Below are 67,251 nucleotides of genomic sequence, written 5' to 3' on the forward strand. Positions count from 1 at the left end.
CTGTTTTCCCCCCGAGCTTTAATCATTGCTCTCAGTGGAGCCGTTTTGATGGCATAATCACACACCCACGGTCTGCTGTAACCTGCCATGCCAAGGAAAGACAACATGTGACCAACAGTCTGAGGTTTGGGCATTTGGGTTATGGCTTCCAGTTGGGACGGTGCAATACACCTCTTGTCCCCACTAAGTTGCCTGCCAAGATACTCCACTGTTTGCTGGCAGAATTGCAATTTTTGTTTACTTACTTTGTGTCCTCCTTCTGCCAAAGCAGTCAACACTGTAATGGAGTCTCTCTCACACTGTTCTTTAGAAACAGAACAAATCAGAATATCATCAACATACATCAAGATTGTAGATGGTATGTCAAGGTGATTTAAGTCATTTGCCAGTACACGATTGAAAATTGATGGTGAGTGTACGAAACCCTGTGGTAATCGCGAATATGTATATTGTTGGCCTTTGTACGTAAATGCAAATAAATACTGGGAATCTGGATGGACCGATACACTGAAGAATGCTGAACACAGATCAATCACAGTAAACCATTTGGTAACTGGAGGTATATTACTCAGTAGTGTGTGTGGGTCGGGTACTACTGGTTTTTTCTTCTGCTACAATAGCATTAATCAATCTTAGATCATGGACTAATCTATAGTCATTACTGTTGGGCTTTCTGATGGGAAAAATTGGGGTGTTACAGGGGCTTACTGTTGGTTTAAGAACTCCTGCTGTTTCTAATCCTGTAATGATAGGCTGTATTCCTTCTACTGCCTCTCGTTTAAGTGGGTACTGTCTTTGGAAGGGCAATTTAGCATTTGGTTTAATGGTGAATTTGATGGGGTCTGCTGATTTTACTAATCCTACATCTGTCTTACTTTTAGACCATACCTGCTCTGGGACTTGTTCTAATAGGGATTCATGTTCTGCCGCCACTGCCATTTGTCTTTTCCCAGGAACTTTGGGTTAATACAGGTAGAATGGCCTCTCCATCAGGTTTCTCTGGGCACCCCTATAGCCAGTACGTGTCTTGTCCCGTTCCATAGGTGGCTGGTCCAGCAGTAGGGGGTTGGGGTCCCATCCATGGGTTAGTGGGGCAGTCTCTTTGCATGTGTCCAACTTGTCCACATCCCCAGCATTGCATTCTCACTCGCTGTTGTCCCATGTCTGGACCGGCCTGTGGCATCTGCTGGTATTGGCCTTGAGGGGGCCTTCTTGGGGCTCCTTGTGGGCCCCTCCATCTTCCTCGCATGGGTGGCCCCCCTCGTCCCCTTCCGAACGTTGCTTGTTGGGGACCTCCTCCTTGGTTTAGATGCACATGAATAGGAGGGACTGGTTGGGGTTGGTTCTGCTGTGGCAGGGCACCTCCCACAGGTGGCGCTGCTGGATACTGCATCTACTGTGTGGGTGGAGGAATAACAAGAGACACTACTGGTGCTTGTACCACTGCCTCCCCTGTTGGTTTTGGACCTGTTCAGTTCCTGTTTGGATTAACTGAGTGTGGAGCTGTTGCAGCTGTCCAGAGGAACTCCATCTGAAGTTAAGTTATTTTCTCTGTGATATCTCTGTATCTGAGTAACTCTAACTGACTACTTTAAAACATAGCACCTTCTGCTGCACTTTTCTACTGAGCACTTGTCAGTTTCACATGGTTTTATTTCTGATAGCAAGGAGTAGCTAGCCTAGGCTAGCGCTAGCTTAGCATTGCTATGGCTTCTCTCTCTCCCTCCCTTGACTCTTTTCCAACTCTTCCTTCTTCCTCTCCTCTCTCCTGCTCTCTGTGTCAGATGTTCAGTTATTCCTCTGCCTCCTTTAGTGATAATGGGATGTGTAATAAGTGTAGTATTTTTGTAGCTTTGGAGGCGAGGGTGTCAGAGTTAGAATCCAGGCTTCAGGCTGTTGAACATCCAGGAGTTAAAGTAGGCCCCCCACGTAGCTGTCCTCCAAAAGTGCCTGAGCAGCCAGGCGATTGGGTAACTGTACGCAGAAAGCGTAGTCGTGGATCTCTGCCCACTGGTCACCACCAACCCGTTCACGTTTCTAACCGGTTTTCCCCACTCAGTGACACACCCACTGAGAAGCCCACTCTGGTGATTGGCAGCTCCATAGTCAGAAACGTGGCATTAGAGACACCAGGGACCATAGTCAAATGTTTGCCGGGGGCCACAAGGGGCGACATCAAATCCTACCTGAAACTACTGGCTAAGGATAAGGTTAAATACAGTAAGATTGTTATTCACGCTGGTGGTAATGACACCCGGTTACGCCGATCGGAGGTCACTAAAATTAGTGTTGCTTCGGTGTGTAAGTTTGCCAATAAAAAAATGTCGGACTCCGTAATTTTATCTGGTCCCCTCCCTGATCTACCCAGTAATGACATGTTTAGCCGCATGTCGTCATTCAACCGCTGGTTGTCTAGGTGGTGTCCTGAAAACAACGTGGGCTACATTAATAATTGGCAATCCTTTTGGGGAAAGCCTGGTCTGATTCGGAGAGACGGCATCCATCCCACTTTGGATGGTGCAGCTCTTCTTTCTAGGAATCTGGCCACATTTATTAGTCCTCCAAAACCCTGACCACCCAGGGTTCAGACCAGGAAGCAGAGTTGTAGTTTAACACACATCTCTGCAGCTTCTCTACTGTTACCCACTCTTTACTCCATCCAGACAGTGTCTTGCCCACGACCAAAATCTAATAAATTAGCAAAGATTCCCAAAGGAGTAAATCATGATAATCTAATTAAAATCAAAATAACTTCAATTGGGGAAAAAGTTAAAACAATTAAATGCGGTCTGTTTAACATAAGATCGCTTTCCTCTAAAAGTCTGCTAGTTAATGACTTGATTTGTGATAATCACATTGACTTGTTTTGCCTTACAGAAACCTGGCTGCAGCAAGAGGATTATGTGAGCATAAATGAGGCAACTCCTTCAAGCTATTTAAATTTTCACATACCCAGAAGTTCTGGGCGAGGAGGAGGAGTAGCAACAATCTTCCAGTCTGACTTACTGATTACTCCCAAAACAGTTAATACCTACAACTCTTTTGAACATTTAACCCTTAATTTCCCTGATCCAAATTTCAAGGCAAGAAAACCTCTTCTTTTTGTAACTTTGTATCGTCCACCAGGTCCCTACTCTGAATTTTTAGATGAGTTTTCAGAGTTCCTTTCTGATTTGGTATTAAATACTGACAGGGTCATCATAGTGGGAGATTTTAACATCCATGCTGACATTGAAGGCGATAGCTTAAGAGCAGCCTTTAATGCTATCTTAGACACTATTGGCTTTGTTCAAAATGTGAATAGTCCCACACATTCTCATCTTCATACTTTGGATCTTGTGCTGACATACGGCATAGAATGTGAAGAAATAACAGTATTTCCTCACAACCCTGTCCTCTCTGACCACTTTCTAATAACCTTCAGGATTACTTTAACAGAGTTCTCCTCCCCCAAAAGAAGGTTCAATTTTAGTAGATCTTTATCAGATAGTGCAGTTATAAATTTTAAAGAATCTGCTTCACTTTCTCTCTCCTCTGTGTCACTGAGCAGTGCTGCAGAGTGCAAAAGCATAGCTTATTCTCCTTCACAGGTTGATGATTTTGTTGATGGGGTTGCTAGTTCTCTGCGTACTGCCTTAGACAACGCAGCTCCTTTGAAAATGAAAACCGTTAAAAATAGAAAGCTTGCTCCTTGGTTTAATGCAGAGCTGCGTACTTTGAAGCAAAATGCTAGGAAACTGGAGAGAAAATATCGCTCCACAGGCCTGCGGGAGTCCTTTCAAGTCTGGAAAAATTGTTTACTGCTGTATAAGAGGACCCTTTGTAAAGCAAGAGCAGCATACTTCTCCTCATTAATAGAGGAGAATAAGAATAATCCTAGATTTCTTTTTAATACAGTTGCCAAACTCACCCAGAGCCATAGCTCTGTTGAACCGTCCATTCCACCTGCTCTTAGCAGCAATGATTTTATGGGATTCTTTATAAATAAGATTGATCTTATTAAAAATAAGATCATAAGCACTCCTCTATCCGCGATTGTACCTGAGGTAGTCATGGAATCTGAACCGGGTTTAGACTGCTTTGATCCAGTTGAACTTTCTGAATTAGCAAAATTATTGTTTCATCTAAGCCTTCAACTTGTATGTTAGATCCAGTTCCAACCAGGTTATTTAAGGAGGTATTCCCTTTGATCTCCTCCTCCATTTTAGATGTGATTAATCTATCTCTGTTACAGGGATATGTACCTAAAGCTTTTAAGGTTGCTGTAATTAAACCTCTGCTTAAGAAACCGTCTCTTGACCCAGATGACTTGGTTAATTATAGACCTATATCCAATCTTCCTTTCTTATCCAAAATTCTTGAGAAAGTAGTTGCCAAACAAGTTTGCGATCACTTACACCATAATGAACTTTTTGAAGAGTTTCAGTCTGGCTTTAGAGCTCATCATAGCACTGAAACAGCTCTGGTGAAAGTCACTAATGATATTCTCATGGCCTCAGATAATGGACTTGTATCTGTGCTCGTCTTGTTAGATCTTAGTGCTGCATTTGATACAGTTGACCATAATATTCTTTTAGAAAGACTTGAATATTTTGTTGGAATTAAAGGAACAGCACTAGACCGGTTTAAATCTTATCTATCTGATCGAATTCAGTTTGTTCATGTTAATGATAGATCTTCCTCATGCTCACAGGTTACCTGTGGAGTACCACAGGGATCAGTGCTAGGACCAATTCTCTTTACTTTATACATGCTCCCAATTGGTAGAGTTATTAGACAGCATGGGATTAATTTCCACTGTTATGCTGATGATACCCAGCTATATCTGTCTATAAATCTAGATGAAGCTAACCCATTACATAGATTACAGGCATGTCTTGAAGACATAAAAACCTGGATGACTCTTAACTTTCTGCTTCTGAATGCAGACAAAACAGAAGTTATAGTCTTTGGACCAGAGTCTCTGAAAAAGAAGCTGATTAGCCAGTCACTTCATTTGGATTGGATTAAACTGATTTCAGATAATAAAGTAAAAAATCTTGGTGTTATTTTTGATCAGGACCTGTCATTTAAATCCCATATCAAAGAGGTTTCTAGAATATCCTTCTTTCATCTGAGGAATATTGCAAAAATTAGAAATATCCTGTCCAGGGGTGATGCTGAGAAACTAGTCCATGCATTTGTTACTTCAAGGCTGGACTATTGTAATTCTTTACTATCAGGAAGTCCACAAACTGTAGTTAAAAGCCTTCAGCTGATCCAAAATGCTGCAGCCAGAGTTCTGATGAAAATTAAAAAGAGAGATCATATCTCTCCTATCCTGGCTTCTCTTCATTGGCTTCCTGTTAAATCAAGAATAGAATTTAAAATCCTCCTTCTCACATATAAAGCCTTAAATGGCCAAGCTCCATCTTATATCAGAGATCTGATTGTTCCTTATGTTCCTAACAGAGCACTTCGCTCTCAATCTGCAGGTTTACTAGTGGTTCCTAGAATTTCTAAAAGTAGAATGGGAGGCAGATCTTTTAGTCATAAGGCTCCTCTCCTGTGGAACCAACTACCAGTTTTAGTCCGTGAGGCAGACACTCTGTCTACTTTTAAGGCTAGGCTTAAAACTTTCCTTTTTGATAAAGCTTATAGTTAGAGTGGCTCAGGTTATCCTGAGCTATCTCTATAGTTATGCTGCTATAGGCTTAGACTTTTGGAGGACATAGGGACCCCCATTTCATCATTCTGCTTCATTCTCTCTCTGTTCTCCTATTCTGCAGAATCTGTTAGTTCAATCTCTAACCTTCTGCTCTCTCTGCTTTTCCTCAGAGTAGCTTTGCCTCGTCTGTTCCTGTTTGGCTGTGACGTCATCCTGGAAAGAAACATCAGCTGTGCTGCTTCCATCAACACCCTTGTTTATAGATATTGGAGATCGGCTTGTTTTCCAGTGTGGTCCTGTTTCTCTGACCGTGACTGAGTGGAAGTGCTCTCTTCGTCCTCTGGAATGGGAGCTGGCTCGGAGCTCGTCTGCCTGGCTGTGTGTTTCCTGGACGGGGCCGCCTTTTACAGCTGCTTTTTGTGTCTCTGCTTCCGTCTCCTTGAACCCCAGTCGGCCTCGGCAGATGGCCGCTCACGCTGAGCCTGGTTCTGCTGGAGGTTTCTTCCTGTTAAAAGGGAGTTTTTCCTCTCCACTGTCGCTACAAGCATGCTTAGTGTGAGGGATTGTATTTGAGTCAATGAGTCAATGCAATCAACTGGTTTTCCTTAGACAGAAAACTTTGTATCAATTTGACTGTATGATCTGGTTGAACTGTAAAGTGCCTTGAGATGACATGTGTTGTGAATTTGGCGCTATATAAATAAACTGAATTGAATTGAATTGAATTGGTGCTCCCTCGGTTGGGGGTGTGGCCACCACAGTCAGTGCAGCTTGATGCTTGGGCTTCTCTTTCTCTTTCTTTGCTTTGGACAATTCCCCAATCTGCAGCTGGGTTAGCTTGGTGGCCAGCATCTTGCTTTGGTCCTCAAAGGCCCGTTTCTCGGCCCGATGCATGTTTACATAGTGTATAACATGCTCAGAGAACAGAGGCCAGTCTATCTTCATGAGCCCCACAACTCCGTCCAGTTTGGCTTGTACTTCTTTGGGCATGGCCTCTCTGATGTAGGTTCTGAATAGAGGGCCAGATGTTTTCAGTTCATTCCCATCACTTCCATTCTCTGTTTTCCATTTCTGTTGGAACCTGTGCAGAAATTGGGCGGGGCTTTCATCATCCTTTAGGCATTCTTGTCTCAGCTTAGTTGGATCACTGCAGGTGGGGTATTTGTTCCTTAAGGCTGCCCACACCTTGGGTCTTATTTGGTTGAATGGTATCTTGTCATACTGGTGTGAGGTCATGACCCTTGGAAGCTGGGCTTCGTCAAACACCTCTCTGGCTGCTGAGTGTCCTGCTGTTTTAATTAGCAGCGCCTTGATGTCTCCAGCTGCCAGATTGATGCCTCCAGTGATTTCTTCCAGCTTTTCTATCCATCTGTCAGCACCATCTGCCAATGGGGTCAGCCTTCCAGCCAGGTTTATCATGTCCATAAATGACCATGGCACGTATCTGTCACCATGAGGTCCTTTAGACAGCAAGGGAGCCATATAGGTCCCTCCTTGATCTTGTTCCGTCTTCTGCTGTCGCATTTTGGACCTGGTCACCATTTGGCTAGGGCCGCTTTTTAATATCTGTAGCCCCACGTCACACTCAGCTGTGAGTGGCTTCCTTTCTTTTGCTGCTGGCCTGCTTTCCTCCTTGAACCCCTCATGGAATGGGTTTGTAGTTGGCAGTATGTCTGAGCCTTCACTGTCCTCCCATTCGGACACATCACCTCCCTCTTCCTCATATTCCATGTCTTATCCACTTCTCCTTCCTGCCTCTTCGATCAGAGACAAAGTCCGTGGGCTTGGCAGGTCTGGGTAATCAGTTTTGGCCTCTATTATAAGCTGCTCCGCTTCCATTCTCTTCAATTTTTCCAATTCTTCATCTCGTCTTTTCTTCTCTTTGTGTTTTTCTATTGTCTCTTTTAAATTTTTTAATCGTCTATTTTGTGCTTTCTCTTCCAACTCTTGCTCCTTGAGTCGCACAAATGTTTCCGTTAGTTGCACCAAGTCCTGGTTTATCTCTTTTGCCAGTGATTCAGTTTCTTCCAGAAATAACTCTATCTTGGGATCTGTGTGGCCTTTGTATGTTGACTTGGTCCTAGGCTCTGAGCAGCAGGTGGGGCCTCTTGGGTATGGTAAATGTCTGCGACGTACTGGGGGTAGGGAACGGCTAAGGGTAGATTTTCTCCTTACTTCTGGGGTTTTATCCCATCCATCATAGTCACCGCTGTAATCATACTCTCCCTGCTGTGTGCTACTCATTTCTTTTTCTGTTTCTTCCTCTTCTTAATTTAAGTTGCCCTGTAATCTTTCCCCTTCTGCCTGACTCTATCACAACTGGGTACTGACCTGCTGCGCTAGGGTGATAAGGTGGTGGCTTATGATCAATGTAATCAGGGGCTGTTGGGCTCTTTTGGTGTTCTACTTTGAAATATTGCAGGATGTCTCTCTGTTCAGCATGCCTCTGTTTTTTATGCAAAAGCATCTGGTCCCGTTTTTTATCTTTATTTCTCAATCTTTCTTCAACTTCATCACAGCATGAAGGATCAAAGCTGCCTTCTTTAGGCCAACGATTTTTCCCAGATGTCATCTTATGCCATTTGGTCATGCATTTTTGAATCTTGCGTTTGTTGGATGGGTGTGTCAATATTACCAATTTGGCTGGCGTCAGCCCGTCAGACTGTTGTTTGCTCATATTGATTCCCATGGCTACTAGCAGTCACTCAACCGTCAGGTCCGTGCTTATTCACCAGTCTTTGTAATCCTCAGTTAATTTTTATCTTAACTGGTTCTGCTCTCTTCAATACAGATCGTGTTTATTTTCTTTTAGTTTCTTTCTAGTTAATTTACTTCCTAAATTTAGATCTTTTCAATTTTAAGATAAAATCTTTAATAAAACAAATTTGTAATGTTATTTTGCACTTTCACTAATTCTATACTTTATATATTTTACTTTATGTAGACTATAGTTTGTAATAATATATACTTATAATATCTTTATCTTATAAGGCTTACAATTTCTTCCAATCTTATTTAGGAATTTTGTTAATTTATTTCATTCTCATAACTCTTGTGTTTCTTTCAGTTATCAATTTTGTTTTCCAATCCTTATTAATTTTCAGGTTATTCCTTTTAACTATATTCTGTACTAATTACTTTTATTAATTTATTATTATATCTTTAAGCTTTATCTATATTATAATCTTTATTTATTAAATCACCCACCCCTTACTTCCCCTCAGTTACTTAACTCTTTCACTCTACACACTAACACAGACACACAAGACAAATGATTATATATATATATTTACAGTGCACTTCTTCTTTCTACGTTTTTCCCTGCTGCCACGGCTGCACCCAGATAACTGGAAATGCATAGACGTCCTCCGGATGGTCGAGCGGTACTATTCTCCGATTATCGCTTAACCGGTAATATTCTGGCTATCCCTTAGCCTGGCTATCGCTTAGCCTCTCAATACTTGGGGTTCCACGCTCTCCAGCTGGTGCCTGCAGATCGTCCGACGTCCCCTTTTTGCTTTCCTCCTGGCTGGCTCCGCCAATTATGTCGTCTATAATTCTCTTCTTGACGACTTAAAATTGAAGCTAAGTTTTATAAAAATTCAAAGTTCTTAAAAAGCAGAAAAAGACTCAAACAAAGATCAAAAAATTCAGGCAGGGGCAGCTGAGTCCGGGTCCAGTGTGTTTATTGCTGAACACAACACATTTACAATGAGCTGGTCAGCGGTGAGCCGAAGCTGAACAAATGGTGATGCCAGCTCCCTTTTATACATTTCTTATCGGTGGAAAAAACCCCTTCAGAACATATATCAGTCATTGGTAAAGGTCACATTGATACTTATCTGCAAAACACGGTGACATTCATAGACACATCTCATTCTTGTGAGAGCAATCTCTCAGGCCATGAAAACATCTGGTGCATTCAAATCAGAAACTTATGACGGTTTAGTCAAAAACATGTCAGCCCTTGCTTCAAGCCATGTCAGTCTACCATACTGCTCCCCCCTCGTCTCATCACCCTTTCTGGGACCATTACTGCTCCGTGTGCTTTGAAAATAACAACTCTTTTGTATGGCCAGATTTTTGCTGAGCTGGGCTACCTTGAGATGTCAAATATTTCATTTTTATTGCGGGTGCTTTCTTATCACTAAGGGGCCTCAACCCTGCGTTGTCCTGTAGACCTCACTCCCATTGGCGCCAGCTGTAACAAATACACACACTCGCTCCTCTGCTTCTCTCCTCTCTGGCCTCGAATGGCTCTTATAACAGTATTTGGGAAAACAACTTTAAACTTATAAAACATTAACTTTATTTTATCTTATGATTAGTGCAGATTAATACACAACACTACCATGGTTAAGGAACCAAAGCTGACCCCTCCCGAGTTATTTAAAGGAGACCAATGATGAGCCTTTTTGACGCAGTGTGAGATACACTTTGAGTTGAAACATCCTTCTTCCCTACCGAGTGCTCCAGAGTGGCATTTGTCATTTCACTATTGTCAGGTAAAGCTGTCAGGATCCCAGTTTTGTCTGTCTTGTCTTTTGTGTTTCTCCCTTCCACCACCAGGACGCGCCTGGCTCTGGTTCGCCTCCTCACACACCTGCAAGCGGTTGCCTCATCACCGGACTACTCTTAAGCTGCTGGTTGCCCCTACTTCGACGCCAGAGTGTTTGCCAGTTTGGGGTACTCTAGCCAAGCCTTGTTTATTCTGAGTCTAATCTGAGTTTTTGCATTTTGAGTTTTAGTCCTCTAGCCAAGCTGAGATCACATTAAGTTTTACTGAGCACTTGTCTCTCCCTGAGACTAAACCTTGTTTGTTCTTTGCCTTTCGGCAGGAAGCCTTCCTGCAAACTGGACCTTTTCGGACCGCCTTCTCCCAAGTGGGATAAACTGAGTCTTACACTGAGCAACATATTCCAAACAGGAGGTTTGGATCAAGCCACCTTTGAGCACGCTGAGATCACTCTCTGAGTAAGGAAGTCATCTTCACCACGACCTGTTCAAGTACCACAGGAAAACTGAGTTGCAACCAACGGCTGCATCATTCCACTCCGTCCGAGTTCTGGGTAAACCCTGTTCCGCCCTCCACCGAATCAAACAAACTCTGGAAGACCAACACACAGACTGGAGTCTACGTGTCTTTTCTTCTCTGGAAATGTGAGCGGCAACAAATCCTCTCCTTCAAGATTAACAACTTCAATTTCCCACTGAGCCTGAATCTAACAGTCTGTCTTCCCCTCGTCTTCCAGTTCCCGGCCAAGCAGATTTCGGAGGAACTCTGCACCATACTCAAAATACTCTTCAATAAAACCCGTTAAACTTTTACTCTATCTCTCTGTTTGGCTTCACTGCATGTGGGTCTGAGTTTTAGATAAAATCATGACAAAAGCTAAACAATGGGGCACAGCTGAATGGAAGAGTAACTCTGTTTCCTGTTCTTCTTACTCTGCATTCTCTAAGGAGCTCATTAGATTGTTTGCCCCTGTTTTCCCTAACTGTGAGGTCGCCAGGAGGTTGTATTCTTTAAGCAAGGGGGAACAGAGTGTGACCTCGTTTATAATTGACTTTCATGTGCTAGCAGCCGACAGAAGTTGGAATCAGGAGGCACTAATGAATGCCTTTATGGAAGGACTAAATGATAACATCAAGGATCAACTGGCTACCCAAGCATATCCCACCTCACTGAAGGAAATGGAAGATTTGGCTACTCAAATTGTTCTCCGGCTCTCTGTGAGGAGAAGAGAGAGATGACATAGGGAGGTTTTGTCTACCCCAGCCTCCTACTCAGGATCTCAACCCTGGCTGATCCCTGCAAAGTTACAGCGGTCCTAGAATGGCCCACCCCTAGTGATCTTAAGCAACTACAGAGGTTCCTGGGGTTTGCTCATTTTTACCATGGTTTTATCCACAACTACAGTCAAGTTGCCTCCCTTATTCATGCCATAACCTCATCCAAGGTTAAGTTTGTTTGGGGTAGTCAATCAGTGAGGCTTTCACCAAGCTCAAGACACTGTTCACTACTTCCCCAGTTCTCAGGTCCCCTGATACAAAGAGACAATTAATAGTGGAAGTTGACGCCTCTAGCACTGGGGTAGGTGCGGTCATGAGCCAGAGGACCTCTGATAGTCGGATTCACCCTTGTGCTTTTTTTCCTAGGACATTGTCACAGGCTGAGCAAAAACATTATGTGGGGAATCTGGAACTCCTGTCAATTAAATTAACTCTTGAAGAATGGAGGCACGGGAGGTTTCATGCATTCCATTATTTGAACTCCTTCAAGCCACTAACCTAAATCTCCGTTCTTAGTAATCCCTGGTCCTCTGTGGATGTGCTCCTGAAGTCCTGAGTTTTGAATAAACTGTTTAGGTCCTTATCCTGTGTTCTGGCTGAAAATTTGGGTCTTCTGTCTGGATCATTACACATACACGGCGAAGGCTTAGATGAAGACAATAGTTTTGCAAACTCTGAAAGTTCAACTAGATCAAAGCAGTCTAAACCCGCTTCAGACATATCTGAAAAGTGTCCCAAAGGTCCCCCGATGACCCCTCCCAGGGACCCCACACAACCCCCAATACAGCCCCCACTCATGCTCCAATAACCTGCATAAACCCCTTGTAGCATACACAACACTGGTTCTTTGGCCACTTGGACTAACTCAATGTTAGGAGAAATGTCGACCACATTGTGTCACAGTCTTGGTTTTGTTATGTTTATTTGGAGTGTTCAGCTTTGCTTTGCTTCTTGTTTAGTGTTTAATTATTATTCTCTTGTTAGTTCCTGTCTTCCAGGTTTTCCATTTGTTGCCCTCTTGTGTCCTCTTTCCCTAGCTCTGTTTTCTGCTCTGTCCTCACCTGTTTTCAATCCTCTCGTTAGCCCTCTCTTTGTCTCTGTCCCCTTTAAAAGCCCTCCCTCTTCAGTTCCTGTTTGCTGGATCCTCGTCTAACGTCTGTCTGCTTACCTCGTCTCTCCCTGGCTCCTAGAGTTTGGTTTCCCCAGATGTCTCCTTGGTTCTGGTTTGTTTGTTATTTTTGTTGGATTTTTGATTCCTGCCTCCGTAACTGAGAACCTCATTAAACCCACCTAAATTCACCTCTGCCTACTTGCCTCTGCTTTTGGGTCCTCAATCCACACCAAATCCTGACACATTGCCCAGTTTTATCCCAGCCAAATGTGCCTGTCTCTGGTCTCAAATCGAAGATTTAGTTGAAATTTTCCCAAAGATTAATGTATTCGATGTGGCTGAAAAGTCCGTAATTTTGGGCCACTTGAACCACATTAACATTAGAAAATATGTAAAACAAATGGCCCACTTTTATCCAAGAGGCCGTGCATGAACCCTGGGTAATCAATGTATCCCAAGATGCCCCCCAAAAATCACATTTTGTGAACAGCTAAAGACTGTGTCCAAATCACTCCTAATTTGATTAAAAGCAGCCACACAGTTCTTATTTTTTGGTGAGACTGGTTTACAATTTGGCACAGGTGCCACGTTTGCACTAGCTTTTACCGAAAAGGGCAGATTTGGTCTTACCCCTTACTCAGGAGGAGTGCTGTAGGCAGTGCTTCTGGAGGACATGGCCTGGTATAATGACTGGATCCCAAACGTTCCCCAAACAGCCCCACTCATGCTCCATGGAGCCCTTGTAGCATACACTAAACACTGGTTTTTGGGCTACTTGGACTGCCTTAACATTTGGGTAAATGTAGAGCAAATGGCCCAATTTTAGCCCAGCCTAATGTAGTCCAAAATACCCCCCAAAATTAAATTTTATGAACAGCTGCCGATAAAACAAAATGAAAATTAGGAGAATGTTCAAACAGTTAAAACATTTATTAACAGGATATTTTTTCAGAACATTAAGAACAGCATATATATGTTATTAAAGAATTCAGAACATTTAGAACAGTTTAGAACAAAAAAGGCATAGAAAATCTGTAGAAAAAAGTGAAACAATATACATTAAAAACTATTCAAAATAAAAAGATCTCCACACAAACAGAAATGAAACCTACCTAAAAATGTTTTTTTTTTTTTTAAAGAAAATCTAAATAAATTGAAAAAACAACTCCCCAACTAGGAGTCCTCCTCCACCATCCTTTTCCTCTTTTCCAAACGGAGGATTGCTCTTCTTGCCCTGGAGGTGACTTCTTCAGTATTTTTTTGCAGTATATGCATAAAAAATATTTTACACACCAAGCATTTTCATCGTTAATACATTGTCATAGATTCTACATGAATGGTACACTGAAGATAGCAGAATCAAAATGAGGAACATGATGTGTGGATGTATAAATCTATAAATCAAAACAGATTAGTATTGGAAAAATCTCCCTGAAACAACTTCCCATGAATTATCATTTTAAAAGCCCTTCTGAACCATTTGTAGAAGTAAGCATAAACCAGTGGATTTAAAAAAGAATTTGACCATCCAATCCATTTAAATATTTCCACCATTACATCTGGTGTTCTGCTATTGTTTATTCTATAAAAACTACCAGACAAAAAGAAGGGAGTCCAACACATGAAGAAGACTCCCACTACAATAGCCAGAGTTATGTTTGCCTTTTTCTCCATCTGACTGACAGATACAGCAATCTTTAAAGTATTCTGGATGCGGCGTGCCTGCTTTTTTGCTACAACCAGAATCTTTAAATAAATGGTCAAAATTATAATAGCTGGGATGTAAAATGCAAAGAAAGATCCTGTAATAGATTCCTTTGTAACAGAAAAAATCTTGCATCTCCTGCTCAGATCCTCTATGCCTATCCCTCGAACTGTGATGGTAACCGCAAGTAGAAGGGGAACAGTCCAGCTCACTAAGATCATGATTAGAGAAACACGAACATTTATTTTATTTCTATATGTTAGAGGGTGACATACTACATAATATCTGTCCACAGATATAAAGCACAAGTTTAAGATAGATGATACAGACAATAATATATCAAACAAACCTCAAATTTTACAGAGTAGATGAGTTGAATACCAGCATGAGCTCATAGACAATACTGAACTAAAAGGTAAAACTAAAGCCCCAACAAGCAGGTCACTCACAGCTAGAGAGAGGATAAGGAAGTTTGTTGGAGTGTGAAGCTGCTTAAAGTATATGATAGAGGTGATTACAAGAAGATTCCCACATATAATGAGAAGAGACAAAGAAGCAAAAACAAAATACAAGGTATAAGAACTCACAATTTGTCCGTGCCACTTTGTGGATTCATTACAGAGGCGCTGGTCTTCAATCATATCAACCCTGTGCAAAAACTTGCATCATTAAAGAGAAGAAGAGATTTTAGTAGGATGTGTTTTGAAATCAATGCTGTGCAGTAAATGTGGAGGGATGTGTCCATTGGTCTCTGTATGACTAAACAACCTACAGTGCCTGTATTTGTTTTATTATTCCATGTCTATATGTTCATTGGCTGTTCACAAGTGTAACTTGGGCGTTGTAACCAAGGTGATATATCATCCTGGTTTAACTTTGAGTTTCATTTTTCATTTATTACAGTTAGTACATTAGTATACTGTACTGTTGTACAGTAATGTATAAATGAAAAATACATTAAAAGGGGTTTTCTGTAGATTAACTTGACTTGAATCAACAATGGTGAGGTCTTTTTTTTAACATGATATTTTTCTGATTTCCCAGGTGGCAAACCCAAAGTATACCCCTTAATTTGAAAGCCTTCTGGGAAAATAAGTACTTACAAAACAGCTCTTGTCTGAGATGGCCTTTCAAATTTAGAGCTGGTTCCATCCAAATTTGGGCCTGTGCCACAGGGCTCACCAATGTTTTATCAGTGCCCACCTGAGAAGTTCTCTGAATGTGTCATTTTGAACCACATGGCTCAAGACTTCCCTTCTCTTCCTTTGATGCTGCATAGTCTTCCGAATAGGTGTTTTGTGCCCACACCCGGTAAACTTATGCATCTTCAGTCTCTGTAAGTGTCACTGTAAATGTCCTATGAAATAGAGGGTAGAACTAGAGAGCTGTCAAGATTTCCTGCATGGGCACATCTTTGACAGCCAAGACTTTCTGCTAGCCGTTTACATGATGCTTCCACAGGAAGTGCAGAGGAGGAGTCTGCTGCCACAGCACTGGGATCTCCGATGATCTGGGGGTCCACTAGACAAACTGCCACCATGAAGTGTGGTCTGCAGATGGAGTCCGAGATGCTGGCAAACTATGCTGAGATGTTAAGGGTCAATGTGCTCCTTATTGGATTCATTATATGCCCTGACACATCATATCTTGGTGCATCTCCAGATGGCAAGGTGCATGACCCGTCAGAATCACCCCTGTTTGGACTGGTTGAGGTAAAAAGCAGTATGAAGAATGGTGTGTTGCAGATTGCTCATCTCAAGGTTCAGGATGGCCATGCTATTTTGAGGTGTTCACACGCATACTACTGGCAGTTACAGGGTCAGCTGGCAATCACCAGTTTGGAATAATGCAACTTTGTCACGGACACGCTAACAACAATAACTGTTGAGTGGGTGTGGCATGATGAGTCTTTCTTGATGAAATGTAATCCAACCTAGACTTATTTTACTTCAACACCTTCATTGATGTTTTCATGTCAATGCAATAAGAATTATAAAATGTGTAACTTACCCTTTTATTTCATTACATTTTAAATATTCAATCTTAAGTTTTGTGAATCACTGTAAATAGTTGTTACACATGAAACATACACAAATGCAGCACTGAGACTTAACAAGACAAGTACAAATACAATTCCATTATCTGAGGCCCTCAGAATATCATTAGCAACTTTCACCAGCACTGTTTCAGTGCTATGATTAGCTCTAAAGCCAGACTGAAACTCTCCAAAATGTTCATTATGGTGCAAATGGTCATACACTTGTTTGGCAACTACTTTTTCAAGAATTTTAGATAAGAAAGGAAGATTGGATATAGGTCTATAATTGACCCAGTCACCTGGGTCAAGAGATGGTTTCTTAAGTAGAGGTATACTTACAGCAACGTTTAAAGCCTTTGGTGTCTGGGTTTGGTTGAGTTTTGAGGACCCGAATGCAGAGGCTGAGAGGCAGAGGTGAGTTCTTGCATTTTTTTATGAATAAACACAGGTAACAGAAGCAGGAATCTAAAACTCAACTTAAAATGTAAAACTTAACCGAAACCATGGAGACATCAGGGGAAAACCATCATGAGGAGCCAGGGTAAGAAAAAGTAAGACGAGGAACTGCACAAGCAGAGTATTTATGTGAGACTGAATAAAGAGAGGATTAACGAGCTGATAGGGAGCAGGTGTGAAAAGAGCAGTTTAGGAAGAAGCTAGGGAAAAGGAGACCAAGACAAGAGGGCAAAAGAGGGCAACAAATAAACACCCTAAGAACTCAAATATATACAGAAAATAAAACTAAATAGGAATTAAACCAATAAAACCAGAAAACATGGAGCAAAGTAAAATATACCAGAACCAAGACCATGACATTTGGTACAAATTGTTAGGTTTCTGTTTTCTTTGATGTTTTTCTTGTGAGTATCCAGTTTTGCTTTCTCCTTGTTTCTTAGTTTTTATGGTTTAATTCTTACTTTATTGTGTTCTTTGGGTTTTTTTCTCTGTTACTGTCTGAGTCTTGGTTCTGTTTTATATTATTTTTAGTGTTTAGTTTTACTTTTCTCCATGTTTCTTTAGTCTAAGTGGTTTGATTATTATTATCCAGGTTTTTCATTTGTTGCCCTCTGCTGCCCTCTCATGTTCTCCTTTTTTCCCTAGCTCCTGTTTTGTTTCTGCTTTTGTGTTCACCTGTTTTCAAACAGCTCATTAGCCCCCTGTTTGTCTCTGTCTCCTTTAAAAGCTCTCTCTGTTCTGTTCCTCTTTGCTGGGTCCTTGTCTTACTTCGTCTTACATGCTCCAACTTCGTCTCTCTGAGCCTTCCTCCTTGAGTTTTGATTCCCTGATGTCTCGATGGTGTTCTGGTTTATGTTCAACTTATTTTTTCATATTTTGAATTTTGAATTTTGGACTCCTGGTTTCTTGTTTGTTTTTTGGACTTTGTTTTCATTTTTGGATTTTGGATTCTTGTTTGTCTGTTTGTTTGTTTTTTCAGTTACTCTTCATTAAATCAACCATAAATTCACCTCTGCCAACCCGCCTCTGCTTTTGGTCCTCAAGCCACAAACAAATCTTGACACAAATCCCTGTAAAAGAGGGAGATTAATCACATCCAAAACGGAGGGGGAGATCAAAGGGAATACTTCCTCAAATAACCTGGTTGGCACTGGATCTAATATACAGGTTGAAGGCTTAACACTTGTTTTTGGGCTAATTGGACATCCTCAATGTTAGGGGAAATGCAGACCAAATAGTCCAGCATTAGCCCAGCCCAATGTGTCTGTCTCCGGTCTAAAATTGGATATTTGGCTGATGGTCCTCCCAGTCCAGCATCCACAAGACACTCCATCAGGTTACATAGTCTTCTGCAGTCATCCACTGAAGGATGCATAGCATAAAATCTGTTGGCGGTCGCTATGTCTTTACACATGGCTGCCAACAATGTTGCCCGCACCTCCGGCAGATGGAAGCTCTTTACCTTTATAAGAAGACAACAATAAATAATGAGTGAAGATGTAACCCTTTTTTTCTACAATTCTTTTTAGTTGTCTGCAACTCACGTGTGTGGCCAAGGTGGTCCTGATGTCAAGGAACATTGGTCGACCCGGGAGGCCCAGCTCACCCCATCTCACCCTACACCTGCTGTAGCAGCTGGATTAGCTTTGATCTGTCTCTGCTGCAGCAGGATTCAGGATACGCCGCATTCACTCGGTTTGAACCACAGAAAGAATAAAAACACTGTGTTCAGGTCCTTCTGAATCGCAGGAAAAAGGCAGTCTGACTCGGTCCAGTAAGCGCAGACTTCTCTGGAGGGATTTGGTTGCTACAGAGCATAGCCTTCAGGTGGGAGAGCTTTTGTCTAGCTGCTAGCGGCGCAGAGCCACCAGCAAAATAGGATGCTAGTATGGGAAGCTAGTGTTTTTAACCAATGCTGGAGGGGTGTGTCTTCAGAGCGATGTACTTTCGTTCAGGGCCTTCACCTGATGTGATGCGACCCTTCTCCGAAGGTGGCTGACACAGGAGTGGAGGATTTGGATCCCCGAAATCATTTGGGCCTGGAGGAGCCTGCTGTGATGGGACCCTCCCCATTGTTCTTAAAGTATTTAAAGAACTGGTGGACGTTCCTCAGTTAAAACATCAAAGTTGTAATTTTTTTGCCTCCCTGCAGGAGATGCTCGCTCCATCTGTGTAAAAGGGTTATAAAAGATTATACACAGGTCCTGCTTACTTTTTGGGTTATTGCAGTTTTGTAAGGAGGAGCTTGCCCTTTGGCCATGAGGAAGCTGTCGAGGAATAGCCAGGTACTCAGGTTTATTTCCCCCAGGTCCATATATTGTATGTATGTGTGCAGTCACCTGCTTTTTGCTGGGGTCCACCCAAAAACTTCAGGTATTCTTGCAGGTACTTTAGAAAATAATTGGGACAAAATCTTGTTTAGAATTCCAGATGTATTTTAAAGCACCGATATGTGGAGTGGTGGTTCTGGACCCACTAAAGGCAGAACCATGGATCCTTGTAGTGACATAGTACAGTGTCAATAAAGCAATTGAATTTACCTATGAATGACCAGAAGATAATGTGCCTAATAGGCCAGGTGGGGTCCGGTGCTTACACAGCTTCCTTCGCAGCCACGATAGGTGTACCCTGGTTTGATGCAGGACCTCCTGCCACAGCTGAAGAGGAAGTTGAAACACCTACAGGGGTAGGCGTCGGTGTGGGGGGAGGACATTTTTTGCCTCCAATGAAGTAATTAGTACAGCATGTTTTGTCTTTGCTGGAGCTTTTTTGTGGCAGTAATAATATTGGAAGTTTGCATTGTACGTCCATTTGTTTCTATATAATAAACAATAAATAACAATAGTTCACATGTCAGTCTTTGCGGCATCCATCTGCAGTGAATATTGATTCACCAGTCATTTTTGCTGCCTTTTATCAACCACCTAGCCACACTGTTCAATTGGAGGGTGGGGGCAGTGGCAAAGTAAACAAAGGCGGGCTTGCAAATAGACAATCCTCTGCATAAGAGGCTTTTTCGGAGACTTCCGAAGTCTGCAGTCTCAAAAGTGGAAAACAAACAATCTTTGCAGCGTCCATCTTCAGTAAATGTTGATACACTGGTAATTTTTCCTGGCTTATACATTATCTGTCATGATTGCAGCCCCCGTAGCTTCTCCTATTACTCACTTCATTCACCTGCCGTTTCCTCCCCGCTTTCTAATTATCATTTATTTTATTCACCTGCTTCCTCGGCAAGATATATGGTTCAGCCCAGCTATTGGGGCCAGATCATTATTCTTTATTATTAGTTTATTCTTTGTTTATTCGTGTTCTGTTTTCATGTCAGTTATTTATGTTTGTTTATGTTTGTTTGTCTCCTTTCTCCTGGTTGTGTCCCAGCTCTTCTCCCCTGAGCCCTCAGTGTTTTGGCTTGGAACCCGGGGAAGGTCAGTTTTAATTCATGTATGCCTGGCTCCAAGGTGGAGGCCAGTTTAAAGTTCAACATTGATCCTGGTACCATGTCTTTTCTATGTTCCCCTCTATCATTGAGCCTGCCTGCTTATGCGCATGTCTGTCTTAGCATGCTGCTGGACTCATAGAACTCTGAACCTGCCTGAACGCTCTGTGGATTTGTGGAACCCTGGATCTGTCTATTCCTGTTCAGATCCGAACCCCTGGTCGGGCTATGGATTTCCGGATCTCGCAAGTGTCCGGTTCTGAACCGTTTCTCTGACCTGGATCGGATTCCTGCTTGCTCACTGGGGTTGAGCATTTGATGGCTCTCAGCCACAGCTCATTTGGCAGTCCATCGGCTAGATCTTGCCTCCCTCCCTCCGATCTTAGGGAGGATGGAATGAACAGTTAAACCGGGTAAGTGACTCACTCTAATAATCATCTCCTGTCAGATCATCGTGGTTACTTACCTGTGTTTCTCCCACATCCAGAGTGCCAGGGATGGGTTGCACCCCACCCTCCTGCAGCTGCTGCGGTACGCTTAACCTCAGCAGCCCGCGTTTCTGTTCTGTTTTATTATTTTTCTGTTATTAAAACGTTTTGAAACGTCCAATTGTCCAACTCGCCTTGAATACTGGTGTTAGAAAAATGTATATCTTATCATTGTATTTCAAGTTACTGTTGGGATCTGGAGAAGTTCCACCTTTCTCCAGCAGAGTTCGCCGTGGATCCTCCTGAGCTGAGCCTTCGACACACCTGAGGCGCATCTCATCATCAGGAGGATCCTCCAGTATATAACCGGTCTTCATACCTTGCCTCAACGCCGCAGTGTTTATTCAGTTTGGTTAGCACCTGAGCCTAGCATCTTCTGAGTACCTTCATTGCTTCTGTTCCCTGGTTGGATTCTAATCCCTCTTTGTCTCTACTTTCAGGAATCCAGTTTCCCTTGTAAGCTCTGGATGAGCTTAACCTGCCGAGCCTGCCCTCTGAGCCAAACCTGAAGACTCTTCTCTGGATTCTCATGCTGCTCTGGACTAAGAGCTGGAAACCCAAGTCAAGGTCTGCCCTCACGCTAGAAGCAAGATGCTGAAGCGGTTACTGAACTCTGCTGAACTAAACAGTCTGTGGACCCAACAGTTCCTCTCTAAAAGCCAAACCCGGACTCCTCAAGGTATAAATCAGAAACTCTCAAACTCAAACTCATCTGCTCCCAAGCTAACTGAACTGTCATCCTCACAGACTCCAGTGAACCTGCCCCCAGGCCTGAACCAGTTCCTGTGTTTAATCCATGTGCTTGTACTCAATAAAACTTGTTAAACTTTTCATCTGTTTCCGTGGTGTTCTGCATACTGGGCTTTTCTGAAACTCATCATGACAGTTACAGGCATTTGGGCAAGGAATGTAAAGTATTGTTCTAAATGAGGAGAGCAAATATTTCTCTCAGGGCCTGGTATTATTTAGGTATGCAGCCGTAGGTGACTGATAACTTTTGACCCCTCCTGATAACATCAAACCCCTCCTGGTAACTTTTGACCACTCCTGTAATTCCTTTGAAGTCCAATAATAAAGGCAGCAGAAAAGAGAGGTTTGGGCAGAGTTGAGTACAGACTTTTCAGGGGTCTCGCCCTTGGTCTGTCCTTTCTCTCTCTTTTCTGCAAGAAAGAAAATAATTGCTTTGTTTGGTTTTCATATCTAGGACAATAAGTGGTTATGATTATTAACCTTATCAACTGGGTCTATTTGTCCCGTTTTATGACAGTATCAACCACCTCGCCAAACTGTTCACTTGGAGGGCAGGGACTATAACAACGGAGACAAAGTCCAACTTACAAACAGACAATGACATGCCCCCTCTGCATACAAGGGAATCTCTGAAAACAAGCCTATTTCAAGCCTAAAATTTACACTTTAAAGTATAAAAATACTGCGGTCTCAAACGTGGAAAGGCGCGTGTCCTTTGATTCCGTGATGGGTTACGTTTATATTTTGTGATGAGTTTGAACTCTATCTCAATCACCCTAATCATAAACTCCCCCCCCCCCCCCCCCGTTTCTGTATCAGATTCAGGACTCTTATACCATATTAACATTACTTGCTACAGTTGTTTCAGATCACAGACTGCTTCATGAATTGTGTAGTAGAATGTCAGATATTGTAAACCAGGCTACTTGGTTTTAGTAATCACATAGCATTCCATATAACCATGCAAGGACCAAAGTTACAATGATGGAACTTAAATATAATAATGAAAAAGAGAGAGGTTAGGTTATGATTGTGTGTTTATTGTCAAGCTACACACTGAAAGGGCTTATGACAATAAGATACCTGGATACAACATACCCTCATGAAATGATGTTGCTGCCGTTTTACTTCACAACTGGGAAGGTGTTGCTTGGCTTGCCAGTTTACTTTTTTGTTCTTCAAGTATCATCATAAGCAATGACATTATGGAAAAAACTTAAGTTTACTACTTTAATTCAAATACCAACATCTTTAAATACATTTGTTCACCATTTGAACAAAGAAAAAATGAAAAAGTTAAAGTAAGAATAATTTCATTTCTTTATTTGCCACACAAAAAAAAAAACATAACTTAATGCAGTCATTATCAGGCTTGTTTTAGGTAACTTTAAAAACGTGATTGTTATGTTCCGGGTCATAAATTTTGATATACATTTATTCAGAGAAATAGTTCTTAGATTTCTTGTCACTGATTGGATTTAATGGGTCCTGTTATTTTAAATAGTGGAGAAGATAGAGAGAGATGGAAACATAGAGGGTCACAAAACAATTGTTTACTAAGACAATTGGGGCCATAAAAAAGCCTTTAACAATCAAAGAGAAAACCTTTCCAAATCAAAGACTCTTAACATTAAGAAGTGGTTAATGAAAGAAATAATTTTCAGTGCAAAGACATTGAGTTTTTTTAAAACTCAAAATAAAACACAAACAGTTTTGCTTGTTTTTCAGAACATCTTCCAAACTAAAACAGGAAAATAAACAGTGGTAAGAGAGTGTAAGAGCTCAACAGTGTTAGCCAAGTAAAGGTAAGAACACATAAGCACAAATAAACAAATCCATCTGTGTATTGCCATGGAGGTTACTCAAGAGGTTCTATATCAATGGTACACTAAACATCATAAAGCGTAAGTAGGTTGATTACAATTTGTCAGGAGACAGATTTGTCAATCACAACAGATTTGTATTGGAAAAATCTCCCTGAAATAATTTCCCCTGAATGATCATTTTAACAGCCCTTCTAAACCACCTGTAGAAGAAAGCATAAACGAGTGGATTTAACATAGAATTGGACCATCCAATCCATTTAAATATTTCCACCAATATATCTGGTATCATAACTTTTCTTAGCCTGTAAAACCCTATAGACAGAAAGAAAGGAGTCCAACATATAAGAAAGACCCCCATCACAATCGCAAGAGTTTTGTCAGCTTTTTTCTGTGTCTGACCAACAGCTGCACCACACTTTACAGTGTTCTGGATGAGGCGTGCCTGTTTTTTTGCCACCACCAGAATCTTTAGATAGATAGTTAAAATTATAATAGCAGGAATGTAAAATGCAAAAATTGATCCAGTAATGGATTCCTTTGTAGCTAGAAAAAATTTGCACCTATTGCTAGGGTCCTCCATGCCTATCCCACGAACTGTTACAGCGGTTGCAAGCAGAAGGGGAAGAAGCCAGCTTATCACGATCATATTCAGAGAAATGCGAACATTTATTTTATTTCTATATGTTAGAGGATGACACACTGCATAATATCTGTCAATAGATATACAGCATAAGTTTAAAATGGATGATGTACAGAGTAGAATATCAAACAGACCTCGCATTTTACAGAGTAAATAACCCGAATACCAGCATGAGCTCATAGACAATATTGCACTGAAAGGCAAAACTAAAGCTCCAACAAGCAGGTCACTCACAGCAAGAGAGAGGATGAGGAAGTTTGTTGGACTGTGAAGCTGTTTAAAGTAAACAACAGAGATGATTACAAGAAGATTCCCCCATATTATCAGAAGTGACAAAGAAAAAACAACAATACTCAATGCATAAGAGGTCATAGTGTGTCCCTGCATCTCTGCTGATTCATTACAGAGACGCTGGTCTACAATCATATCATCAATCCTATGATAATAACTGCATCATTAAAAAGAGAAGGTTAGAATGTAGCGTTATGTATTTTAAAATATGTTGTTTTCAGTGAGCGTGGAGTAATATGTGTCCCTTTGTCTCCTTTATTAGAGGTATTATTCTATATCTGTCTTCTGATTGGCTGTTCATGAGTGTGACTGGGGCTTCTTTGGTATCCAAGGTGAGATGTTCCCTGGTGTTTCTTTGAAGAGCTATTCTTATTTTAGTTAAATATGGTTGTGCTATTGTACTTTAATGTTTTTATTGTATGAATGCAGTAAAATGCAATGGATTTACTATAGTTCTGCTGCATTGATATGATTACTAATGAGTTCTCTTTGTATTTAGAAGTTTTATTTTCAAACTTCCCAGGTAGAAAAAAAACACCTCCAGGTTGGAATGCCAGCTGGTAATAGCAGTTTAATATCCATTATAGTTGTAGATTTTTTCTGAAAAATGTTTATAATGACTCCTTGTAATGTTTACTTCAATAAAATAGGATTGTGCTCTAAAATATTTTTGTGGACACATTTATTATGCATCTAAACAAATAAGGCAGTTCTGTTTTTTCCAAAACTGTGGTTATGGAAAAAAAACATCAAAAATCAAGATCTTTCTGCTTTTTTGACATTACGTCTAAGTTGTATTCTTCGCTCCCTTCTTAGGCAGTTTAATGTATTTATCTAATACGCTATAAAATAATGATATTTACTGCTGCCCCATTTTCTGTGAAATCATAAGTTCCTTTTAGATTCATGATTGAATTTTCTGTCCCCCAAAATTATGAAAAACAATTTGTTTTGTTGTAATATTTTGTGTTAGTGCTTTCTCTCTCTCTCCCACATTTGGGGAGAACAGTGTTCTTAAAACTTACTTCAAAGGCAGATTTGGAAGAACTTGAGTTTTAACACTTGGACTTCCAGGATTCTGATCCTACTACATCTCCCATTGGCCGTCAATTAGACGGATGACATTGGGATTGTTGTGGCGGAAGGTTCGCAAGCAAGTTTGGTCGTGGTCTGTTTTGTCAGAAGCATCTTGCTAACCTGTTAGCAACTTAGTGCTAGTAGGTTCCCAATGGGAAATTCCATTGGGACCAAGTAGCACTAAATTGGTGACTTAGAAACCACACTGTCAAGGAACGCTATGGACAGAGGAAACATGCAAGAGGAGGAGAGTTTAGTGTCGGAGGTCGTGGATGAGTCTCCTCCGTCATCAATTTTTCATTTAGAGGAGGAAAGCGGGGACGAAGATGTGGTGGCAGAAGCTTGGTTTGGTGTAGAAGGCTTACAGCCGTACATGTTTGAGCCCTTGCCTCGCAACGCTGCCAGTTCTGTTAGCTCTACGCCTGCTGAAGACACAGACGTCCATCCCTATGAATACTGGGACGGAACTCAATGGGAAAGGAAATTATTCTTATTTCAGCTGTTGCTTATATTAGCTGTGACATATGAATCTAGGTGAATTTAGGTGTAAAAGCTGATGTATAATCAACTGTCCTAAATAAGATAAAGATAAAAAAACAACAACACAGATATTAAGACAGGATTTTATTTTTTTAAATAGAAATTTTCCAAATTTTGGGACAATATCATCTGATAAAGACTATATTTATATACAGGTCCTTCTCAAAATATGAGCATATTGTGATACAGTTCATTATTTTCTATAATGCAATAATAAAACTTGAACATTCATATATTTAAGATTCATTGCACACTAACTGAAATATTTCAGGTCTTTTATTAACCGCAAACGACGGAAAACGACCCGTGAAGTTTAACCAGCTAGAAGAGCGAGGTGCGCTAGATCGCTGGGAGCCTTTTTCCACCTGGATCCCCGCTCTTTTTGGCCCTCCTGGCCCTCCATTGTGGGACAGACTCTCCGACACTTCCTTACCACCTCGGCCGTATCTAGACCCACAGCTAGTTCCTGATTCTCTTGAGCATAAATAAAAAAAATTCTGTGTCAAGCTCACTGTGACACACTGCTGCGGGGAGTATAACCAGCCCTTGAGTCTGGAATAGAAACATCCAGAGCCATCGTGCACAGGCATGTGCAGGGAATGGGCTACAGGTGCCGCATTCCCCATGTCAAGTCACTTTTGAACCAGAAACAGCGGCAGAGGCGCCTGACCTGGGCTACAGAGAAGCAGCACTGGACTTTTGCTCAGTTTTGCATGTCATTTGGAAATCAAGGTGCCAGAGTCTGGAGGAAGACTGGTGAGAAGGAAATGTCAAAATGCCAGAAGTCCAGTGTCAGGTACCCACAGTCAGTGATGGTCTGGGGCGCCATGTCAGCTGCTGGTTTTGGTCCACTAAGTTTTACCAAGGGCAGGGTCAATGCAGCTATCAGGAGATTTTGGAGCACTTCATGCTTCCATCTGCTGAAAAACTTTATGGAGATGAAGATTTCATTTTTCAGCACAACCTGACAACTGCTCACAGTTCCAAAACAACTGGTAAATGCTTTACTGACCATGGTATCACTGTGCTCATTTGACCTGCCAACTCTCGTGACCTGAACCCAATAGAGAATCTGTGGGATATTGTGAAGAGAAAGTTGAGAGACACAAGACCAAACGCTCTGGATGAGCTAAATGCCGCTATCAAAGCATCCTGAGCCTCAATAACACCTCAGCAGGGCCACAGGCTGATTGCCTCCATGCCACGCCGCAATGAAGCAGTCATTTCTACAAAAGGATTCCCGAGCAAGTTCATAACTGTACATAATTATTTGAAATCAAATTAGTTGACATTTTTTGTATTAAAAACACTCTTTTTTATTGGTAGGATGAAATGTGCTAATTTTGTGAGATAGGAATTTTGGGTTTTCATGAGCTTAATGTCAAAGTCATCCATATTAAGGCAATAAAAGACCTGAAATATTTCAGTTAGTGTGCAATATCAATGTTCAAGTTTTATCATTACATTATGGAAAATAATGAACTTAATCAAGATATGCTACTATTTTGAGAAGGACCTTTACATGTTTAAGCCAAAATGATTTAACATTTAAATATGACTTTCCTACGACTTTAAAACAGGTCTAATATTCTTGATCAGTAGGCCGAGGCTTGATGTCGCGTAGAGCAGGCATCCCCAACCTCGGTCGTCGAGGCCCGCTGTCCTGCAGGTTTTAGAGGTTTCCCTGCTTTAGCACAGCTGATTATAATGACTGCAGTAGACCAAAAGCCTGTTAATCGGCTTTCAATTAAAATCAGCTGTGCTGGAGCAAGGAAACCTCTAAAACCTGCAGGACAGTGGGCCTCGAGGACAGAGGTTGGGGATGCCTGGCATAGAGGACAGTATCCACTCAATAATTGATGTAGTTATTATTGATGAAGTCCCTGTAATACAGCGGAAAAATTATAATTAGATTTTTATCATATATATTTAGAAAAAAAAAAATTTATTATGTCACAAGCTTATTGTAAAAACAGTCATTTAATATAAAATACTAAAAATAGATTGTTTTACTATGATATCACAAGCTAATTGTAAAAAAGACACAAATTTTATATTAAATGAAAGTCATGAAAATAAGAGAATACAAAGAAAATACATTAATTTTATTATACGATAAACTAATTCTTAAAAACAAAACAAAGACTGAATTTGAAAAAGAGAGTGAAGATAATTAGTGAGCGGTCTCCACCTTAAATGCAATCCTGATAATAACTCGTTAGTGGATTCCTACTGTAGTGTGTCTTGCGTGCCTGCTTGTCGGGGCTCCTGTGGATAAAAATAATTATAAAAAAAACACGCAGAGAGAGAGAGAGAGAGAGGGAGAGAGAAGAGTTGAAAATGGTTAATTCATGAAATACAATCGGGGTACTTTAAGAGTAATACAATTTTTAAGGCAGACTTATTATTAGCTAAGTGGGTAACGGGGGCTCCTGTTCTGTTACTTTGTGTCCAGCTGAGGCGATAGGAAGCAAGGAACTCGGTCATTTTACAGAGAACTATGGAAGCGGATTGCATTTACCAAAGAAAAAAAATCAGACAGCTTATCTCATATTTACAAGATCAGTATCTTTTTATGTAATTAAAATTATTATGAGAAAAAACCTTGTAATTACGAAATCTTGTGTATATAACTAGTTATGATTACTTGAGTCCGTAATAAAGGATCTCTCAGAAAGCTGGTCTTCATGATTACGTTTTAAAAATATCTGCATCTGTTCCACTGAACAGTTCTCTGTACCGAGGGCCTGATACGCGTTGGAGCTCTGCTCCTGTGTTTCACTTCATTAATAAAGTACCCAGCTATAACCCTTGGATTACTACTTGTGGAGTAAGCATGCAGCCTTATGACCATACGTGAAAATCCATCACCAGCTCCATTGTCAGAGATTCCGTATGGTTTTAGTTTTTCATATGAATCAACATGCCACATATAGTTGGGACCTGGTCGTTTTAAACTATTCTGAAACCAGCTTTACTCCTTGCGGATCTAGGATTTTGAGATGGTACCGGCGGACAGTTCTTTGGGACACCACCAAGCCAGCTGGAATGCATGTCAGATGCATTAATTTATAGCCATAAAGCATCCCGTGCTGGTTTAATTGCTCATGCAGGAACAATACGCCTTCCAGCAAGTCAGAGGGCGCTTTTTTGCCTGAACAGTTCTAAGGACTTAAAGGAATAGTACACCCAAAACATGATTAGCCTTCATTTTCTACTCACCCCCATGCTGAACAACACTCTGGAGTACTTTTTTGATATCTCAAATGCATCTGGAGATCTGGGAGACTTCTTGCTGTCTGCTGACATTCAAATAATGGAGGTCTATGGCGCCCGAGACAGAAAGGTCCACAAAAGTCCACAAAAACTTGTCAATATTCCTCCATACTGCTCGTCCAATGTAATCCAAGTGTCCTGAGTGGGTAGCATCCAGAATTTACTCGAAACGAAGTCATTTAGAACGTTTTAGAGCCTAAACAGTAGTGTATAGGATTTCCTAATAGCGCCCCCATGCGCGCTCACGAATCTACGGAAGCCGGCAGACCAAACCAGCGCATTCAGCTCGGCAAAGAACTCATGCTCTTCCTCAACACTGAAGTCCTCAGACATTTTTCTTTCGTTGTTTCTTTCTTTGCACAGGTAAACAGCACATTTCTTCTTCTACGCTTGCATTATCGGCAGACCAGACGCTGAATGCGCACTTCCTTCCGGTTTGGTCTGCCGGCTTCCGTAGAATCGTGAGCGCGCATGGGGGCGCTATTAGGAAATCCTATACACTACTGTTTATGCTCTAAAAACATTCTAAATGACTTCGTTTCGAGTAAATTCTGGATGCTACCCACTCAGGACACTTGGATTACATTGGACGAGCAGTATGGAGGAATATTGACACGTTTTTGTGGACTTTTATGGACCTTTCTGTCTCGGGCGCCATGGACCTCCATTATTTGAATGTCAGCAGACAGCAAGAAGCCTCCCAGATCTCCAGATGCATTTGAGATATCAAAAAAGTACTCCAGAGTGTTGTTCAGCATGGAGGTGAGTAGAAAATGAAGGCTAATCATGTTTTGGGTGTACTATTCCTTTAAGGACAATGCTGACAAACTCAAAATGATTCCATCCACATTGAGGAAACTCAATATTTCCCAGTGTCACATACCTAAAAGCATATTAAATCCGACAACCCACTCAATATTCACGTTTCATGTAGCTTAGCTCTGCAATGAATGTCCTTCCTGATCTCCTAAATATGATATATTTTATAAATATAAGATCCTATCTCATAATTACAAAATAAAATCTCATAATTACGAGATAATTACGAATTACTAGTCGTGATAAAATTCTATTTTTTCATGTTATATGACTTTCAATTTGAGCTACCAGAACTTAAATAAGGTATGATAAGGTAAGGTTAGAGCTTAAATCCTTTGTCACATCTATGTTATCTGTTTTAGTTAATACGGAACATAAACAGCTTGTAAAGGTCTATAAATAGAATACCTAATGTACCTAAAGATATGCTCTATTTTAAAAGTAAAGAAAATGCTGTTAAAATTCCTTAAACGGCACACTAAATCTGACCAAAGCCATCCTTAATGCCTATTTCAACTGTAAAACCAAAACTGAAAGGTTCTGTGAACAAATTTTTTGAACAAATCATTTGAGTGAACTGATTCTGAGGTTTAGTTCACTCAAAAGAAATACTATCATCATCACTATTGTAGTTTTTTCCTAGTTCTTTTAATCTTTTATCAAATGTATGCTTTCATTTGCCTATTTGTTGAGACTGAACAAGCAATATACAGCTGTTTGACAAAGTATACATGAAGGGAATCACTCAAAAACATAATACAATGGTTTGGACAGATTCTTTAATTATTTTATCGCTTAATGCAGGAATAACTACAAATGTTCCCGTAATTTCACATGTTCCATTATTCAACTAGGTCTAATTTGAGATTTTGATTTCCTTGATTTTTGACTAAAGCCTCACCTGGACTGTATACACCAACTCACTAATCAAAATTGCACAAAAGCACATGTACTTCCTGCGGAGGATGAGGAGAACCCATCTGTCCCCATGTTTGATGGGGTACAGAATAAAATGAAAAAAATAACGATAATTTTATAAAGCTATGAGCTAGAATCACTTCTAAAGCAGACACAGTCATTTTAGAAATAAATGTAAAGTAAGGTAGGGCCTTGAGACCCTGTTCTGTCCTGGTCAACACAGTTGTTGTACAATTAATCAGCTTCTATAGTGCTTCTGCTTAATTCAAGCTTCAAATCAGAGAAAGGTTAATAATTGTGGAAACTTTTAATTAGAATTATCAGTTCATTGGACGATAAAAATATTACAGTTTACAATCACTTTAAACAGTCTTACTTTAAACTGTTTTTCATAAGCTCCCCTGAACAAAACACTTTGTATAGAGCTGCTACATATCAAGTCAGAGCTACTAAGTTTAATAGCTGTTTAATTGACAATGGACAATCAGGCAAGAACCTTTTACTGACAGATTCTGTATTTCTACTATATTAATGAACAGTCTTGTTAAAACTAATGATATGGGCTATAACTTTAAGAAGACTTTACATTAAACAAATGCAAAATACCTGTATTTTCCTTTATTGGAGGGATAAAAAAAACATTTTCTAGTTGTTTTGCTAATTGCTGCATTTTGAAAGACACAAATGTCTGTTATAGCCATTAACAAATGTAATCCATTAAAATAAGCTGTATCTGTTATAAGCTTTGTCGGTATTATTTTATTGATACTGCATGCATGATACCCACATCTTCAGAATAAAAAACAAAGAAAAACAGCAACAAACAAATTGACATTTGTTTATGTCAAAGCTTCGTGCTTGAAAAATCTCCTTGAAATATCTTACCGGTAAATATCATTTTAAAAGCATGTCTGAACCACCTGTAGAAGAAAGCATACACTAATGGATTTAACATAGAATTGGACCATCCAAGCCATTTAAATACCTCAATGGCCACGTCTGGTATTGTGACTTTTCCCATGCTGTATAAACCCAGTGACAAAAAGAAAGGAGTCCAACACATGAGGAATACTCCCAGCACTATTGTCAGAGTTATGTTAGCTTTTCTCTCCATCTTGCTGAGAGCTGCTTCAGACTTTACAGTGGTCCGAATGCTTCTTGCCTGCTTCTTTGCCACCATCAAAATCCTAAGATATATTGTTAAAATTATAATTGCAGGAATGTAAAATTCAATAAATGGCCCTGGACTGGTTTCCTTTGTAGCTACAAATATAGCACACTTCTGGTTAGGATTTTTTTTACTTAATCCACGTCCTGTAATGCTTATAGCAAGTAGAGCTGAAAGAGTCCAGCTCACAAGGATCATAGTCAGAGAGACACGGACATTAATTTTACTTCTGTATGTTAGAGGATGACACACTGCATAATATCTGTCAATAGATATACAGCACAAGTTCAAAATGGATGATGCACATAACAATATATCAAACAGACTTCGCATTTTACAAAGCAAATAGCCTGAATACAAGCATGGGTTCAAAGACAATATTGTGCTGAAAGGCAAAACTAAAGCTCCAACAAGCAGGTCAGTCACAGCCAGAGAGAGGATGAGGAAGTTTGTTGGAGTGTGCAGCTGTTTGAAATAAATGACAGAGGTGATTACAAGAAGATTCCCACATATTATCAGAAGTGACAAAATAACAACAAAAACATTTAAAGCATAAGAGGTCACATTTTGCCGATGCAGCTCTGCTGATTCATTACAGAGATGTTGATCTTCAACCATATTTTTAGTCCTATATAAAAAAAAAAAAAAAAAAAAAAAAAAAAACAATGATTAAAAAAACAAGTTTGGGCAACTTGCTTCAGGATTTGTAGCGCTATCAGAGACTTTAGTGCTCTTTGTTATTTATTCTAAGCTTTGAAAAAAAAAGGTGTAGAGAGTTTTGTCTCCTGTCTGCAAATGACTAAACAGCATACTTGAGCTTGATTTATAATTCCATGACCATGTGGTCATTGGCTTAACTACCATATGGGTGTGGCCAGAAGTCCTTGGTATCCAAGGTGAGATGTTACCAGGTGTCACAGTGTAGAATAATCAACATATTACTGCTAAATCTTTATGGCCTGCCCTGCATCTTATTTCTGATCTTTTAGATTATGTGAAACTGCATGTGTACCACAAATCTGATCTGGGTCGAGTGCTGAAGCTGGGAGGGCTGGGACAACAGTAGTTCATATTAAAGGATGCAGTACTTTATGTATTTCATATATATATTGGATTAAACACCAAATATATTTAATGTTTTTACTTTCATCATAATAAAATAATATTTAGGAATAGACCATTTCTCACAGAAGTGAGAAAATATGATTGTAAGTATAAGACAGCAAAAATAAATAAATAAATAAATAAATACAAATCTACAGTATTTACAATTTAGAATGCTGCTCAGTACATTTAATAGAATTATTGCAAATGGCTGTGTTATTGCACATAGTGAACTTATAAAATCAATAAATTAATAAAATGAAAGAGATGTTGCTGTCAGAGAGATGAATTAAACAGTTTTATGTCCACAGGTAGGAATCACTTCATGTTGTGCTCTGTGGTGCAGCGTGATGAACTGAATCTCTGACTGAAGGTGCTTCTATGGGTGACCTGCACATCATGAAGAGTATGTGATTTTCCAGGATGGAGTTAATCATATCCAACATTCTCCTCTATGTAACTGTTTCATAAAGAGATTTCTATTTCACGTAGAAACTAGAATTATCTGTCTTTTTGCAAATGTATAAAAAATAAAGATTGAAGAATAGGCATTGCACAGAGCTTCTGTAAACACAGCTAGAAACTCCAAACTATGCCTACCATTAGGTATATTGATCAACTCAGACCTGAACCTTCAGGGGCACATAATGACAGTAATAAAGTCGACCGTCTTTCACCTAATAAAAATCTCCAAGATTGAAACCCTAAGGAGGCATCCTAGGCATCTTAAACAGATGCCCAACTCAGCTGGCTCCTTTCGACATGGAGGAGCAACCACTCTACTCCAAGCTCCTCCCGGGTAAATGAGCTCCTCACCCGATCTCAAAGGATGCACCCAGCCACCCTTCAAGGGAAACAAATTTTGGCTGCTTGTATTTGAACATATTTCTATTACAATTTTATAAAATACTTCAATTATCATGCAATAAACACTGGACTTTTAAAACGTATACACTTCAAGCGCTGTAACTTCCTTTTGTATTTTGGTAGCTCTCCTCTCTTTACTACTCCTCTCGATGCTTGGCTCAAAGAGGAGGTTGTTTTTACTCAGCCTTTTCCTTCCTATCCTGTTTTCCCTTCACTAAATAATATCAACAGAGTCAAATACTAAAATGATAGATTTGAACAATATACAAGTTCAGCATCATATTTCAAGGAGTTTTATTAGTCATTTCAACGCGGTAACATGACATGAAATTAAATTAGTTATGCGGGTTCCAGAGCAGCCCAATCCAGAAGTATGAAATAGTAGAGATAGCTGTAAATACTAATAATAAACAAGATAAACTATTCACATTAAAGCAATTATAAGCAATTATATATAATAAATAAATATGGAAGTCTACAACATTACAATAGTTAGATAAAATAGAAAAAAATTTGGTATTCTAAGGCTTCGGACTGACCATCATGGTGACTCCTGAAGTAAGGGCAAGTTACCATAGAAAATTGTTTATTATTTTGAAAATTTGCCATGTTTATTTTTGTTTTGACACATAACATCCTGTCCCTCACAATCTGCTCCGTGTGAGTCTTGCTGCATTGCATCAGCAATATATAACAGGTTCAACATCCAACACTGAGAAATCAACGTTTCATTTTCATTTTAAAATTTTGCTACAGTACAGCATGGCTTCTTCACTTTTCATACAGTAAAATGTAAGCACTTTTCAAGCATTTTCAAGGTTAATTTCAAACTTTTCTAGCATCATACTTTGGAGATAAAGCAATACATGAACACTAAAGATTTAAATTCACTAGCATAGGAAATCCGTTGTCAATCACTGTGTTTGCTACAGTAAAAATTTAAAGCCTATATTCCTAAGTGACAGCTCAACTAACACTTGTTGCTATATAAAAACCTAAAGTATGTTTAAATTAAGCATTTTTCGATTGATATATAAGCATTCAGTTTTTTTTACTTCAGATTGTATTTTTCTATTTTGTTCTGTTGCATTTTGAGATCTTTTTTAACAAAAAATCAAACGCATTACTATTGTAATACTATGTATCGTTATATATATTAAGCTATAATTACACACATTCTCATAAACAAACAATTAGAAAAGTGTATAGCAAAGTCCCGCATGCACACAGCTTAGTTATTATTGTATGTTCTACCAAAACACAGTAATTCTAGCACTAAGGGGATCCTTATTAATGGAATGGGCTATAGAGAATGTTGTAAATATGTACTAAATATTAAATATCTCAACTAATTGTTCTCAAGCCAAACTGTTTTCGAAAGCTACAATAAAAACACTAAACTCATATGCATTCTCTGTTAAATCACACATTTTGTTGAGGTCATAATCAGGGGGATAGCAGTGTTGGTTTCTTGCAGGAGTGCTTTGGGAGGAGAAGCAGTGTGCTGGCAGCTCCACATGTTCCAGATCTGCTTATTAGCAGCTTGAGATTTAAGGAGCAGATCGACCACATCTCCTCGCCAGATCCTTAACCGTTCTCTATTGAGCGCATGTATCTCCCTGCGCAAGAACCTAGTGAATCTTTGTTTGATCTCCTCGAGTTAACTCCTGTCTCTCTCTCTGCTCCACCCCAGGTTGAAGAACTCCGCTGTGAATCTGATCTACCTCCCTACTCTTTACCAGCGATCCCGTAAGTGCTCACTAGGTCCAGATAAAGGTAGCCTGATTTGGCTCTGTTCCCCCGAATCCCCTTGGAACCCAACCCCCACCCCAGGCAAACTCCCACGGACCTCAAATGCTGTCTCTCCTTCACGGCTCTCAGCAAACAATCAAGGGTGTTAGTGAACTCACCTTACTGTTCAAATAAAGATACTATTAATCTTCCATCTAAAACAGTTTTTTCCGTATGTGGGCCAAAAAGATCCCCTCGGTCATGTCATTTGATATATAATTTCAAATTCCTTATCTAAACATTTTGACAGAGAATACACAGAAAAACACTAGAAATATTATCAATCAATGTACGGTCATGTATTACACTATTTCCATGATTTGATGTTTTGATGTTCATTTTCTTTGTTTTAAAGCATGATTTTGCCTCTTTCATGAACATTGGCTATTATTCAAACATGGTAAATAATCATCAAACTAAAACAGTGCCAGAAGGCGTTGGAGGTACATGAAGAGTGAAGTTTGTGTCTTCCTGTTCGTATATCAGACTCATCTTAACCTGTCTATTGATCTATTGATCAATTTTGTGTGATTTCAGTATGCCTATCAGTCTTATTGCCATTCAGCCAGGTAATTACCTCTTCCCACTCACGTCTGTATTTTTTTGACTCGTTGTTTCTGAGGATGTGGTTGAGAATATGGTTTAACCCAGTTTATTAAAAATATGATTGAGCGTTAGATATAGGTTTCTGGGAAACCCTAAAAGCAATGAGTTTGGGAAAAAGGTCCTACTTAATTCCCACCTCAACATTATTATATTTTTTCATAACTATTAGCTTTTAAGTGTATGTGTGTGAAAGACACCTGACTGTTCAATCTTATTGAATTATCTCTGTAAAGTGGCTTGAAATTACATGTGTTGGGAATTGTTACTTTATAAATAAATTTGATTGAACTGAATTACAAGTATTGTTTAGTGCTTATGTCTGAAGAATGGCAGGAAAAGTGATACTTATTCATACCCCTTCAGCTTCCTCTAGACGTCAACACCAGAAAAATTCCTGAATCCAATTTAATTCAATTCAGTTTATTTATATAGCACTAATTCACAACTCACATCATCTCAAGGCAGTTTACAATTCACCAGATCATCCAATCAAACTGATTAAAAGTTTTCTATCTAAGGAAAACCAGCTGATTGCATCGCCTCATTCACTCGAAGGCAATCACTCACACTAAGCATGCTTGTAGCGACAGTGGAGAGGAAAAACTCAATTTTAACAGGAAGAAATCTCCAGCAGACCCAGGCCCAGTGTGAGTGGCCATCTGCTGAGGCCGACTGGGGTTCAAGGAGACAGAAGCAGAGAAACAAAAAGCAGCTGTAAAAGGCGGCCCTGTCCAGGAAACACACAGCCAGGCAGACGAGCGCCGAGCCAACTCCCATGTCAGAGAATGAAGAGAGCACATCCAGTTAGTCCCAGTCAGAGAAACAGGACTACACTGAAAAACAGACTGATCTCAAACATCTATAAACAAAGGTGTTGATGGCAGCAGCACAGCTGATATTTCTCTCCAGGATGGAGTCACAACCATGAAGGAATAGGTGAGGCGAAGCTACTGTTAGAAAAAGCAGAGAGAGCAGAACATTAGAGATTAATCTAACAGATTCTGCAGAGTGGGAGAATACAGATAGAAATAAGCAGAATGATGAAATGTCCGTATATCCTCCAAGAAATAACAGAGGGAGAAGGTCATTTCACAGACTTGGTTGTAAACACATAGGTTTCACTTAAATAACTATTTGCAACAGATAGGAAGATTCATGGATGATGAAATGAGTGTGAACAAGGGGTCAGTCTCATTCTTAACGTTCTTCCTAAGTCTTTGCTTTAATTCTCCTCAGCTAATGCCATTTATCAAGTGAATGCCTGTACTTATTTGGCGTGCCTTTTCTTTTTCACTCTTCCAGTAGGACAATCAGCAATTCATCTCAATAATGTAGTCTTCCATTTCCTTGTATTGTGTCAATGATCTGTCTCATTACTGCCCTAATGTGGCTGTGTCTCTCAGTCCAACAGAGTTCAGTTTACGCCTTCGTAACTGGTATAAACTCAGTGTTGGGCAAGCTACTTGTCCAGTGTAGTGAGCTAAGCTATCAGTTACTCAGCAATAAATTAAGCTTCACTACACAAAAGCTACCACCTAAAGAATTATAGCAAGCTAAGTTACACTAATGTGTTAACAGTAGCTTAACTACATCAGAAGCTACTTAACGTTGTACCAAGCTAATGTCAATTCAAAATGAGTCTGATACACTGGTTAGAATATTTATTTAAGATCAGCTAATGACATATCACAGTGTAAACATTGCTTTATGATCAGCATATTAAAATAAAAACTGGAGTAATTACTAGTAGACAAACTAGTAAACAATCTGCTGTTATTAGAACCAAATTAAAGGTACGGTGTAGTGTTCTACACATCTAGACATGGCTATGAGTTTGCATTCAACGGACATCTCTAGGGAAAACAAAACCCTACAAAAGGCATCTTATTTCTTTAGGGTGTCCCTTAGAGAAAACTTCTTTAGACCTCAATTAAAAAATCGATTCAAGTAACAAATTAAACTGTTTAAAGAAGGTGAAAAAAATAAACAAGCTAATTAAGTGATATATATATTTATGTCTCACCATCAGAGGCGGATCTAGGGGGTGGCTACTTGGGCTACAGCCCCGAATGTTTCCCCAAGAGCCCCGGATCTTGCTTCTGAGCCGATCTTAGTAAAATGTGCAGTACTGGAATTGACCAGAGAGTGGCAGCATGAGCAGGAAAGCAGCCTGTAGCATTCCTGTACAGAAGAAGAAGTGTTTCCCTTAGTCGCTGACAGCTTATAGGACTCAAGCACCCGCGGCAAATTTTAACAGGATAGGCCAGTGGCGGATATCAACGGATATCAGAAGCTTTTTCAAAAAGCAGACAGCTGCACCAGCACCATACCCAGCAGCACCAACAGCTGTTGCCAAACAGACTGATGTCCCAGGTATGTGAGGCTTTGGCTGATTTTGAGACGTTGTGTGTCCCGGCCTCACAGGTAAAGAGAAGAAGTTTTAATACAACAATTCTACAAACACAGTTTATTAGTTAACAGTACTATGGGACAAAAGACAGTGATTTGTTAGTTTATTTAAATATTGATTAGCTCTGCCAACACAAATAGTTCCTCAACTCGTAGCCTGCTCGAAGCTAAACGTTGCTGTTGCTAGGCAACATGTAAACATTTCCTGTCAGTGTGTCTCCACACAACACGCTGCTTTTTACCGTTTACATCCACATATCAGCTGATCTGATCTCTGGTATCCTGCCTCCCTCCTTCCTTTGTCCTGCTGAGTCTGATGAAATGTTTTGGAAATACGTCCATTTTGCGGTGCGATTGATCATAGGTCAAATAGATTAACGATAATTAACGGTTCTTAGAATGCCTGTTTAGCAAAGTGATACACCTGTGAACAGTCCCAGTGCTGTTATAGGTAAATTATTGGCAGTCATTGCAAAGTCTCTTGTCCATTCAAATTACTCGGTTGGAACTAACTTGTATAATTTGAAATATAGGTCAGCTGCCATCCTGCAGTACAGACATTGGGTCATCTGCAGTAGCATCAGCTAGTGAACCACCACAAACAAGTGCTGTTTCAGGTTTGTGAATGTGCAGGTCTAATTTTATTTTATTTTATTAAAAGTATAGGTCTAAACCTGCTCTATATGAAACTTGTCATGAGATAACTGAAGTTTTTAATTTGAGATGTACATTGTTAGATTACATTTACTTAACTTGAATTGGTAATAGTGAGTTGATGAGGTGAGATTTAGTTATTTTCAGTTGAGTTGATGGAATGTTGGGATTTGGTTTTGTTTGCAGATAGCACAGCTACATGTAGGGCTGACCAGCTAGGGACAGCAGCAGGTGGACTACCAGATTCTGATTTAGGGACCCCAGAAAGTGGCCCAAAGCAGGTGTCCCTCCCCCAGTATCCCCTCAGCCAGTTTGGTACCCAGCAGAGAGCCTTTAACAAAAGCTGGTTTGAGCAATTTAAATGGCTAGAGTACTCTATCACCTAGAACTCTACATTTTGCTTTTCGTGTCAGATTTATGGAAGGCAGAATATTTGCACCAGCAAGGATACTCTCTTCAGTAGCTCCGGCTTTTCAAATTGGAAAAGGGCTTTTTGAGCCCACTTTTCTCAGGCTCACGGTAGGTGAGCCTGAGAAAAGTGCCCTCCACATGTCAAGCATGACTTGTTGGCAGAGCTTTAAAAGCACACAAAGTCATGGGGATGTGATTGAGCAGCTAAATACTTCAAGCGCAGCAGAAACAAAAGAGAGGCGGCAATACCTTAAGCGCTTTGTGGGTGTAACCACATTTTTAGGGAAGCAAGGCATCCCATTCCGTGGGCATGATGAGCAAGACACCAGTCATAATCCAGGCAACTTCCTCGAATGCATGCAACTCCTCAAAGAGTTTGACCCCTTTCTCTCCCATTCGACCCAAAATGAAATGATCACCTGCATTTCACAAGAAATAACAGAAAATATCACAAAACAAATTCAATTATCCAAAATGTACTCTGTGATGGCAGATGAAGCCAGAAACCACCACACTGAGCAGCTGGCTGTCTGTGTCCGTTATGTCACACAACTTGGTACGGCAAAAGAGGCATTTCTTGGGCTACAGAAGCTAGACAGTTTTGACGCGAAGTCAATTGTAGATGGAATAGAGGCAGTGCTACAGTCTCACAATCTAAGTGACCTCATGTGTGTTGCACAAACGTATGATGGAGCAGCGGTGATGAGTGGACCAGTGAGGGATGTTCAGGCCTGCTTCAGAGAGCGACACCCTGAAGCTGTGTATGTGCACTGTTATGCACATGAGCTCAACCTTGTTCTGTGCTACACTTGCAAGGCTATACCTGAAGCCACCACATTCTTAAATCTCCTTGAAAGCATCTACACATTTTTCAGCAACTCTCTTGTCAACCACAACAAGTTTATAGAAATCCAAAATCAACTGGGATTAAAACCATCTCAACTTGTGGAGCTCTCCACAACAAGATGGGCTTGCAAGGTGAAGTCTGTCAATGCTGGCTTGAATAACCTTCCTGCAATTCTGGCATGTCTTTGCAACATGAAGACAGCCATGGCCAAAGGGATCCTGGCAAAGCTCTCCAAGCTAAAGACCATCTACCTGCTTGTGATGTTTGCCAAACTCCTTAGCATAGCTGAAGGGCTTCATCGGTACCTGCAAGGGGAGAGTTTGGACCTGGGTAGAGCGGCTCAATATAAAATGGCAACTGTTCAAACCCTGACAGATCTCCGCACAAATGCAGGGGCTGAGGATGTGTTTATGAAGGCCAGAACCATATGTGAAGAAAACCACATCCAGGTCCCTGTTGGTCCCAGGCAGAAACAAAAAAGATTGGAACAGTTTGTGGTGGAGTCAGCCTGCGGGTCAACCTCCAATCCTACCACCTCTGATGATTTCAGACATCAGCTTTTTTATCCTTGTCTGGACCGGATGATACGGGAGCTCACCCGTCGGTTTTCAGATGTAGGAGAGGCACTTATGACAGGCATTCAAGCCTGTAACCCGAACTCATCGACATTTCTTTCTGAAGATGCTCTCAAATGCCTTGCCTTGCATTACAAAATTCAGCTGAAGCCAGAAGAACTCTTTGTGGCAAAAAATTTCATTATGAGAAGGATGGAGAAAGAGCAAGTCCCTGATGCAGCCACTGTGTTCAAGCTACTTGATGGAGACATGTTTCCCAGTCTGAAGGCGGTCCTCCAAGTGGCCCAGACAATTCCAGTAAGTAGCTGCAGCTGTGAACGCTCCTTCAGTGCCTTGCGACGTCTTCACACATGGTTGAGGAGGACCATGGGCCAAGACAGGCTCAATAATCTAGCCATCATGTCCATTGAAAAGGACAACCTGCAAGCTATAACTCCTTATAACATCATTGACAGATTTGCTCAATTGAAGCCACGCCGGCATAGCCTTATGCTGCCACCACAGCAAAATAAGTAAAGACAAAGGAGAGGAAGGAATGAAAGGAAGACAGGAGAGGAAGGAGTGAAGAGAAAGTTAGGGGAAAAATCAACAGAAATGGATGTCACAAAAATTTGGGGAGAAAGCAAAAGAGGAGAGACAGGAGATGAAAAAGGGTTGAGAATAAAGGAGCAGCTGAGGTCCCAGCCAGGGTCACAGGTAGCTTTCAGTAAGGAAATAGGATGCCTTTTATTGTACTTTATTTCACATTAGTTTATGATGTCTGAAAAACTTTTTTGTTTTATTTTTTTCTTTCAGTGGACGGTGAGACATATGTCCCTAAGACTAGACTTAAAACCAGGGGGGACAGGGCGTTCTCTGTTGTTGGTCCCAGACTCTGGATGGCTCTGCCCCTCCATGTGTTTTAAGTCTCGTCTGAAGGCCCACTTTTATTCTCTGGAGTTGTGTGGTCCTCTGTGTCTTTTACTGTTTTAGCTGATTGTCACATTTTATTTTATTGAATTTATTGTATTATTTTATTGTTCTCTTGTATAATTTTAGTCTATTTTATTACTTTTTTTAATGTATTTTATATGTGCAGCACTTTGGTGAACATGTTTACATTTTAAATGTGCTATATAAATAAAGTAGATTGGATTGAATAAGATGTTTCTCCGTGTCTCTCTGCTGTGGTAAGTTGAAGTACAAACAAATTGTAGTTTTGTGTGCGAGGCAGCAAAAAAAAAAAAAAAAAAGACGGAAAGCAGAAATCAGCATCTGAACCCTCAGGGCTAAGCCCCTGATATCCTAGAATCCTAGATCCGCCCCTGCTCACCATATAATTTAATTTCTACCTACATATTTATTCATTGTATTTTTGGGGGCAATTAATTGAATGCTTATTTATTTATTTATTTATTGAGCATTTATTTATTTATGTATTTATTATATATACGGTAGAGCTGTTCCTCCATAAATAAAAAATCTTATCTGTGCAAAGCCTAAAAACAGATTTATGTAAACATCCGGTCAGGTAAACTAGGCCATGAAAATACAATATGGAAGTTTCACTACTGCTCTCTAATTATAGTATCTTAGTGGCACATATGGGAGAATTATCCTGCCATAATGCAAGAGCACATAATTTCAATTTGAGAAAAGAATTTCATCTTCTTGCACTCAAAACTTATAATGCTCACACTCAAAACATGCGCTCTCTCTCTGTTATTTTCTCTTCTCTCTCAAATCTTTGTTTCTTCTCTCAGATTTAATGCTTCTTGAACAGATATTTTCTCCTCTCGCTTGCCTCCTTCTCTTCGCGCACAAACCGCGCTGTGCTCGAGTCTCAGATACGCTCTCAAAGGCGTAGGCTCTGCTTGCGGATTTTTTTTGCTCGCTCTCAGACTGCAGTTGGATCGTTGCCTAGCAACCTTTCCAGCCAATAGAACGACAGCTTCGGAAAGGGTGCGCTTGTTTAACCCTACTGAGTGTGCCTGTGCTACTACGCCACTTATAAGAGCGTCAGATGAAACTGCTATTTACAGTAGTTTTGTGGCTGATTGTTGTTTCAAAATAGAAAACCTGGTTTCATTTCTTAGTTTTGCCCTGGATTTTGTAGCCTTTGTGGACGCTACATCGCTACTTGATCAAAGCAATAACGTCACTACAGGAAAGTTACTTGATAAATAAAGCAGCGACGCTACGGTCAAGCTACTGGAAAATGTAGTTAAACTAATAGCTTCACTACATCTAGCGGCGCTACTGCCCATCACTGGTTCCTAATACTAAAATTTTAAGATTCAATTTCACAATAAAATATAAAATGTACAATAATATAAAATATGCAATACTTATGCTAGTGCAAAAAGGCAGATGGTAATGGCAGCAGAAAAAATATTATTATTATTGCCAATTATGTAAGATATAGCATTTGTAACAGTAACAGTGCAGAAGAACAGTAAATAAATATAGTATTAATAGTGTTGCAGGAGACTGTTTGTCTGGAGTGATTTTTTTTTAGGGGGGCTTAGTTTAACATGTAGTTAAACTAATAGCTTCGCTACATGTAGCGGCGCTACTGCCCATCACTGTATAAGCTATTATAACTCTCTTGGTGTCTCTCTCATAAAACTGTGTTGGACCTTATTGTTTTTAAAGGAAATATGGTAGTGAGCCCCAGACTGGTGCAGACTGACTGAGAAGATTGCGCCCTCTGCTGTACAGCTATGTACGCTATGCACAAGTTGCATATAATTTTCGCTCTATCCCAGCATGAAATTGTAGCAAAAGGTTAAGCAAAGCTGAAGCTTACAACTGAATTTGCAACTTAGAGCAGCCGATTGTGCAGTTGTGTTAACTAACTTTTAGTTGTGATAAGGAAAAAATATATAATAAAAAATGTGGGAAAGATTTTCTTAAATTTTGTTTTGCACCATTTGTTTGAGATCAAGTGGTGAAGAACTGAGGAATCATAAGATTATTGTTGTGAGTTACAAAGCTGAATTTGTGTACTTCTACTGAAGAACTTGAAGAGGTGTAACATTTTTTTGTATTGTAAAAGATAGGGAAAAAATGCAATTACAAAACTCTTAAGTTATAATGCACAAATAGTTTAGCAAAAACAAATTTTGCATCATCACCTCTGATGGTGAGACATAAATATATGTGTCAGGTTTGGTGGAAGTTGGATAGAGTTTGATTGTATTCTAAGCTAGGTTTAAGCAATAATTGGTTAAAGCAGTTTTGGTTAGATTAAACATTAAAGTAATCACAATCTGGGCATGCCTCTGGTTTTGGTTGTGATATGAGTACTCCTTCTAAAAGGACAGTTTCTATTACAAACTGCATCTGCTGTGTGGGATTGCCCTTCAATCAAAGGGTTGTTGGTTCAGGACCTGGTTTAGACTTTTGAAAGTTGCTATGCTACTTAACAAGTATTTTGGCCAATGTGACCAATTTGTATTGGTTAGCCCTAGTAGATTGGGTAAAAACACTACCAAATTAGATTGGGTAGTTTAACCAAAAGATTGGTTGGACACATAACTTCTAACCAGAATAAAACCAAAAACTGTGGAGAAACTATTATTAAAACTATTATTTCAACACCCTTCCTTTTGCTCATTATTGCCCAGTTAGCACAAGCCCTTCCATTGTCTGCTTGAACTTATTTCACTAAAACGACAGAAAAATATACACACCAATCTTGAAAAATTTCAATAGAACTTAAATGGGGAAAAAACAAACAAAAAAACAATTACAAAAAAATCACAGATTATATTACTAATTGTAGTTACTAATTGCACTCCACCAGTAGGTGGTGACATGTTTAAATGAAGCTTCATGAACTGTGGGGATTGTTGAAGCAATCTGGCCAAACGGTTCAATGCCTCATGAGGCTTCATCTCACCATCACTAGAGACTTGCACAAGGGAGCAACAGAGAGCAACCCAGAGAATTCAACACTACTTAAATATAACACAAAATGGAAAAGAAACCAATGACCAACAAAACAGAATGACATAAATACCTAAAAACTCAAAATCAAATTTAAACAGGAGTCCACATAGGGCATAACTGTAACAGAAAGTGTAAAAGGTTTTTAATGTGACTCAAAGAACACAGTGTGTGTACATGTACCCAACATTTGAAGAGGTGTAACATTTGTCTAATTTAAAACTAAAACTAAAATCTTCAGTTACAAAGCTCTATTTTAATTCTGTGTTACCTTCAATTTACATGTATAATGCATGAATACTTCGAAATTACCTCCATAAAGAACACTGTGTTTACTTACAAAAAGAGAAAAAACAATTATAACCAAGATAGATAGATAGATTAAATCAATTTTAAATTAGAAAAATCTCCTTTGAATGTTTTACCAGAAATTATCATTTTAAAAGCATGTCTGAACCACCTGTAGAAGAAAGCATAAACCAATGGATTCAGCACAGAATTTGACCATCCGAGCCATTTAAAAGCTTCCATCGCTATGGCTGGTATTGCATATTTTCTGGTGCTGTACAAACCAATGAAAAAAAAGTATGGAGTCCAACACATAAGGAAGACTCCCAGGACTACAGCCAGAGTTATGTTGGCCTTTTTCTCCATCTTGCTAAGAGCTGTCTCAGACCTTAAAGTGTTGTGTATGCTTCTTGCCTGTCTCTTTGCCACCATCAAAATCTTAAGATAAATGGTTGATATTATAATAGATGGAATATAAAATGACAAAACTGACACAAGGCTTGATTCCTTTGTAGCTATAAATATCCTACATCTCTTACTAGGATTTTCCTCACTTTTCCCACGAACTGTGATGATGATTGAGAATAAAGCTGAGAGAGTCCAGCTCACAAGGATCATAGTTAGAGTAAAACGAACATTAATTCGACTTCTATAAGTAAGAGGATGACACACTGCATAATATCTATCGAGGGATATGCAACACAAGTTTAAAATGGACGATGCACAAAGTAACATATCAAACACACCACGCATTTTACAGAGTAAATAACTTGAATACCAGCATGAGCTTAAAGACAATATTGTGCTGAAAGGCAAAACTAAAGCTCCAACAAGCAGGTCAGTCACAGCCAGAGAGAGGATGAGGTAGTTTGTTGGAGTGTGCAGCTGTTTGAAGTAAATGACAGAGATGATTACAAGAAGATTCCCACATATTATCAGAAGTGACAAAATAAGGACTAAAACATTTGATGCATAATAGGTCAAGTTTAGCCCATGCAGCTGTGCTGATCTATTACAAAGATTTCGGTCTTCAACCATATCATTAATCCTATTGAAAAACAAAATTAAAAAATAATTAAAAGAAACTATCCTGTTTTCAGAGAATTGTGGACAAGGACTTTAGTTTCTGTGAGTCTTCTTCAGTGTAGCTCAAGACAGTAGAGTGACTGTTTACTCTGTTCATGACTGAGCAGCACGTCATTGTTATATATATCATTCTGATACTATTCATTCATTGGCTCAATTGTTTTGTGTTAGTAGTATCCAAGAAGAGATATTCCCCAGTGTCTCATCACGCGCCAGCTTTATTTACCTCTCCTACAATGTTTAGTATTTAACAGCACCCTAAAATTTGTAGAGAGAATAAAAGAAATAAGCATTGATCCCTGATGAATGACCAAATGTTGGTCACACAAAAGAAACCAGGGGAATTTTAAGTGTATCAATTGAAAAGTAAAATTCCTGTGTGAAAAAAATTAAGTTAGGAAAATACTTCAAAAGGGACTTATAAATATATATGAATATTAAATTTACCCATGAAATCTACCCATCAGCAGCATAAGGTTTATTATGAAACATATTGATCTGTCATTACAGAAAATTTTGATAAATAAAATAACATAAAAAAATTAGACCTCCAATGGACGCCTTTCCAAGTGGCTTTTGTTGAAACATATATATAGCTTTTTTGATTTGATCAGTTTTTAATTTCTAAACAGTGCCCAACTGGAGCCCACCCATTATCCATGCTTGGTGTATTCACTCCCCACGGGTTGCCCAAATGGGTCCAGAGCTCCTGCCCAGCTGAAGCCCACCCAGCCCAAGTGAGGCCCATATGGGCCCCACCTGGACGCATTTGCTGGGGCACTAGCGTCTTTGTGATTTTTTAGCTGCAGTTAGCAATTGGTCAGCTGTTAATTTCCACTGTTAAGCTGATGATACTCAGTTATATCTGTCTACAAACTGGCTGGATGTGCTCTCCTTATCCTCTGACATGGAGGCTGGCTCGGAGCTCATCTGCCTGGCTGTGTTTCCTGGGGTGGCCTTTTTTCTCTTCTTCTTTCTGAATGTCTACTTATGTGTCCTTAAACCACAGTCGGCACATGGCCGCTCACACTGAGTCTGGTTCTGCTGGAGGTTTCTTCCTGTTAAAAGGGAGTTTTTCCTCTCCACTGTCGCCAAAAGCATGCTTAGTGTGAGGGATTGCCTTTGAGTCAATGAGTCGATGCAATCAACTGCTTTTCCCAAGACAGAAAACTTTGAATCAATTTGACTGTATGATCTTGTTGAATTCTTAATTGCCTTGAGATGACGTATTAAAAATAAATACTCTCTCCCCCCCTCTTGTCCTCACCTTTTGAACCAGTTTACCAAGCCTCCATCTTCTCCAAGCTCCATCTGTGCAATGCTTATCACCTGCTTCGTATCAGAAAGGGGGATGAATGGCAGACGGCGTTCAAAACCCATATTGGCAATTTCGAATACCTGGTCATGACTTTTGGACTCTGCAATGCCCCTGCCACTTTTCAGAACCTGGTGAACGATATCCTTCATGATTTTCTGAATGTTTTTGTTTACATCGATGACATTTTATTCTTCTCCAATAGCCTGGATGAACCTCGGCTACATGTCAGACTGATTCTCCAAAGACTTTTTGAGAACCGTCTGTTTGTCAAGGCTGAAAAGTGTGTGTTCCGTGTCTCATCTCTCCCTTTCTTGGGTTATGTCTTTGAGGGTGGACATGTGAAGACGGACCCTGCTAAGACCAAGGCTGTTTAGGAGTGGCCAGTCCCGAACACCAGGAAGCAACTTCAATGTTTCCTGGGGTTCGCTAACTTCTACCGACATTTTATACAGAACTTCAGTATTGTCGCTGCTCCCCCTCACTGCTCTGTCCTCCATCAAAAGACACTTCCAATGGACGCTTGAAGCTGCCTCCGCTTTCAAAGAACTCAAGCAGAGGTTTGTCGAAGCACCCATTCTGATCCACCCTGATTCCTCTGCTCAGTTCTCTGTGGAAGATGATGTGTCTAATATTGCCGTGGGGGCATTCATTTCATAGCGGTCCCCAAAAGATAACAAGCATCACCTTCTTTTCTACAATATTTACTACTGCCGAGGTGAACTACGATAGTGCAGACAGAGAGCTTTTGGCCATAAAGCTTGCTCTCGAGTAGTGGAGGCACTGGCTAGAAGGGATTGAACTCCCAGTAATCATTTGGACAGACCATAAGAACCTGGCGTATCTTCAGTCTGCCAAGTGCCTAAACCCACAACAGTATCGTTGGTCCCTTTTCTTCTCCCGTTTCAATCTTAATATCACCTATCGTCCAGGCTCCAAGAAAACCAAACCAGATGCTCTCTCCAGACTTCACTCTCCTGATGACACCCCCCAGAGTCTTCTGAACCCATTCTTCCAGTCACATGTACCATTGGTTCCCTCACCTGGGATCTGGAAGGGGCTATGCAAGAGGCAGAGATCTCTGAACCAGACCCAGGCGGAGGTCATCCTGACTGTCAGTATGTTCCCATCTATCCAGAGTAGATGGCACCATCCATTGGGCACACTCATCACGATTCTCCTGCCATCCTGGAGTAAGTCGCACTATTGGTCTACTTCGTCGATATTTCTGGTGGCCATCCTTGAATAAGGATGTTATTGAATATGTCTCTGCTTGTTCAACCTATGCTAGAAACAAGACATCCCATCGTCCACCCTGTGGTCTCCTGCAACCGTTGTCTATCCATAGTCGGCCCTGGTCCCACATCTCCCTCAATTTCGTCACTGGTCTTCCCACATCCAAACATAAAAAGGTTATTCTCAGCATCATTGATAATTTTTCTGAGGCTTGTCATCTAGTTGCTCTCTCCAAGCTCCCCTCAGCATTAGAAACAGCTAGGCTTCTCTTCTGTCACGTCTTCCGCCTTCATGGAATCCAAACAGAAATTGTCTCTGACAGAGGAGCACAATTCATCTCCCAACTCTGGAGAAACTTCTGTTCAGCTCTTGCCTGTCTTCTGGTTTTCATCCACAATCTCTTGGAAAGTGTAAATGCCTCAAACAAGAACTGCAAAATATACTTCGGGGTGTTTGTGCTTCCAACCCCACCTCATGGAGCACACTTACCCTGGGTAGAATTTGCCCATAACACTCATATATCATCGCCCCCTTTCTCCTTTTCAGGCTTCCCAAGGTTTCCAACCCTCACTTCTACCGAACACTTTCCAAGATAAGATCATCCCTTCTGTCAAACACCATATGAGGAACTGCCAAAGAATCTGGAATCAGACTAAGGCTGCCTTTCAAAGGACATCTGTCCAAAATAAGCGTCTCACTGATTGCAAGAGTTCCTGCTCTGATCTACATGCCTGGTCAAAGAGTTTGGATGTCTTCAAAACACTTTCCATTTAAGTCAGACATGAATGGACGTGAATGGACCTAGATTCCTAGGTCCATTCACCATTGAGTCAGTACGTAGTTCATCTGCTGTTCGCCTCAAGTTGCCTTCCCACCTCCGACTGCATCGTGCGTTCCACATTTCCCTGATCAAGCCCTACCTCTCAAGTGTCTTGTGTACTCGTCCCGAGCGCCCTCCCCCCACCCGTATCAATGATAATAACCCAGCCTACACAGTTAGGCGCATTGTGGATGTGCGGCCTCTTTGGGACATGGTCCTGAGGAGCGGACCTGGGTTCTGTGCTCCTTCATTTTGTATCCCTCCCTCATCAATCACTTTGAGTGTTCGGCAGCCTCTGTTTCAGGTCGTCCGCCAGGCGTGGTCTGTTGAAGGGTGGGTACTGTTAGGTCTTTGTGTTTTGTTCACTTAAAGGTTGGCAGGCTTGATGGGTTCCAGCTGTTACTCCTTGATGGCAATCAGTGTTGGCCTTTATATTGGAGCAGTTTCCGGGAGCAAGCTGCGAATTGGTTCCGCTCTCTCAGTGGTAAAACAGGTCAAGCTCTATTAGCGATCTAAGCAACCTGAGCCTACTCTTTACCTCTCCTTGCTTTTGTTTCACAGAACCAGACCAGATGCTTACCAGTATCAGGTCTGTTTCCTTCATGTCCTCACTGCTCTGGCACTGTCTCCTCTCCCGTGACTCCTTACAGAACCATTCAGCCTGACTGTCCACCCTCCGCAGTTATCACTTGCTTTAGAGTCTGGTTAAGAATCATGTCATTTTCTCCTTATAAGTTTGTCTAAATTTCTTTCAATGCAACTGAAAAATCAGAACAATCTGTTGGCCCCATGTAACTCATGAAACATTCAGTTTGTCATGTATCTGGGAATATGTTGAGAGATCACTGGATTCAGAGTGTGCAATAGGGTTAGCATTCATTAACTTGTATAATCTCTGACAGCAGCTTGGTCTAACCTGATAATGTGGGGTCTATCTATGTCTATGCTCTCATCCACACATCTCCATACACGTCAATTCAATCACATTAAATGCATTGTGATTATTGGCCATTATTCATCAATGGATTTAGCGAAACCTTATGGTTTGAATGTGAATAAAGCTATTCTTACAAATGTTTGGTGTATATCATATATGCTGCTAATCTTTTCTTTTTTATGCTAATAATGGCGCCGAAAAACTAATGGACACTTTCACACTATCACAACAGCTTATCAAATGATTGAATGTTATGAAAGACTCTACTTCAAGGACTCATTGATTCCCTTACAATTTTCCTTTGATGTATCCTGTGTTTATTTTAGTAGTTTGTAGTGTCTATGTAATTTATTAAACATAATAATGCTATGATAGGCATTATTAAACTCTACCATAACAGCCAGTAAACATCTGAGGAATTCATAACAAATTTGCTTGTTCCTTTTAACTATTTCGCGTTGCCACTTTTTCATTTCTTGCTTCTTTCAGTTGTTTTCTCTGTTCTCCTCTCTTTGTATTGACTGACGGACAGCCGTGGCATGAGGGGGAGAGCGCATCGGCCATTGGCTGCCCTAATTCTTCCAGGTCAATCGGTCATAACTAATGGATTGATCTACCAGGTTTTTGCAACTCTGAGCATAGAGAGCTCATAGTAGCTCTCTTTGCCTGCTATGACCGATTACCAGTTCAGCTGTGCCTGCTGAAGGGGTAGTTTTAAAGTTTCTGTTGGGGACAATAAGTTTTTAAAGATACAACTTACGTTGCCCATGTGTGCAGGTAACAGAAACACATTCAATCATGGTGTCCACTCAACAAACAAAATCAGAAATTGCATCAACCTACTTAAGGCCTCAGCTCAGTTGACTGATAATGTCATGGTAGGTTGCCATATTTGCTGTGACTCGTGCTACCCCGGTCGCATGGAGATTAAATGCAGCCTAACCATAATAGGCAGGTGGTTTCCTTTTAAGACTACCCTCTCCTGATATGCATAATGAGGCAGAAATGCAAACAAAAATAGAAAAAGAATTGATGGAGAAAAAAGGGTGGAAGCTGTGAACTTATTAAAAATAGAACAAAAACATAAAACAGACCAAAATAAAGGCATACACACAAAAGCTTATGAAAACCAGCAATTAATTAATACAGCTTAAAATATAATAAAATTAAGTTAAAATTGTATTATAAAGATGAATGAATATATGAAATATATTTATTTATATATTTTACATTTATTTATTATTGTATAGTTTAATTACTGCTTAAACTTATTTTTTATGTGTTTTTTATTATTTTGACGTATTCCCAATTTAATTGAATGAATGAATGATATCTTTATTTCAGACACAAAAGAGGTCCATAGTAAAAACAAAAGAAAACAAAAGAAATAGAAAAAGAAAAAGAAACAAAAAGGAGCATGACAGTCACTGAGCCACAAATAAGTGATGACGCCAATGTTTCCACAATCTTGAAAAAAATCTCACTGTACTAAAAACAGGGTTTACTAAAATTGCTATTATGTTATTGTATGACACAGATAATCTACACATACATTTATACATGAGATTCCTGAGCGCAGCTGCACATGTGGGAACAGCGTTATGTGCAAACATGTGGCTAGCACTGCTCCATCTGGGCACTTTGAGTGGGAGCCTCAGGCCATCATTGTATGCCACATAAAGTTTGTGCAGGCTACTTTTTTTATATCTTCGCCATAGATGGGCTGTGTAAAATGAAGTGCAAAAAACTTTAAAAAGAGCTACTTTCACAGAGGATGAACACATACCAAACTTTCTGATCAAAGTATTAGCCTGTGCATACATCATGCAATACTGCCTACAAATGTCACGATCATCAGATAGGTCATCAGTTATGTAATGTCCCAGATATTTAATTTCATTGCATATATTGAGGACAATGCCAGATAAAGAGAAGTCAGGGGTTATCAGATGCTTATCTGCTCTACTTCTAACAATCATGACATTGCTTTTCTTAGCGTTATATTTGACATCAAAATCACATCCATATTGGGAACAGACCCTTAGTAATTGTTGAAGGCCCGCACTATATGGGCATAAGATTACCAAATTGTATGCCTAAGTATTTATTAAGCATCTATTTATTTTTTAATACATCAGAGTTGGTCCTCAGTACTTTATCCTCTTCCCACAATATTGATGGTGACATTTCTCTATTTTCGTTATCTGAATATCATTTTGAAGTAATCCTTTTATTTCTTTTACAATACCTCCATTGAACAGAATTGATACTTTAATTCTCTAATACCTAAAATTTAGTTTATCCCCTCTATCTGTGGTTACTGAAGTAGGCACAGTGTTTTTATTCTGACAAATTGACCTGATCACACATATCAGTAAATCTGAATTAAATCTAAATACTGTATTATAGCTGTTCTGATTTATTTAAAAGTCACAAAAAAGAAACACATAAAAATATGTAGGTAGATTTGGTTTAGAATGGCCCAGATCAAAAGATTACATGTTTCATATAAATACAATGAGCTATCAGGCAAAGTGATTAATCATGTTTCATAATATTAAAGATCTACAACAAAAATACAATTACTTTAAACAATCCTGTTATCATATGTTGATAGTTATTTATTTATTCAAGTTGGTTTTTAAGTATTTTTTTACAATTAAAAAAACAAATCCCCCTTAGCAGCTGTTTCTGTTTAAAAATCAGTCAAAATTCAACAATTTTTGGCAGGTGTGATCAGGTTAATCATCATCTTAGAAGATATATACAAGACATAGTTCAAACATTGTTTTACAGTTAAAAAATGTAAGCTTCCTCACTTTCATTATAGTTTTTTTAGTGCCATATTCATAGCACCAGGTTCTTGTAAATAAAAATCTGTGTCCTTTGGTTAAACTTTTTTTTTTTTACTAATTTGTGTGAGACAAATGAAAAATCTGTCAAACCCAAGATATACAGGATTGCGACTGGACTTAAATGTTTTTTCATGTAAAAAAAAACCCCACAAAAATCCGGTCAGAAATAAAAGTAAAAAGGAAATAACTGTGGTGAAGAATAAACTGAACTTGTTTGTATACTTAGCTCCTCCTTTAAATTGGAATCCATCAAAAAAGTTCCTAGCAGCATTAAAACACATATTCAATAAAAAAACGGTATAAACAAAAACCTGATTTAACAAAAAATGAGCAATAACCTTAAAAAGACACTGTTGATTTAAGACATTATTATTAGGTCCTGTTATTTAGAATATTTTGAAAAAGTTAAAGCAAAGACCAATTTAAAGGTCTAAAACATTGATATGATAGGTGGGTAATGTACTAAATAATTTTTGTTTGATGTGTTCGGTTAATGTCCTACATTTAACTCTGCCGGTACTATGTCAGCTGTACTTTTTTAAACAGGAATATAAAAAAAAAATCTAATTAGAAATGTGTCAAAATGTGTTTATTGTCACAGCTTTGTTGGAAAAATCTCCTTGAAATATTTGACCAGAAATTATCATTTTAAAAGCATGTCTGAACCACCTGTAGAAAAAAGCATATACCAGTGGATTTAACAAAGAATTGGACCATCCGAGCCATTTAAATGCTTCAATCACTACAGCTGGTATTGTTAAGTTCCCTATACTGCTTAAACTTATAGATACAAAGTAAGGAGACCAACACATGAGGAACACACCCAGTACTGTAGCCAAAGTTTTATTGGTCTTTTTCTCCATCTTACTGAGAGCAGCTTCAGACTTTAAAGTTGTCTGTATGCGCTTTGCCTGTTGCTTTGCCACCATTAAAATCTTTAGATAGATAATTAAGATTATACTAGCTGGAATAAAAAAGGAAATAAACGGTCCAGGGCTACCCTCTTTTGTTGCCACAAATATCTTGCACCTCCAGCTGACATTTTGTTCATCTTTCTCACGAATTTTAACAGTAATAGAAAGTACAACTGAAATAGTCCAGCTCAACAGAATCATAATCAGAGTAACATGACTGTTTATTTTACTTCTATATGTCAGAGGATGACACACTGCATAATATCTGTCTATGGAAATACAGCACAAGTTTAAAATGGACGTTGTGCACAGTAATATGTCAAACAGACCTCGCATTTTACAAAGTAAATAACCTGTATACCAGCATGAGCTCATAGACAATATTGCACTAAAAGGCAAAACTAAAGCTCCAACAAGCAGGTCAGTCACAGCCAGAGAGAGGATGAGGTAGTTTGTTGGAGTGTGCAGCTGTTTGAAGTAAATGACAGAGATGATTACAAGAAGATTCCCACATATTATCAGAAGTGACAAAGAAACAACCACTATATCTATTGTATAAGAAGTCAACGTCCGTCCATGCAATTCTGCTGATTCGTTACAGAGATGTTGGTTATCAATCATATTATCTTTCCTAATGGAAAAACAATATATTATTTAAAAAAAAAGATATGTTCAGCAAAATGGTGGAGAGTTGTGCATCTTTTATCTGTGATGACTGAGCAGCATATTAATGTGGAATATATTATTCTATCTCAATGTGTTCATTGGCTTAACTATTTAGTGTTTGGTATCCAAGGTGACATCTTCCCTGATGTCACTTGTAGGAACAAATTAAATTCTAGTGCTTTACAACTTTTGTTTAACTGTTCAGAAACATTTATCTGTATAAAAAATATATATATTCAACCACAGAACAACAATGTTGAAGTAATTTTTTGTACATGGTTTTTTTTTGTTGCCTAAAGGCATAAACTCCAAAAGGAAAATGTGCTGTAAATGGAATTACTGTTTCAAGACAAGTCATGATAGTATTAAATTGATATAGTTCAATGTAATTAATTGTGTTTACAGTATTTGGCCTAATTACAACAAGTCAGCTCAAGGCAGTTATCTGGTCTAATTATTCTCCCAAAACCCATGCGATGCGGTGCGTTTACAACTAATAACTCAGAATGCATGGTAACATTTTTACCAATATAGACATGTTAGACATAAAAGAACATAGAAGCTGTGTTGCTCAAATTCTAATATTCATATGCCTGCCTTTTGGATCCTGGCTTCCTAAAGCCTGTGTCTTGTCTTTTCTTAGCCCTCTCTTCATATCACCAGAATTCAAACAATCGATCTGGTCTGCTGGTCTCTCAATGGAATTGATAACATTTTCTCAACTGGAGGACAGGGTGAAGGACACCCTTCCTGTCCTGCCGGCACATACTTCATGGGAAACACCATGGACGCCTGGAAGGCATGAAGGGTGATGTGCTTTACAATGCTGTCGGTGGAGGATATCGAAGATGCATGGATTTCGGATTTATGATATTCGGGCTTCTGCTGTTAGGATTTGCAGGATACCTGATGTATCTATAATTACAGAGGATGTCAGCAGTATTTGGGCATTGATCAGGTTGCCAGGAGCGGTGGATGTACTCAAAAAGGCTTTACACGAGTAAGACCTGGAGCTGAGTCGTACGCTGGGTCCTTTTGAATGCAGGCTGGCTGCGGTAGTTTACTCAAAGTTGAGATGGGATACTATCTTGGATATGCACGCTCACTTTAAGGCAGAAAAGCCCAACAAATTTGGAATATTGGATTGACCATGTAAAGCCAGCAAGAAAAGACTCAAGGCTGACAGAAAAAGCCTGTGCAGCCTGCTCTAAAAACAATAAATGTTATTTTGGATTCGGCCTCCCCCTCATCATACACTATATTGCCAAAAGTATTTGCTCACCCATCCAAATTATTGGAATCAGGTGTTCCAATCACTTCCATGGCCACAGGTGTATAAATTCAAGCACCTAGGCATGCAGACTGTTTTTACAAACATTTGTGAAAGAATGGGTCGCTCTCAGGAGCTCAGTGAATTCCAGCGTGGAACTGTGATAGGATGCCACCTGTGCAACAAATCCAGTCGTGAAATTTCCTCGCTCCTAAATATTCCACAGTCAACTGTCAGCTGTATTATAAGAAAATGGAAGTGTTTGGGAACGACAGCAACTCAGCCACGAAGTGGTAGGCCACGTAAACTGACGGAGCGGGGTCAGCGGATGCTGACGCGCATAGTGCGAAGAGGTCGCCAACTTTCTGCAGAGTCAATCACTACAGACCTCCAAACTTCATGTGGCCTTCAGATTAGCTCAAGAACAGTGCGCAGAGAGCTTCATGGAATGGGTTTCCATGGTCGAGCAGCTGCATCCAAGCCATACATCACCAAGTGCAATGCAAAGCGTCGGATGCGGTGGTGTAAAGCACGCCGCCACTGGACTCTAGAGCAGTGGAGACGCGTTCTCTGGAGTGACGAATCGCGCTTCTCCATCTGGCAATCTGATGGACGGGTCTGGGTTTGGCGGTTGCCAGGAGAACGGTACTTGTCTGACTGCATTGTGCCAAGTGTAAAGTTTGGTGGAGGGGGGATTATGGTGTGAGGTTGTTTTTCAGGAGCTGGGCTTGGCCCCTTAGTTCCAGTGAAAGGAACTCTGAATGATTCAGCATACCAAGACATTTTGGACTATTCCATGCTCCCAACTTTGTGGGAACAGTTTGGAGCTGGCCCCTTCCTCTTCCAACATGACTGTGCACCAGTGCACAAAGCAAGGTCCATAAAGACATGGATGACAGAGTCTGGTGTGGATGAACTTGACTGGCCTGCACAGAGTCCTGACCTCAACCCGATAGAACACCTTTGGGATGAATTAGAGCGGAGACTGAGAGCCAGGCCTTCTCGTCCAACATCAGTGTGCGACCTCACAAATGCGCTTCTGGAAGAATGGTCAAAAATTCCCATAAACACACTCCTAAACCTTGTGGACAGCCTTCCCAGAAGAGTTGAAGCTGTTCTAGCTGCAAAGGGTGGACCGACGTCATATTGAACCCTATGGATTAGGAACGGGATGTCACTTAAGCTCATATGTGAGTCAAGGCAGGTGAGCAAATACTTTTGGCAATATAGTGTACCTTCCCTGGATGTTATGGCGGAAGGGCCCAGAAGAACTGCTGATTTAAAAATTGATTGAGAAATAGGACTACACTGAAAAAAAAGGCCAAGCTCCAAGAACTATAAACAGAAGTGTTTATGGCAGCAGCACGACTGATATTTTACTCCAAGATGGTGTCACAACCAAACAGGAACAGGAGAAGCTACTAAGATGAGAAGGATCAGAGAGATCATAATGTTAGAGATTAAGCTAAAAAATAATGCAGAATGGGAGAATAGAGATAGAATGAAACAAAATGATGAAAAAGTGGTCCCTATGTCTTCCAGGAGTTTAAGACTATAGCAGCTATAGAGATAGCTCAGGATAACCTGAGCCACTGAGCCTGCAGATTGAGGGTGAAGTGCTCTGTTAGGAACACAAGGAACAATCATATATCTGATATAAGATGAAGCTTAGCCAAAGGCTTTATATGTGAGAATGATGATTTTAAAATCTCTTCTGGATGTAACAGGAAGCCAATGAAGAGAAGCCAGGATATGATCTCTCTTTTTATTTTTTTATCAGAACTCTGACTGCAGGCTTTTACAGTAACTACAGCATGTGAATTTGCTGATAGTAAAGAATTACAATAGTCAAAGGACAGGATATTTCAAATTTCTGCAATATTCCACAGATGAAAGAAGTAAATTCTAGATATCTCTTGAATATAGGATTTAAATGACAAGTCCTGAATAAAAATAACTTCAAGATTTTTTACCTAATTATCTGAGATCAGTTTAATCCCACCCAAATGAAATGACTGACTAATCAGCTTCTTTTTTAAAGACTGTGTGGAAATTAATCCCAAGCTGTCTAATAATTCTATCAATTGGGATCATATACATAGGCCTAGTAAAGAGAACTGGTCCTAGCACTGATCCCCGTGGTACTCCACAGGTAACGCTGGAGCATGAGGAAGATTTAGCATAAAAGTGAACAAATTGAAATCTGTCAGATAGATACGATTTAAACCAGGCCAAACCTGTTCCTTTCATTCCTACAAAGTATTTGTCTTTCTAAAAGAATATTATGATCAACTGGATCAAATGCAGCACTGAGATCTAAAAGGACAAGTACAGATACAAGTCCATTATCTGAGGCCATGAGAACATCATTAGTGACTTTCAACAGAGCTGTTTCAGTGCTATGATGAGCTCTAAAGCCAGACTGAAACTCTTTAAAAAGTTTGTTGTGGAGTAAGGGGTAGCACACTTGTTTGATAACTACTTTCTCAAGAATTTTAGGGCCCTGTCACACCTTGTTGAGTTAGATAGCATATGTCTGACATCCCAGAATCTCCTAAATCTCCTCAAATTATAATTTTAAATTGTAAATTATAATTGAAATCTGTAAGGAATAATTATCTTTAATGTTTACAGATTAGCTGCACTTAAAATGACAACTGAATCATAGGATTTTAAACACCTTTATTAATGCTAAAAGAGATGACTTTAAATCAAAATGTGTGAATTGTTAATTGTAAGACCAAACTAACAAAGCAGTGATGGTAATAAACACTGATGGTTTACGTAGCTGTCAATTTAGCCATTAGATGGGTATAACCTCCAGTTATAGTTATTAATAAATTTATTTTCAAACTGGTAAAATTTCATAACACTGTAGTTCATCATGTCTAAAGTAAAGTTCAGTATTACCCACAAATGCATCTACAGCCGCTGCAGGTCTTTCCTCCTCCTGCCTGATTATTTGGATGCTGCATGCAGCTGACATAGAAACTGTACCATAACCACTGGCAAACATCTGTGATACCTTTACACATTTTCTTGTCCCTTTTAACTGTTTTGCGTTGCCACTTCTTCATTTCTTGCTTTTTTCCAGTTTTCTCTGTTCTCCTCTCTGTGTATTGACTGACCAACAGGTGTGGCATGAGAGGGAAAGGGCAGCGGACATTAGCTGCCCTTACTGGCACAGGTCAATCAATCATAACTAATAGGTTGATCTACCAGGTTTTTGCCACTATGAGTATAGAGAGCTAATAGTGTCTCTCTGTGCCTGCTATGACCGATTGCCAGTCCAGCTGTGCCTGCTGAAGGGGTAGTTCTGAAGTTTCTGTTAGGGACAATTAAGGTTTAAAGAAACAACTTAAGTTGCCCATGTGTGCGGGTAACAGAAACACGTTCCATCATAGTGTCGACTTAACAAATAAAAACAGGAATTGCATCAAGCTGCAAATGCCTCAGCTCAGCTGACTGATGAACTCATGCTAGCCATATTTTTTGTGACTAATGCTGCCCTGGTCACATGGAGATTAAATGCAGCCTAACCAACCAATAGGCACATGGTTTCCTTTTAAGACCACCCTCTCCTAATATTTATAATGAGGCAGAAATGCATACAAAACTAGAAAAAGTATTGACAGAAATAAAAAGGGAGGGAGATATGAACTGAGTAAAAATAGACAGACCAAACAGACCAAAATAGAAGACAAAATGGAGCAAAATAAAAGCGTACACAGAAATGCATATAAAAACAAGCAATTCAATAATATAGCTGAAAAGTGTAATGATATTAAATTAATATGGTATTATGTAGATGAATAAATATATCAAATATATTTATAACTTTATTTGTCAATGTATGATTGAATTACTGATTCCATTCTATTTATATATATATATATATATATATATATATATATATATATATATATATATATATATATATATATATATATATATATATATATATATATATATAATTTTTTATTTTAATGTATTCTCTATTGAATTGCAGGCCTATGTATTTGTTGAGCATTTATTTATTTTTTATTACATCAGAGTTGGTCCTCACTACTTTATCCTCTTCCCACAATTTTGAAGGTGACATTTCTCCATTATCATTATCTGAATATAATTTTGAAGTAATCCTTTTATTTCTTTTTTAATGCCCCCATTGGATAAAATTGATACTTTAATTACCTAATACCCAAAATTTAGTTTAGCCCCTGTATCTATTGTTGCTGAAGTAGGCACAGTGTTTTTAATCTGAATTAAAATATTATAGCAGTTATGATATCAAAGTCACAGAAAACAAACACTGTAAAACTATGTAGGTAGGGTTGGTTTAGAAAGATTCAGATCCCAAGTGGGTCATTCAGCAAAGATTACATGTTTGATATGAAATACAATGAGCCATCAAACAAAGTACAGTAAATGATCGCGTTTGATAATGTTTAAGATCTACAAAAGAAATAGAATTACTTCAGACTCAACAAGCCTGTTATCATATGTATAGAGTTATTTATTAAAGTTTGTTTCATGTATTTTGTAAAATAAAAAAAAGCCCGAGAGCAGCTGATTCTGCTTAAAAATCAGTGAATGTTGAACAATTATTGGCAGGTGTGATCAGCTTAAAGTTAATCTCAGAAAATATATGCAAACAATTGTTCAAACATGGTTTTACAGTTCAAAGTATCTGTAAGCTTTCTTACTTTCATCACAGTTTTCCAGGTTTCCTATTCATGGCGCCTGGGCCTTGTAAATAAAAATCTTTTTCCTTTGATTAAAAAGAAATAAAAAAAAAAACTCTGTAAAATTGTAAAATACAAGATATTCAGGATGGCAACTGGACTTAAATGTCGTCTTTTCATGTAAAAACACAAAAATCCTTTCAAAATAAAAAATAAACAGAAAATAACTGCAAAATTAAACTGAACTTATTAGTCTACTGACCCCTCGTTTAAGTTTAAAAGTCCAAGCAGCATTATAACACATATTTATAAATAAACATAATAATACATTATTGATTATAAACAAAAAAAATAGTTATTAAAAAATTTGCTATAACTTTAATAGGTAACTGAGGAAACAGGGCTAAGATTTGAGTTGATTTAAGTAGACATACTTTTTTTTCTCTTCGGTTCCTTTATTTAGAATATTTAAAGGTGTAAAAGCAAAGGCCAAATTAGAGGCCTATATTCTGATAGGTCTGATATTGTAGGTGGGTAATGTAATAAATAATTTTTGTTGAATGTACCTGGTTAATTTAACTCTGTAGGTACCATATGCTTTGTAAATATTTTAACCAGAATACCCATCAAAAAAGAGATTATGTCATTTGGAATTTATCAAAATGTGTTTATTGTCACAGCTTTGTTCTGGAAAAATCTCCTTGAAATATTTGACCAGAAATTATCATTTTAAAAGCATGTCTGAACCACCTGTAGAAAAAAGCATATACCAGTGGATTTAACAAAGAATTGGACCATCCGAGCCATTTAAATGCTTCAATCACTACAGCTGGTATTGTTAAGTTCCCTATACTGCTTAAACTTATAGATAAAAAGTAAGGAGACCAACACATGAGGAACACACCCAGTACTGTAGCCAAAGTTTTATTGGTCTTTTTCTCCATCTTACTGAGAGCAGCTTCAGACTTTAAAGTTGTCTGTATGCGCTTTGCCACCATTAAAATCTTTAGATAGATTGTTAAGATTATACTAGTTGGAATAAAAAATGAAATAAACGGTCCAGGGCTAGCTTCTTTTGTTGCCACAAATATCTTGCACCTCCAGCTGACATTTTGTTCATCTTTCTCACGAATTTTAATGGTAATTGAAAGTACAACTGAAATAGTCCAGCTCAACAGAATCATAATCAGAGTAACATGACTGTTTATTTTACTTCTATATGTTAGAGGATGACACACTGCATAATATCTGTCTATTGAAATACAGCTTAAGTTTAAAATGGACGTTGTGCACAGTAATATGTCAAACAGACCTCGCATTTTACAAAGTAAATAACCTGTATACCAGCATGAGCTCATAGACAATATTGCACTAAAAGGCAAAACTAAAGCTCCAACAAGCAGGTCAGTCACAGCCAGAGAGAGGATGAGGTAGTTTGTTGGAGTGTGCAGCTGTTTGAAGTAAATGACAGAGATGATTACAAGAAGATTCCCACATATTATCAGAAGTGACAAAGAAAAAACCACTATATCTATTGTATAAGAAGTCAACGTCCGTCCATGCAATTCTGCTGATTCGTTACAGAGATGTTGGTTATCAATCATATTATCTTTCCTAATGGAAAAACAATATATTATAAAAAAAAAAAAAAGATATGTTCAGCAAAATGGTGGAGAGTTGTGCATCTTTTATCTGTGATGACTGAGCCACATATTAATGTGGGATATATTATTCTGTCTCAATGTGTTCATTGGCTTAATTAGTTTGTGTTTGGTATCCAAGGTGACATCTTCCCTGATGTCACGTACAGGAACAAATAAAATTTTAGTGCTTTACAACTTGTATTTAACTGTTTAGAAACATTTATCTGTATAAAAATATATATTTAACCACAGAACAACAATGTTGAAGTAATTTTTGGTAGATCGTTTTTTTTGTTGTTGCCTAATGGCATAACTCCAATAGAAAAATGTGCTGTAAATAAACGATTGCCGGTTCAATACAAGTCATGATGGTATTACTTTGAAATAGTTGAATTAAAGTCAATTTATTTAGATTACAACAAGTCAGCTCAAGGCACTTTTCCGGGCTAACCCAATCTAACACAGACAGATTGGTTAAAAGGCTTTTAATCTTAGAAAACAGCATATTGCATTCAGTCTCTGGCTTTCAGAGTTGCGTGATCCTGGATGAGCGTGTAACAACAGTAGACAGCTGCTAGCATAGTGCTGCTAGCAAAGAATATAGAAGCACTGTGTTGGTCAAATTCTAATATTCGTCTCACTAAAAAAAGGATATTACAGACACTCCATGTTGAGATAGTGAAAGTTTTCGACCTCAGAAAAGGTACAGCATTGCCTGCCTTTTGGTTCTCAACAATTTTCTCTTTCTAAAGTCTGTGTTTAAAGTGTAATCTGTTTAATCTCTTGAGATAACAAGTTGCAGAGAATAAGCAACCTTTAACTAAGGTGCTCTCCCTATTCACCTTCTTACCAAATAAAATATTTGCTACAAAGTTAAAGATTTCCTGTAAACTTAAACACAGAGTAACAGAAATTTAAAGATACATTAACACCAAACGCAAATATCACATCCGGATTGAAGGATTTTCATGTTATCACTAAGTGACAGTGGCTCTGGAGATCTGTGAAGTGAGACAAAGGTCAAGTTTCTAGCAAGGTGATTGGCAAATTTTGTTTTATTTAGCGAGCTGGATAGCTGCCACGCACGTGAAGTAGGCTTAGCAAAATTTGCAAGAGCTAAAAACTTAATTTCAGTTTATTTATGTAGCACCAATTTACAACAAATGCCATCTCAAGGCACTTTACAGAGACAATTCAACCAGATCATATTGTTAAATTAATTCAGGTTTCTATCTAAGAAAATCCCTAACAGCAGGCATGCTTGTAGTGACAGTGGAGAGGAAAAACTCCCATTTAAAAAGAAGAAACCTCCAGCAGAACCAGGCTCAGTGTGAGCGGCCATTTGCTAAGGCCGACATACTGAAAGAAGCAGAGATTCCAAAGGCAACTGTCATCCAGGAAACACAAAGCAGGGTAGCTCTGAGCTAGCTCCCATGTCAGAAGATTAAAGAGAGCACATACAGTTCGTCACAGCTGTTTTGATTCTAGCCCTAACTACATATCACCCCAATAGGCTCTATGCACAACTCCACTACTTCCTGAATTTAAAGCAGCTCCTTTGTTTCCTGTCTTTCATGATTGGATGCACTGATTAATCCAGGTGTGTATGACCTAAGTAACTGGCCAGACACACCTGGATTAATCAGTTCGTCCAGTAATGAAAGACAGGAAACAAAGGAGCTGCTTTAAATTCAGGAAGTAGTGGAGCTGTGCATAGAGCCCATTCAAACAATAGATCTGGTCAGCTGGTCTCTCAATACAACTGATCAAATTTTCTCAACTGGAAGATAGGGAAAAGGGGACCCTTTTTGTCCTACCTGGGACATACTTCGTGGGATACATTATGGACTCATGGGAGGTGTTTTACAATGCTGTCAGTGGAGGGTATCGAAGATGTATGGACTTCGGATTTATGATACTCGGATTCATCCTATTTGGATTTGGAGGATAACTGATGTATCTACAATGTCGGCAGCAATATGGGCATTGATCATGCTGCAGGCAGCAGTTGACACACTCACAAAGGCTTTGAATGAGTAAGACCAGGAGCTGAGCCCTATCCTGGGTCCTTTTGAATGCAGGCTGGCTGCGGTAGTTTAAATCAAAGGTGAGATGGGATACTATCTTGGATGTGCACGCTCGTTTCAAGGCAGCAAAGCCCAACAAATTTGGAATATTGGATTCACCATGTAAAGACAGCAAGAAAAGACTCAAGGCCAGAGTGCGAAATACGGGGGGGTCCGGGGGGGTCGAGCCCCCCCGATTAACCCATGAGTCCCCCTGAAAGCCTCAAAAGCAAAATTTAAAGGGGGTCTTAAATTGTGTAAAAAAAATGTAAAATAAAATGTTCTGGCTCCTTAGGAAGCCATTGCTCATATTTGCATATTGTTTCTAAGTTATATACTATAAGCTTTCTTACGTATAATATTTGTTATAGTCTTATTTTGAAAGCACCGGAAGTTGAGTAAACACTGCATAGCTACATCTGTTTTCTCTGTGCTGCGTTTTTGGCCAGTACAGCATGTAATTTGATGTGAAGGGTGTATTTCGTTTATGTACATATAGTACTATGTTTCATGTTGTGTTTGGAGGTTTATTGCAAAAAAAGGTCACCAAGAAGAGAAGTTTAAAAAGACGCTAGCATACGGGCTAACTAGCCGCTAGCATACACGCTAACTAGCCGCTAGCGATGCCGCTAGCTAGTGGCTACTGTTAACATGTCGTTTGTGTCATTATGTGTTTCTGTACATATTCAGGGAATATGATGAGTTTATTATTTAGGAGAATTGTGCCTGTTAATTTGGAATTGTGCCTGTTTACACAAAGACTTATGCACAATATTTTTTGTTGCAGTTTTACCATTCATTCATCCATCCATATCAGCCAATAAATCCAAAGAAAAGGCTTACGGTGTGGTTATTGGAAATTATGGTTATCTAGCTGCTAAGCTAAGAGTGAGGGCAGGACATAATATATTTTTTTGTCGCTAATGGTCACTAAAATGTTTTTTAGCTCAACATGTCCAGTATTCAAAACCTTTATTTACAAATATGCTCTGTTTTTTGCGAAGTGGAGCCAGCCAATCCTGCTCGCGTATGCAAATTAGCCATGTGCTTTTCCGCAGTTAATAACACAGCAGTGGCGGCTGGTGAAAAATATTTTTGGTGGGGCTGATATAGCCTAGTGTATGTCTCCAACTAATCCAGAATAAGAATTCAAATAAACAATTAGACAATAAATACAATTTAACAGTAATGATTTAATTTACTATATAATAACAGTAACAGTGATGATTTGGGTCACTGTGACGGGGTTCTTTGGCCTCCAAGAATCCAGGCTCAGTCAGGTTACCGGTGTTGGTGATTTATTGTGCTCAAAAACTCAGAACAGGGTGCAAAAGAAACTAAACATACAAGATACTCTGGGCCTCAGCCTCCCTCCAGTTACCAGCAATGTAACAAAGAAACAGAAAACAAAAATGGCCGCTGTTATTCCCACAGCCCTCATTAAATAGTTTAAGCCCTTCCCCTCAGGCTCTATTATTTCTGATTTCCTCTCATAAATCAGTTTTGTCCATATATTACCTCCACAAACAATTGATGTACAAAAACAAATAATTTTTACAACATTCCTTTACACAGATTCATTGACTTATTCAATCACACCAAACTTTTAAACATAAAAAAAAAAAAAATAATAATAATCTGACAAACATTTAGCGAGTCACATGTTGGTGACGTCACTTCCGCATTCCAACAAATCTGGCGTTTTAACCGTTTAATTCAATTCAATTCAGTTTATTTATTTAGCGCCAAATTCACAACACATGTCATCTCAAGGCACTTTACAGTTCAACCAGATCATACAAGAGCTTACTGAGCGTTGCCTCGGGTTTGAACCCAGCAAACAGGCCGCCAGACTGAAGATGACAAGTCACCCTCTACACCCACCCACACACGGTTAACCCCACTGAAATATTAAGTGTGCACCCTCAATACGCCAGCAGGTAACCAGGAACAGCTTGTGTGTTTTAAGTTAATGGACCGCTACAAGGCTCAGCGCGAGTGTATTGGTCCTCAAGAGCAGAGTATAACAAGAATGTGTGTGTGGCACGCAAAGTTAGAGAGGTTGTTTTAAGTGACGAGGTGGATTCGTCACAGTCACAATAACCATGACATGAAATTTTCATATCCTACAACAGGGATGTTCTTCTGGCAAACGGGTAGATAAATAAGGATCTCACTGAATTTGGTGGAAGGTGCATCTCGTTCGTTACGTTCGCCATCGTCCCTCTAATTGTCTGCACCTGCACATTGGGTGCAGAAGCCTGTTAAAGGGCAGTATTTTCAGAGCCCCAAGA

General features: G+C 39.4%; 5 protein-coding genes and 1 pseudogene across 5 annotated transcripts; all 6 read right to left on the minus strand.

The window, feature by feature from the left end:
* Positions 1–13,952: 13,952 nt before the first annotated feature.
* On the minus strand, positions 13,953–14,897 carry LOC119774794 (annotated as a pseudogene).
* Positions 14,898–23,117: 8,220 nt separating this feature from the next.
* LOC119774807 (trace amine-associated receptor 1-like) lies at positions 23,118–24,395 on the minus strand. Its single transcript, XM_038272487.1, has one exon. It carries the CDS (start codon positions 24,317–24,319, stop codon positions 23,375–23,377), a length of 945 nt encoding a protein of 314 aa, XP_038128415.1. The 5' UTR covers positions 24,320–24,395; the 3' UTR covers positions 23,118–23,374.
* Positions 24,396–31,658: 7,263 nt separating this feature from the next.
* LOC119774787 (trace amine-associated receptor 1-like) lies at positions 31,659–32,600 on the minus strand. Its single transcript, XM_038272467.1, has one exon. It carries the CDS (start codon positions 32,598–32,600, stop codon positions 31,659–31,661), a length of 942 nt encoding a protein of 313 aa, XP_038128395.1.
* An 8,162-nt stretch (positions 32,601–40,762) lies between these two features.
* LOC119774795 (trace amine-associated receptor 1-like) lies at positions 40,763–46,606 on the minus strand. Its single transcript, XM_038272474.1, has 2 exons — positions 45,602–46,606; positions 40,763–40,836 (listed from the first exon to the last, which is right to left on the minus strand). Exons 1-2 carry the CDS (start codon positions 46,500–46,502, stop codon positions 40,763–40,765), a joined length of 975 nt encoding a protein of 324 aa, XP_038128402.1. The 5' UTR covers positions 46,503–46,606.
* Positions 46,607–54,291: 7,685 nt separating this feature from the next.
* Positions 54,292–55,248, minus strand: LOC119774796 (trace amine-associated receptor 1-like). The gene has a single exon (XM_038272475.1). It carries the CDS (start codon positions 55,246–55,248, stop codon positions 54,292–54,294), a length of 957 nt encoding a protein of 318 aa, XP_038128403.1.
* A 6,674-nt stretch (positions 55,249–61,922) lies between these two features.
* Positions 61,923–62,852, minus strand: LOC119774792 (trace amine-associated receptor 1-like). The gene has a single exon (XM_038272471.1). The coding sequence runs from the start codon at positions 62,850–62,852 to the stop codon at positions 61,923–61,925; it is 930 nt and encodes a 309-aa protein (XP_038128399.1).
* Positions 62,853–67,251: the final 4,399 nt, after the last annotated feature.

This window comes from Cyprinodon tularosa, unplaced genomic scaffold (assembly GCF_016077235.1).
Source record: "Cyprinodon tularosa strain WSP-4 unplaced genomic scaffold, ASM1607723v1 ctg831, whole genome shotgun sequence".
Lineage (NCBI taxonomy): Eukaryota > Metazoa > Chordata > Actinopteri > Cyprinodontiformes > Cyprinodontidae > Cyprinodon > Cyprinodon tularosa.

Bases quoted from the DNA above. Each gene is read 5' to 3' on its own strand.
- LOC119774807 (XM_038272487.1), bottom strand. From the start codon at position 24,319: ATGATTGTAGACCAGCGTCTCTGTAATGAATCAGCAGAGATGCAGGGA.
- LOC119774796 (XM_038272475.1), bottom strand. From the start codon at position 55,248: ATGATTGATAACCAACATCTCTGTAACGAATCAGCAGAATTGCATGGA.
- LOC119774787 (XM_038272467.1), bottom strand. From the start codon at position 32,600: ATGGTTGAAGATCAACATCTCTGTAATGAATCAGCAGAGCTGCATCGG.
- LOC119774792 (XM_038272471.1), bottom strand. From the start codon at position 62,852: ATGATTGATAACCAACATCTCTGTAACGAATCAGCAGAATTGCATGGA.
- LOC119774795 (XM_038272474.1), bottom strand. From the start codon at position 46,502: ATGGTTGAAGACCGAAATCTTTGTAATAGATCAGCACAGCTGCATGGG. The intron at 40,837-45,601 runs GTAAAACATTCA...CCAGAATTGCAG, and splicing joins TTTTAAAATGATAATTTCTG to GAAGGTTATTCAAGCCAGCA.